The 72,089-nt window shown below is 43.3% G+C and overlaps 1 protein-coding gene and 1 long non-coding RNA gene across 3 annotated transcripts; one reads left to right on the top strand and one right to left on the bottom strand.

Annotated features, from left to right (window-relative positions):
* Positions 1-20,817: 20,817 nt before the first annotated feature.
* LOC144341011 (uncharacterized) lies at positions 20,818-46,806 on the bottom strand. Of its 2 annotated transcripts, XM_078002719.1 has the most exons (3): positions 43,772-46,806; positions 41,804-41,918; positions 20,818-22,076 (listed from the first exon to the last, which is right to left on the bottom strand). In XM_078002719.1, exons 1-3 carry the CDS (start codon positions 44,030-44,032, stop codon positions 21,880-21,882), a joined length of 573 nt encoding a protein of 190 aa, XP_077858845.1. In that variant the 5' UTR covers positions 44,033-46,806; the 3' UTR covers positions 20,818-21,879. The 2 variants fall into 2 exon arrangements, 1 of the variants encoding a protein (XP_077858845.1); XR_013417577.1 differs by lacking the exon at positions 41,804-41,918 and having other exon boundaries at positions 43,772-44,344.
* On the top strand, positions 42,486-51,501 carry LOC144341012 (uncharacterized). The gene is made up of 2 exons (XR_013417578.1): positions 42,486-42,625; positions 48,215-51,501. It is a non-coding gene; the product is annotated as an uncharacterized LOC144341012 (long non-coding RNA).
* The last annotated feature ends 20,588 nt before the right edge of the window (positions 51,502-72,089 follow it).

Raw genomic sequence — 72,089 nt, 5'->3', positions numbered from 1 at the left:
TTTAATATACTAAAATTTATTTAATAAATATATTGAATTCTATGCCAGCTATTGATGATAAAAATAAATAATTTAAGGGTGATTCTCTTCAAAAGTAACTAGTGCAGAAGATGAGCTCAAAATCTGATCTGGTGCAAGGAATGATGACAATATTTGACATTTGCCCTTTACAGTTTACAAGTTACTTTCACAATTATTATCCTCTAAGTAACTCGTAGATAACTTTTAAGGTTGTATTAATTGTTTGTTTCGCTGTGGTGAAAGAAAACTGAACATAACATTGCCTTAAGCAAAACAAAATGTTTCTGTCTTATATAAGTTTAGATGAGAGGTATAGGGCTGGTGTTAGGCTCCATGGTGCCAGATATGTAGGCTCTTCATGTAACCTCAACCTCATGACCTAAAATAGTGACATCTACAGTCCAGACAGCAGGACAGGAGAGCAGCAATGAATAAGACAGCAAATGTACATGCTTACTATCACATAAAGACAGTTCCAGCTGCTACAAGACCTTTCCATTTATACCAAGTTGGCCAGAGCTCAGTCACATGGCTACATCTATTTGCAAGGAAGGTTAGAATTATTCCGGGTTGCCGGGTGCCAGCTAAAGATGGTTGACAGGGGAGCATTTATTACAAATGGAGAGGGGATACTGGGGTTCAATCAGAACTTTCTTCCAGAAAAGTACATAGAAAAGGCATCATTATACTCATAAAAGGGGAGGCAAGGACAAGTATTTTCCTGTTAAAGATGTTTAATTGAGCACACCTCCTCCTGACACCTCACAAAAAGAATAGTAAATGGGGAAAAGGCATGAACCCCTAACAGTAAAGAGATGAAGAAGGGGCTCTATCAGTGGATGAGTGGTTTTAGCAAATTTATGACAATCAAAAAGTGCAAGTGGGAAATTTTATGGGGTTGCAATAGAGGGTGAAGTCAATCTGCCTCACAGAATTTGGGAAAGGTTCTGGGTCTGTGTTGTCAGGCAAGGCAGAGGGGAGGACTGAGTACTGGAACTAAAAAGAGAGATTGATTAAAGGTCCGTATATAAAACAATTGCCCCCCCTCCCCCCTTACAGAATGCATGAGAGCCAGGAAATTACCACTATTTCTAAAAAGCTTCATTTTTCTCTGAAGAAATTATACAAATGGTCTGAAAAAAGCTGGGACAGCTGGTGTGACTATTGATACTGCAGAAACAGTCCTTTTTATCCTTTCTTTTAGAAATCTCCAGAGCAAGAGTCAGTTTCCTGCCTACCCATACTAAAGCAGAGTCTACCAGTCCACAAGTTCTATCCATGTATCCAGAACTACTAATTCTTAACTCCTTATTCTTATCAATAGACAATTCTGAGAATAGTCTATTGAATATCAATAGACAATCAAAGTTTAAAAACCTTGAAAACGTCACCCTAAAGAAATAGAAATAACTTAAGAATAGAAGAGAACTTAAAAATAAAATTCAAAAATATCTTCAGAGTAAAGTGACCATGTAATTAATTTATTATCTAACCTGGAACAATTCTGAGAATGATATGGGGATCTACTAATAATTATTCCAGGACAATAGACATAAACCATGACTGTCCCCTACAAATCAAGATATACAATCACCCTATGTCAGAAAGATTTAAAGGTATTTTATTCATAAATGAACACAGGATGCTAACAAAAAGAAACAGAAGAGGTGACATTGCAGCTGATATCACAGAAATACAAAGGATCATAAAAGATTACCATGAACAACTATACACCAACAAATTGGATTACCTAGGAGAAACGGATAAATTCCAGCAAACATATAACCTACCAAGACTGAGTCAAAAAGAAACAGAAAATTTGAACAGACCAATAAAACTAAGGAGATTAAATCAGAAATAAAAAGTCTCTCATCAAAGAAAAGTCCAGGTTGGGCATGGGGTACACACCTGTAATCCAACCTACTCAGGAGACTAAGGGAGGATAGTCACTTGAGTCCAGAAATTCAAAAGCAGCTCAGACATCATAGCAAGACCCATCTCAAATTTTAAAAAAAGAAAAGAAAAGAAGACAAAAGACCAAAACCTGACTGGCTTTATTGACTGGCTTTCCAAACATTTAAAGAACTAAAAACAACCCTTCTCAAACTCTTCCAGAAAACTCAAAGACGAGATAATACTTCCAACTTCATTTTATGAGGCCATCCTTACCCAAATACAAAAACCAGAGTTGGACATTACAAGAAAAGAAAATTACAGGCCAATATTCCTGACGAGCACAGGTGCAAAAATCCTCAACAAAATACTAGCAAACAAAATTCAACAGCACATCAAAAAGATCATTCATCATAAATTCAGCGGGATTTATTTCAAGGATGCAAGGATGGTTCAATATACACAAATCTATAAATGTGATCTACCACATTAGCAGAGTGAAGGAAAAAAACTGTATGATCATCTCAATAGATGTAGCAAAAACATTTGACAAAATTAAACTCCATTCATGATAAAAACTCTCAGTAAATTAGGTATATAATGAAAGTACCTCAACACAATAAAAAGCCATATATGACAAACCCATAGCTAAAATGATACTCAATAGTGAGAAGTTGAAAGCTTTTATTCTAAGATTAGGAACCAGACATGGAGGCCCACTCTTGTCACTTCTGTTCAACATAATGTTAAAAGTCCCAGCCAGAGCAATTTAGGCAAGAAAAAGAAATAAAAGGCATACAAATTGGAAAGGAAAAAATTAAATTGTCCCTATTTGCAGAAGGCATGATCTTATATATACAAAACCCTAAAGACTCTGCAAAAAACCCTGTTAAAATTAATAAATGAATTCAAATTTGCAGGATAAAAATCAACATAAAAATCAGTAGTATTTTATACACTAACAACAAATTATCCAGAAGAGAAATCAAGAAAAGAATCCCATTTACAATGGCTACAAAAAACATATTTAGAAATAAACCTGACCAAGGAAGTAAAAGGCCTGTACACTAAAGACTAGAAAATTGATGAAAGAGAAATTAGGGTTCCAAGATGGCCGAATAGGAACAGCTCCAGTCTACAGTTCCCAGTGTGAGCAATGCAGAAGACGGGTGATTTCTGCATTTACAACTGAGGTACCAGGTTCATCTCACGGGGGCTTGTCAGCCAGTGGGTGCAGGACAGTGGGTGCAGCGCACCAAGCATGAGCTGAAGCAGAGTGAGGCATCACCTTACCTGGGAAGCACAAGGGGTTAGGAAATTCCATTTCCTAGCCAAGAGAAGCTGTGACAGGTGGCGCCTGGAAAATTGGTTCACTCCCACCCTAATACTGCGCTTTTCCAATGGTCTTAACAAATGGCACACTAGGAGATTATATCCCGCACCTGTCTCGGAAGGTCCCAAGCCCATGGAGCCTCACTCATTGCTAGCACAGCAGTCTGAGATCGAACTGCAAGGTGGCAGTGAGGCTGGGGGAGGGGCACCCACCATTGCTGAGGCTTGAGTAGGTAAACAAAGCGGCCAGGAAGCTCCAACTGGGTGGAGCCCACCACAGCTCAAGGAGGCCTGCCTGCCTCTGTAGACTCCATCTCTGGGAGCAGGGCATAGCCGAATAAAAGGCAGCAGAAACCTTTGTAGACTTAAATGTCCCTGTCTGACAGCTTTGAAGAGAGCAGTGGTTCTCCCAGCATGGAGTTTGAGATCTGAGAATGATCAGACTGTCTCCTGAAGTGGGTCCCTGACCCTTGAGTAGCCTAACTAGGAGGCACCCTCCAGTAGGGGCAGACTGACACCTCACACGGCCAGGTACCCCTCTGAGACAAAACTTCCAGAGGAATGATCAGGCAGAAACATTTGCTGTTCAGCAATATTCACTGTTCTGCAGCCTCCACTGCTGATACCCAGGCAAACAGGGTCTGGAGTGGACCTCCAGCAAACTCCAACAGACCTGCAGCTGAGGGTCCTTACTGTTAGAAGGAAAACTAACAAACACAAAGGACATCCACACCAAAACCCCATCCGTACGTCGCCATCATCAGAGACCAAAGGTAGATAAAACCACAAAGATGGGGAAAAAACAGAGCAGAAAAGCTGAAAATTCTAAAATCTGAGCACCTCTCCCCCTGCAAAGGAACACAGCACCTCACCAGCAACGGGACAAAACTGGACAGAGAATGACTTTGATGAGTTGAGAGAAGAACGCTTCAGATGATCAAATGTCTCTGAGCTAAAGGAGGAAGTTCGAACCCATCGCAAAGAAGCTAAAAACCTTGAGAAAAGATTAGACAAATGACTAAGTAGAATAACCAGTGTAGAGAAGTCCTTAAATGACCTGATGGAGCTGAAAACTATGGCATGAGAACTACGTGATGCATGCACAAGCTTCAGTAGCCGATTTGATCAACTGGAAGAAAGGGTATCAGTGATTGAAGATCAAATGAATGAAATGAAGTGAGAAGAGAAGTTTGGAGAAAAAAGAGTAAAAAGAAATGAACAAAGCCTCCAAGAAATATGGGACTATGTGAAAAGACCAAATCTACATCTGATGGGTGTACCTGAAAGTGATGGGGAGAATGGAACCAAGTTGGAAAACACTCTGCAGGATATTATCCAGGAGAACTTCCCCAACCTAGCAAGGCAGGCCAACATTCAAACTCAGGAAATACAGAGAATGCCACAAGATACTCCTCGAGAAGAGCAACTCCAAGACACATAATTGTCAGATTCCCCAAAGTTGAAATGAAGGAAAAATGTTAAGGGCAGCCAGAGAGAAAGGTCGGGTTGCCCACAAAGGGAAGCCCATCAGACTAACAGTGGATCTCTTGGCAGAAACTCTACAAGCCAGAAGAGAGTGGGGGCCAATATTCAACGTTCTTAAAGAAAAGAATTTTCAACACAGAAATTTCATATCCAGCCAAACTAAGTTTCATAAATGAAGGAGAAATAAAGTCCCTTACAGACAAGCAAATGCTGATAGATTTTTGTCATCACCAGGCCTGCCCTACAAGAGCTCCTGAAGGAAGCACTAAACATGGAAAGGAATGACTGGTACCAGCCACTGCAAAAACATGCCAAAGTGCAAAGACCATCGATGCTAGGAAGAGACTGCATCAACTAATGAGCAAAATAACCAGCTAACATCATAATGACAGGATCAAATTCACACATAACAATATTAACGTTAAATGTAAATGGGCTAAATGGTCCAATTAAAAGACACAGACTGGCAAATTGGATAGAGTCAAGATCCATCAGTGTACTGTATTCAGGAAACCCATCTCACATGCAAAGACACACATAGGCTCAAAATAAAGGGAAGGAGGAAGATCTACCAAGCAAATGGAAAACAAAAAAAGGCAGGGGTTGCAATCCTAGTCTCTGATAAATAGACTTTAAACCAACAGAGATCAAAAGAGACAAAGAAGGCCATTACATAATGGTAAAGGGATCAATTCAACAAGAAGAGCTAACTATCCTAAATATATATGCAATATATATTTGCATATATATATAAATATATATATGCATATATATATAAATATATATGCTCCAATACAGGAGCACCCAGATTCATAAAGCAAGTCCTTAGAGATCTACAAAGAGACTTAGACTCCCATACAATAATAATGGGAGACTTTAACACCCCACTGTCAACATTAGACAGATCAACGAGACAGAAAGTTAACAAGGATATCCAGGAATTGAACTCAGCTCTGCACCAAGCAGACCTAATAGACATCTACAGAAATCTCCACCCAAAATCAACAAAATATACACTCTTCTTAGCACCACATCACACTTATTCCAAAATTGACCACATAATTGGAAGTAAAGACTCCTCAGCAAATGTAAAAGAACAGAAATTATAACAAACTGTCTCTCAGACCACAGTGCAATCAAACTAGAACTCAGGACAAAGAAACTCACTCAAAACTGCTCAACTACATGGAAACTGAACAACCTGCTCCTGAGTGACTACTGGGTACATAACAAAATGAAGGCAGAAATAAAGATGTTATTTGAAATCAATGAGAACAAAGACACAACATACCAGAATCTCTAGAACACATTTAAAGCAGTGTGTAGAGGGAAATTTATAGCACTAAATGCCCACAAGAGAAAGCAGGAAAGATCTAAAATTGACACCCTAACATCACAATTAAAAGAACTAGAGAAGCAAGAGCAAACACATTCAAAAGCTAGCAGAAGGCAAGACATAACTAAGATCAGAGCAGAACTGAAGAAGATAGAGACACAAAAAAACCCTTCAAAAAATCAATGAATCCAGGAGCTGGTTTTTTGAAAAGATCAACAAAATTGATAGACTGCTAGCAAGAGTAATGAAGAAGAAAAGAGAGAAGAATCAAATAGACGCAATAAAAAATGATAAAGGGGATATCACCACCAATTCCACAGAAATACGAACTACCATCAGAGAATACTATAAACACCTCTACATAAAACAAAAAATACTAGAAAATCTAGAAGAAATGGATAAATTTCTGAACACATACACCCTCCCAAGACTAAACCAGGAAGAAGTTGGTCTCAGTAACAGGCTCTGAAATTGAGGCAAATAATTAATAGCTTACCAACGAAAAAAAGTCCAGGACAAGATGGATTCACAGCCGAATTCTACCAGAGGTACAAGGAGGAGCTGGTACCATTCCTTCTGAAACTATTCCAATCAATAGAAAAAGAGGGAATCCTCCCTAACTCGTTTTATGAGGCCAACATCATCCTGATACGAAAGTCTGGCAGAGACATAACAAAAAAGAGAATTTTAGACCAATATCCCTGATGAACATCGATGCAAAAATCCTCAATAAAATACTGGCAAACCGAATCCAGCAACACATCAAAAAGCTTATCCACCATGATCAAGTGGGCTTCATCCCTGGGATGCAAGGCTGGTTCAACATATGCAAATCAATAAACGTAATCCGGCATATAAACAGAATCAAAGACAAAAACCACATGATTATCTCAATAGATGCAGAAAAGGCCTTTGACAAAATTCAACAGCCCTTCATGCTAAAAACTCTCAATAAATTAGGTATTGATGGGACGTATCTCAAAATAGTAAGAGCTATTTATGACAAACCCACAGCCAATATCATACTGAATGGGCAAAAACTGGAAGCATTCCCTTTGAAAACTGGCACAAGACAGGTATGCCCTCTCTCACCACTCCTATTCAACATAGTGTTGGAAGTTCTGGCCAGGGCAATCAGGCAGGAGAAAGAAATAAAGGGTATTCAATTAGGAAAAGAGGAAGTCAAATTGTCCCTGTTTGCAGATGACATGATTGTATATCTAGAAAACCCCATCATCTCAGCCCAAAATCTCCTTAAGCTGTAAGCAACTTCAGCAAAGTCTCAGGATACAAAATCAATGTGTAAAAATCACAAGCATTCTTATACACCAATAACAGACAAACAGAGAGCCAAATCACGAATGAACTCCCGTTCACAATTGCTTCAAAGAGAATAAAATACCTAGGAATCCAACTTACAAGGGATGTGAAGGACCTCTTCAAGGAAAACTACAAACCACTGCTCAATGAAATAAAAGAGGACACAAACAAATGGAAGAACATTCCATGCTCATGGATAGGAAGAATCAATATTGTGAAAATGGCCATACTGCCCAAGGTAATTTATAGATTCAATGCCATCCCCATCAAGCTACCAATTACTTTCTTCACAGAACTGGAAAAAACTACTTTAAAGTTCATATCAAACCAAAAAAGAGCTGCATTGCCAAGTCAAACCTAAGCCAAAAAACAAAGCTGGAGGCATCATGCTACCTGACTTCAAACTATACTACAAGGCTATAGTAACCAAAACAGCATGGTACTAGTACCAAAACAGAGATATAGACCAATGGAACAAAACAGAACCCTCAGAAACAATACCACACATCTACAACCATCTGATCTTTGACAAACCTGACAAAAACAAGAAATGGGGAAAGGATTCCCTATTTAACAAATGGTACTGGGAAAACTGGCTAGCCATATGTAGAAAGCTGAAACTGGATCCCTTTCTTACACCTTATAAAAATTAATTCAAGATGGATTAAAGACTGAAATGTTAGACCTAAAACCATAAAAACCCTAGAAGAAAACCTAGGCAATACCATTCAGGACATAGGCATGGGCAAGGACTTTGTGTCTAAAACACCAAAAGCAATGGTAACAAAAGCCAAAATTGACAAATGTGATCTAATTAAACTAAAGAGCTTCTGCACAGCAAAAGAAACTACCATCAGAGTGAACAGGCAACCTACAGAATGGGAAAAAAATTTTGCAATCTACTCATCTGACAAAGGGCTAATATCCAAAATCTACAAAGAGCTCAAATAAATTTAGAAGAAAAAAACAAACAACCCCATCAAAAAGTGGGTGAAGGATATGAACAGACACTTCACAAAAGAAGACATTTATGCAGCCAACAGACACATGAAAAAATGCTCATCATCACTGGCCATCAGAGAAATGCAAATCAAAACCAAAATAAGATACCATTTCACACCAGTTAGAATGGTGATCATTAAAAAGTCAGGAAACAACGGATGCTGGAGAGGATGTGGAGAAATAGGAACACTTTTACACTGTTGGTGGAACTGTAAACTAGTTCAACCATTGTGGAAGACAGTGTGGCGATTCCTCAAGGATCTAGAAGTGGAAATACCATATGGCCCAGAAATCCCATTACTGGGTATATACCCAAAGGATTATAAATCATGCTGCTATAAAGACACATGCACACGTATGTTTATTGCGGCACTATTCACAATAGCAAAGACTTGGAACTAACCCAAATGTCCATCAATGATAGACTGGATTAAGAAAATTTGGCACATATACACCAAGGAATACTATACAGCCATAAAAAAGGATGAGTTCATGTCCTTTCCAGGGGCATGGATGAAGCTGGAAATCATCATTCTCAGCAAACTATCACAAGGACAAAAAAACCAAACACCACATGTTCTCACTCATAGGTGGGAACTGAACAATGAAAACACTTGGACACAGGGAGGGGAATATCACACACCAGGACATGTTGTGGGGTGGGGGGATGGGAGAGGGATAGCATTAGGAGATACACCTAATGTAAATTACGAGTTAATGGGTGCAGCATACCAACATGGCACATGTATACATATGTAACAAACCTGCACGTTGTGCGCATGTACCCTAGAAGTTAAAGTATAATTAAAAAAATTTTTAAATTAAAGAAATTTTAAAAAAGAAAATTGATGAAAGAAATTAAAGAAGACACAAATAAATGGCAAGATATCCTGTGTTCATGAATTGGAATAATTAATATTGTTAAAATGTCCATACTACCCAAAGTGATCTACAAATTCAATGCAATCCCTATCAAACTTCCAATGACTTTTTTTTTTTTACAGAAATGTGTAAAAATTCTAAAGTCCTTTGACTCCCAAATACCCAAAGCAATCTCGAGCAAAAAGAATAAAGCTGGAAATAACACACTACCTGACTTCAAAATATATTACAAAGCTATAGTAACCAACACTGTTTGGTACTGGCAAGAAACAGACACATAGAGCAATCAAACAGAATAGAGAGCCTAGAAATAAATCCACATATTTGCAGTCAATTGATTTTCAACAAAAGTACCAAGAATACACAATAGGGTAAGGATAGTCTCTTCAAAAAATAGTGTTGGGACAATTGGACATTCTCATGCAGAGGAATAAAATTAGACCTTTATTCACACCATATACAAAAGCCAACTCAAAATGTATTAAACGCTTAAATGTATGACCTGAAACTATAAACTCTTAGGAAAAAAATATAAGATAAAAGCTTCATGATATAAATATTATCCCAAAAGCAAAGGCAACAAAACTGAAAACAGACAAATAAGATTACATCAAACTAAAAAGCTTCTGCACAGCCAAGGAAACAATCAACAGAATAAAGAGACAATCTATCGACTGGGAGAAAATATTTACAAATCATACGTCTGATAATGAGTTAATATCCAAAATATACAAAGAACTCAAATAATAACAAGAAAACAAATAACTTGATTTTTAAAAAATGGACTGGCACAGACATTTCTCAAAAGAATACATCCAAATGGCCAATAGGTATATGAAAAATTGCTCATCACTCATCATCAGATAAATGCAAATTAGAACCACAATGAGATATCACTTCATACCTGTTAAAATGGCCATTATCAAAAACACAAAAGATGGCCAGGTGCAGTGGCTCATGCCTGTAAGCCCAGCACTTTGGGAGGCCAAGGCAGATGGATCACCGGAGGTTAGGAGTTCAAGACCAGCCTGGCCAACATGGTGAAACCCTGTCTCTATGAAAAATACAAAAATAGCCGGGTGTGGTGGCGGGTGCCTGTAATCCCAGCTGCTCAGGAGGCTGAGGCAGACAATCACCTGAATCTGGGAGATGGAGTTTGCAGTGAGCCAAGGTAGCACCACTGCACTCCAGCCTGGGTGATAGGGTGAGACTCTGTCACAAAAAAAAAAAACAAAAAAAAAAAAAAAAAAAAGAAAAAAATGGTAAGTGCTGGCAAGGGTGGGGAGAAAAAAGGAACCCTTGCACACTGTTGGTGGGAATGTAAATTAGTACTACCACTACAGAAAACAGTATGGAGGTTCTTCAAAACATTAAAAATAGAACTATCATATGATCCAACAATCTCACTACTGGGTATACGTCCAAAGGAAATTAAATCAGTACGTCAAAGAGATATATACACTCCCATATACATTGCAGCATTATTCACAATAGCCAAAGGAGTTCAAGACCAGCCTGGCCAAGCCAAAACATGGAATCAACCTGAAATACTATTCAGCCTTAAAGAAGGAGGAAATCCTGTCATTTGCAACAACATGGGTAAACCTGGAAGACATTATGTTAAGTGAAATAAGTCAGACACAGGAAAACAAATAGTGCATGATCTCACATGTAGCACCTAAAAGTGACATCAAAAACATGTATATAATATTGTCTTATCCCAAGGCAAGTGAAGACTTTCAACAGAGGAAAAATGACTAGCTAGAGTTTTCATATCTGAAAATGGTGATAATAATCATTTAGGTTTGTTGTGAGAAATAAACTAGTTTATGTAAGTAAAATACATAAAATCATCCCTGGCACACAGAAATCAATGTTAGCAATTATGTTTATTATGACTAACAGCAAGACATATCAGACAAAAAGATATTTCTATAATGTGTGCCCTGTTTTCCCCAAATTTCATTCAGATTTCAAAAAGCCTCACACACTACATTTTCATCTGTTTTGTTTCTTGGAGACTTGATGTGTGATTATTTGATTTTGTCTTTTCTACATTTTCTGACTATAGTGTTTATATTCCTGTTTCATTTCAGTTTTATGTTGCTGATGTTTTAGTTTACGTCTGCCTGTTAGTGCAGGCAGATTTTTAGGTATCATGTTCTGCTCTTAGAGGTAAAAATAAAAAGTATGCTATCCACCAGAAAAAAAAAATCAAAATAATTAGTACTTTTTCTTATTGCCATTAACAGGTTTATAATTTTCCTTAGCATTTATGCCTAAGGAAGGACCATTTGTGATATTTAAACACTTATCGGGTACAGCATCACCAACCAACCAGAGCAGACAGAACTGCACAGAATGGGCACTGTCCTTAAATCCCAGTAAGCCTCTCTCTGTCTTGTTTCCCAGCTGAAGATCAGTCCTGACAAAAAGAATCTGAGAGGAGAAAAACAGACTTTTATTTCTTCTTAGGAGTTTTAGATAGGCTTTCTTTTCCCCTATCCCTGAGTAACTCCATTGTCAATTATTTCTTCCAAAATAGTCATAGGAGTTGGAAATCATTAGTAATGAAGTAGTGATTGCCATTTCTAAATTTTCAGATATTCTACCTTCTGGTATTATTTGGTTCCCTGCCACATTTCCATGGAAGTGAGAGATAATCAAGCCAGTGGCATGCATATTGGCTCAGAGAGGGACAGAAAGAATAAAATAAAATCAAATAAAATAATCAGAAACCAGAACAGAATTCTCAGAAATTAAAAAAAAAAAAAAAAGATTGCAAAGTTTATGTAAATAATGGAATAAAAAGTTGAGGAAAATCTTCCAGAACATAGAGGAAAAAGAGAAAAAGATCAAAATTATGAAGAAAACAGGCACAAAAGACCAATCTTGGCATTGACTTTGAAGAATTGGCATCTGATGATTTTTGGGAGTACAAAACAGAGAACAATGAAAACCAAAGGGAATGTAATCAAGGAAATAATAGAAGAAAAGTCTCAGAACTTTCAAAATACAAGGGCTGCCAAATTCCCAGCAAGAAAAGAAAAAGAAATAGTTATTCTGCTAAGACACCTTCACTGTGGAATTTCAGAACACCAGGAATCAGAAGATTCTAAGAGGTTCTAAAGGGAAAAAAGTAAGTTCCTTGCAAAGGAAAGATAATCAGAGTGGTATCACATTTCTAATTCACAATGCACAGATGCCAAAATGCAGTACAATAAAGTCTTTAAAAGTTTTGAAAGCAAATTATTAATAGAATTCTGTATCAAACTAAACAAACATTTAAGTGTGAGTGCACAATACAGTTTCAGATAGTCAAGAATGAAGTTAACTCCTACATACCCTCAAGAATGAAGTTAACTCCTATATACCCTTTCTGAGGAAGTTACTTGAGTGGATCAACCCTAGAAAACTAAGGCAAAATCCCAGAAAATGGAAGGTTTAAAAAAAAAATAAAAGAAATAATATAATATAATTCATCCAGGAAATTCCTGATTCCCTATTGTCAGTTGACCTAGCAAGCAATTAGTCTGAATTAAAACACAATGTCAATGGAATCCAAGAAGAATGAAATGAATTTCCAGGACTACAAAGAATGAATCAAAGCTGAATGTGATAATGAAGTATATGTCTCTTCTATCAATAAAAACAACAACAAAACAATCAGAAATTTCAGGGGAAAAAAAAGTGTGCAAATAAGTCAGTCCAAATAGAAACTAAACTAAAATGTGGCATTTTTCTGAGCAATGGATGAGTAGGAGAAAGAAGACTATTTGTTCCTGATGCTAGAAACATTTTGCACTGAGGTCATAACATTGGAACTATGGAGAAGAAATGTAATCACGGCACATTGCTTAGCTCTGTAATTAACAATATTTACAAAGTCATAATGTGACCACTGTTTTCTGGTTTTCAATTTTTAGAATCAACCTATAAACAAAGCGGGGGAAACTTAATTGTGGTTACAGAGTATCTAGAATTTGGGAGGTAGAAGAGTAGAGAGGTAGAGGAAAGAGGCATAATGCTTCTGTCTTCATCTTACAAAATTAGGAACCAAAGGTATCATTGACTGTTGATGAAACAACAGTTAGAGGTTTGTCTACAGAAACTAAAATAGCCAGAACTTTCAAAACTTGCAAGAGAGCGGGGGACATGAATTAAAACTTTATCTACCCTAAAAGGAAGTGGGTAGATAATGTCTACCAAGGTTGTTGATCAAGACATAGCCAATGTAAACATACCATTTGGAGATGGAGTAAGAAACCACAAGTGCTAAAAACAGAAACTGTTTAAAGGCTGTCTTCTGTGGGAAGCAAAATAAGGATGGGGAGACAAGGAGCAAGGAGACTGTTTCTTTACATTATGAAACCTCTGGATGATTTGACATTTTAATCGGGTGCATGAATCATTCTGATAAAACTTAAATTTAAGTCTTGGAAACCCATTTCATAGCCATGTAAATACAAAAGTTGGTCACAAAATAAATGACATATTCATAATAAAGTGAGAGAAAGTAGGGGCTCAGATAGGTGAGGTGAATCATCCCAGCTCACACTGGCCTGTGGCTGGTAAGGGGCAGAGTTGGGATTTGAACCCGGTTCTTCCAAGACTGAGTGCAGTGCCTGATTCACAGAGCCCCGGTGAAGGTCAAGGAAATCCAAATGAGAAAGTGCGTTGTGAGCTGTGAAGCACAGCGCAAAGGTTGAGCACTATTTGAACTATTCCATCTGCCTGTACTCACCAGTTACCTACAAGTACTTATTCACTTCACTCCTGTTTGAGATTTTGATGGAATCCAACTGTTGTCAGATGACCTAGCAAGCAGTTAGTCTGAATTAAAACAGAATATCAATGGAATCCAAGAAGAATGGAATGAATTCCCAGGAGTATGAAAAATGAGTAAAAGCTGAACGTAATAATGAAGGTATATGTCTGTTCCATCAACAAAAACAACAATGAAGCAATCAGAAACTCCAGGAAAAACAAAAAAATTATACAAATAAGTCATACTCTAAATAGAAACTAAACTAAAATGTGGCATTTTTCTGAGCAAACATAAATAGCCCATGTGACAGGTAGATGTGCCCTTTACATGTTTGAAATGTCCTAGGGGGTAGTCTCTAAAAAATGCATTGTAAATGCAACAGCATTTAAAATGAGTATGAGGCATCTTTGAAGAAAAGGAAAGAAGTCAGACCTTCTGCATAGTGAACAGTCTTTTTGTAATAGGAGCACTCAGCTCCAGTGTATCCAGATGCACACGTGCTTGCACTGTGTTTTCTGAAGCATCTTGTTCACCCTACCACGGGCTAGTGAAATGGAGCAGTGCTGTCTCAAGCCCTCCCTCCTGTCTTCTCCTTGACTTGTCTGACTTACCTTCCTTTGCTTCTCCACCTTAAGACTTCAGCTGCTTGTATTTTGGGGGCTGATTTCTGTCCACTTGCCTGGGTTAGTGATCTAGTCCCATTACCTTTCCAGAACTATTCACTCCTGAACAGTGATTGTGTGCCCACTGAGCTAACCACTGCAGCTCTGTGACAAAGACACCGTCTCTCTGCCCTCCAGGGGTTTAGGGTGGAAGGGAGGTATTACCAACAATGCAAGGACCTTCCTTTTCTACACATCTTTTCCAGGTAAGGGACTGAACTGCCCCAGCTTCAGTCCTGGGCCTCACACAGACTGAACCTCCTCTTTCCCTCCTCCTCCTGAAAGGAACTAGCAGAGGCAAGCGGACTTTGAGTTTCTCATTTGCCCTTAGGTGGTTTTGCCTATTAAAGGCGATAGTTCTCATGGTGGACCCAGCTTCTTATCTGAATTCATGGATCCCTGGTTATGCAAGGAAGATTAGAATATTGCAAACTTCTACTTCCAAGGAGGGGCTTGACAGAAAGCCTCAAATACTATAATCTGGAAACATAAATCAAATATGTACAGCCATTTACGTAACTAGGAGGCCATTAGGGAAGAAACACATATGTTCCTCTGGGATGTAACATGCAATGACCTAGGTGAGCACTGAGAGAGAAAATACAGACTGGCAACGTTTAAGTTCAGGGGTGCAGGGTACAGAGCCAAAGAGGCCCTTGCTGCCTCCTCTTCCCAACTATTGACAGAACTTGATATAGTTTTGAATGTTGGGCTTGATTTAGATCAAATCAGCCTGGAAGTAAGCAAACTTGGCACACTAGTGGGGAGATGGACCGAACTGGTCAGACCACTTATCTGTGGTAGAAAGTGGTTGGGTATGTTGGCGATTGTGGTGGAAAGGGCTGTCCCAGCCTTCACTCAGTGCTAATGTGAATCCTGAGCAGGGAATCATTTTTCTTTAAGATCTCCCTTGAGAAGCCCTGCAAGTTGCCATGAGAACCAGTGGAAAATGAGGAATATTCTGGTTAAGGGTCCCCAGTCATCCAGGAGGCTATCAAGTTTCCAGGATACTGGGTGTCCATGTGTGCACAGCATCTACAATTCTAGACTGAATAATGAACTCATGCATATACAAACTATAATTTTCCACATGTATAGATAGATGCTGTTATGATTACTAAAATACAAATAATGTTAAAGCATTACTCAATTGACAGTAACACTTTATCATTATGTGGTTTCTAAAAGAACATTAAAAAATACAGCCATATGTATGCCTGCAGTCCCAGCTACTTGGGAGGCTGAGGCGGGAGAATCACTTCAGCCCAGGATTTCAAGGCTGCAGTGAGTTACGTTCGTGCCACTGCACTCCAGCCTGGGTGACAGAGTGAGACTCTATCACTTAAAAAAGAAAAAGAAAGAAAGAAAGAAAAGTAAAACAAACAAACATAAAACAGCCCTAAGTCTTTTATCTGCTCCCCCAGCTCCTAATCAGGCTTCCATAGATCCCTGTTTCCCTTCAGAGTACTTAACACAGTTTATGATTGTATTTCTATGTGCATGACTGTGTGTTTCATGTCTGTCTCTCCCACTAGACTATTAGCTTCATGAGGGCAAGAACTGCTTCTGTTTTTCTCATAAATTATATATCCAACCTTTAGACACATGACTGATACATAGTAAGTGCTCAGTAAATATTTGTTAAGCAAATGAATGAGGTGGTGAGCTTGAGGGAGGGTGTCCAATAAGTTTTTTGATGGTTAAAAAGTTTGAGGCAATAATCTGGTTATTTTATAAATATAACTGAAATCCAGAAGAGCCAAGAGACTAACCAAAGAGACATGTTGGTTCATTACAAATATGGGAGCAATCCCAGCTCAGTGTTCTTTCCAACATTATTGTCAATGTCTAATAGCATTTTTTTTTTTAGCCTATACATATGTAACGTAGTGCTAGGGATGATAGAAAGCAGAACAGTGAAGGCTCAACCTCTTTGATGATTACAGTCTAAAAGAGTGGCTGGGTGCAGTGGTTCATGCTTGTAATCCCAACACTTTGGGAGGCCGAGGTGGGTGGGTCACGACGTCAGGAGATCAAGACCAGCGTGGCTAACATGGTGAAACGCTGTCTCTACTAAAAACACAAAAAAAGTAGCCGGGCTTGGTGGTGCGCACCTGTAGTCCCAGCTACTCTGGAGGCTGAGGCAGGAGAATCACTTGAACCCGGGAGGCGGAGGTTGCAGTGAGCCAAGATCACGCCACTGCACTCCAGCCTGGATGATAGCGTGAGATTCTATCTAAAAAAAAAAAAAAAAAAAAAAAAAAAAGAATGAGTGTCTGGTGGCTATGTTATGCAGCATCTTGTATATTGATTGACATTTTCTTTGAATGATTTACTATAAACTATATACTTAGTTCTCTGGGGTGTATAATGGTGTCAATTGCAAACAACAAGTTACTAAAAGGAGGAGAATCTATTTTCTGCAGCCCCTCCCCACTCCATATGCCTCTAGTCCCTTCCGGAACCTTAAGTTAGACAGTGCTATGTATGAAATGCCAGTCAATGGGGAGAACAGTTCTAGGTGCTGTGGGGGAAATACACAGGACTTAACAGGCACAGTATCCATTTTAGAGGCAAAACCAAGAAAGTCTACATTTATTTTCCTCTGTAGCTAGAATTCTTTCTCTCCAGTGATCTGTTTTGGGCATTTGGCAGCTGCAGAGTTGACCTGCAAATAAATTCAACTACATTCACAGTTCCTAAAAATGACTGTGACCAGTTTACTCATATAGGTGAGAAGAAAATATTTTCAGAGAGAACAAAGGCACATAACAAAAAGCTGCATAAAATAAGGAGAAAAGGGTTGAGACTGTATAAATCCAACCCCAATTCTTGGCTATTACAAAGCTACAGTCAGTGGGTTAGGAAGGAAAATCTCAACACGCATCCTCCATGGGACCCTGCCAGCAGCCTGTGGGGCACGCCCCTGCCCTTCTCCAATGATTGTCCATTGCCATTGCTTGACAAGGAATATTTAAAAGCTCTAATGCTACCCCTGATCAACTGGGACTTTCGCTGCTGGAAAATAGGGTGACCATATTTCAACCAGAAAAAAAAAATGTTTTAAATAAAATTTCCTCTCCCTTTGATTGTTAACAGCAACAGGATCCCTAAAAAGACTTCAGGTCACTTAGTTTAGCATACTTGGAGAAAGCCTTGGGAAAGGGAGTGGTATCAATAATTGGGCTGCTTGTGAGGGTGAAGGTCTTGCTTACCCGGCTATGGGCTTCAATAATTCTTCTTTCTGAAAGGCCATTCAGCCTTATCTCCCTCTGCTCTGTGCCAGAAGCTATACTGGTCATTTTACCTGTGATAACCCATTTATTCTACCCAGCCATCTAGTGAGAGGCTTACCATTCTTTTCATCTTGCAGATTTAAGAATAAACAGGTTCAAAAATGCTAAAGTTCCTCACCCAAGGTCACACAGCTAGTACAGAATGGAGGCAAGACTTGAAGCCATAATCTTATCCAGTATTACAAAGCTAAGGTCTACTCACAGGCAAGAATTGTGTATACATCTAGAGAGAAACCCTTCTATCCACCATGACAAGGTAGCACTATAACAGACATTGGGGGGCACATGAGCTTCTCACTGAGGAGCCTCAGGGGTACTCTTCCAGGTGGAGCCCTGCCTTGGCTCTTCTGCAGGAGAAAGCAGATCCGTGACAGACACACGAGGTCCACTCTTCAGACCTTTCTGTGGAGCTGCAATATGTTTTGTTGCATGTTTCCCGAATTATTTGTAACGGGCAGCTGCGCTAAGTCAGAATCTCAGAGGTGTTTCTGGGATTCCAGACAGGGTGGGGGCTGCCACCCTGCTCTCTGGCTGGGAATAATACAACTTACAAATGTGGAGCATCTGGGGAATTTAGGAGCTAAAAAGAGAAGCTTCTGGAGGGAAGTGGCTAAGATTCTTGGGCCTTCATGGTGTCAGGGAACAGTTTCAAGGATGTTTTGCTTTTGCCATTGAGCTAATAATAAAGTAGCCATCTATTGACAGTTACTGTAGGCTCCAGGTACTGTGCAAAGGACCTTTGACGGGTATTAAATTCATACATTCCATCAGTTTCAGTAGCATTTAATCATGAGCCATTTAATCATGGCTCAACCATGCTGAGAGCTAGGGATCGGCACCCACGTTTTACAGATGAGGAAATGGAGACTCCAGGATAATAACGCCCAAGTTTTCATAGCTTTAAGGCCAAGTAAGGATTCAGACCCACGCTATTTGAAGCAAACTTCATGTTTTTAACAACAGTATGCTGCCTCTAATGAATTTATTAGGACGCTAATGAATATAGTAGACAGGCTTTTCTCCATGCTATACCCTACCCTCCAAATGTTTGGCCAATTAAAATAGTTCAGTTCACTTATAAGGGGAATGGGAAAACAGCATTTGGGCTTGTCCCAGTTACATGAATTAATTCTGTCTTGGGGTTCTGATGGCGGCATACACCAAAGAGCCCAGAATCCCATGATGAAATTATATCGTTAAAGCCCTTGGCAGCTTAGCTATTATTTTATGTAAAATACATGCATAGCTTCTGAGAATCCATTTCCACCAGCAAACAGAATGAATATATATGTATGTGTGTGTGTGTGTGTATATATATATATATGTATACACATTACTAATGACAGGATTCTCGGCTATCATGCCGTTATTTATGTGACATTATTGATAGGAATGTTGCTTGTTTGGAATCTGGAAGGTAAATAGAGTTTCAAATTTCAATCCTCTATCGTGGAAAATAATAACCTTGGTGCATGGCCATGCAAATTAAGGAACTCTGAAACCTCAAGCCTCCAATCACACCACTCCAGACACCAACATTCCAAACACGTCTCTCTCCCCAAAGAGAGCCGGGTTCATGCCACAGAATCTTTCCAGAGCCAGCATCAAAGGCTGTGTGAGGCTCAGTATTTGGGACCTCTCCTTGCAGCCGCAGTCCCAACGTGGGGTGGGGTCAGCGAGGGCAAATAGCTAAATAGTTTTCTCCAAAACGCCATAGTTGGAATTCCCTCTCCTGGCCCGGGCTCCTTGCGTACCCTCCCCGGCTGCCACACACTTCCTAGCGGCGCGGAGTCCTCTGGGCCCAGCGCCTGGCGGGCCTCACAGACCCACCTGCTGCGCACGGCGTTGCCTAGCCCAGGCATTAAAGAACTTTCCTGCCGCAGAGGACCGAGCCCGAGACACGCCCTGGCTATCTATAGAAAATCCCTTCGGGGGTTCTGCTGACAAGTCACTCGAGATCCCTCCTTGGGCCTCATTATGTCACAGGAACCCTGGCTGGAATGCGGAGGATTAAATTCCTAACCCCTCCCTGTCGGCCGGGCCCGGAGGGAGGGAAGGCAGGAGCTCAGCGCCCACCTGGGCTTTCAGGCGCCCCCTATTGAACTTTTCTGTCCCTCTGGCCCAGACGGCTGCAGCGGCTGCGTGCGGGAGTTCAAGCCTGCTAAAACCCCGGGGCTGCAGGCAGCAGGGAGGACCGAGGTCCCAAGGCCCTGTGCATTCTTACAGCATCACGGGGACACGGAAGGGAGAGTGAGAACACTGACTTGATCCTCAAGCCAGCTCTAAATCCAGCTCCCTACGTGGATTTGGGCAAGTCGCTAATCCCTCTGGGCCGTGGTTTCCTCTCCCAAAGAGCACCTGACACATAAAATCATGAACTTTACTGCTAGAGGAGGAAGCCAGGGAGCGGAAGCTACGGAGGCTGTTGAGTTCTCACCAGGTGCTGATGGATGGTGGTGGGGGGGATCACAGTTCCATGCTCCCTGAACGAGACAGTAAAGAGCAGAGAAACACTTCAGATGTGGACTAATTCTTTGTAAAAGGCCAGGTTACTTAAACCTAACTACCATCTGTGTCCTTCATCCCTAATAGGGGAGTGCTAATGCTACCTACCACATAGGTTTGTTGTGGCAAAAATGCATAAAGGACTTAATGACACATGAAAGGGTTAATGCACATAGGGGACTTCAAATGATGCCTGTAAGCCACCTATTATTTTATTATTATCGTTATTATTATTATACTACAAAAGAGTCACCTACTACCATTCTTATTATAAGGCGCCAAAGCTTTTGGAAACACAATGCTTTGAAAAGACCATTAATGTTGGTAGCATTTATTGCACGTTTATTACATGCCAGTCATTTTGCTGAGCATTTTTAGACATCTATTTTATTTCTAAAACAGCCCTGTGCAGTAAGCACTATCACTTCCATCTTTTAGCAGGTGAAGAGCCTGAGCTTTTCTTGACCTGCCCCAGGTCAAAGAGCTGTAAGTGACTGGGCCAGCCACGATCATGCCCCTTCCATCATGGGGTGCTGGTCCCAGCCGGATTCCACTCTTGCTCTTTGAACTTGCACGTGTCCTTGACCTCTCTGTGTCTCATGTGGAGATAAAGGGCAGGTATTATTTTCTTTATGCTATTGTCATGAAGAAAGTGCTGTGTAAACTGTGACGTTCCCCCCAGATATGGGAGGACTTTGATCATGACACAGGAAGACAAGTCAAAGGAGTGAATAGAAAGTCACAGTCCCGGGGAGCCTGTGTCTTCCTGGAATTGTCTTGCTCCTCGGAGAAGTAGAAGGAACTAACTACAGGGACATAGAACACATTTGATCTGAGCCAAGAGCCCAGGGAGGCTCTTGTAGACCTGAGGAGGCCACTTGTGCTCTGAAAAGTTGCAGGTTCAGAACCTGTCAGATCTCCTTGAGTCTTTCAATCACACACACACACACACACACACACACACACACACTGATGCTCTCAGTAATAATGCATCACTGGACTTCCACCTTAGCAGAGTAAGTGAAACATGTAAACAAATAATAAATTATGTCTGAGCCAATGGGGCGTAGAAGCAGTAACTATAAAATACTGCCCTGGGGGAGAAAGTGTACTGGGACTGTGATAGAACACCCCAAAGTCATTGCCAACAGCATTATTTCATGACCTAAGTAAGCTGGCAGGGTTGTTACTTCTTGAAAGGAGACTTTGTCTTTTTCCTTTTTCTTAAACATCTGATTTTTCTTCTCCTTTAAACAATGCAAATCTTTCCTTCTGAAGGGATCTTGGAAAGCAGATTCCTTCCATTGCTTTAAAGGGAATTGGAGTTGGACAGAGTGAAGGCATTCTGGTGGCGGGGCTGTAAGCAGTGCTGATTTGTCAAGGTGGGCTGTCACACATCATTTCTCTGCAGGCTTGGAGATGCAGCGCAGACCTTGGTTCCTGGATGGAAGAGACGCTTCTCATGGTCAGGCCTCCCTGGGCCTCAGGTTGAGAGGTGATGCTGCATAGGGGACAAGAGCAAAGGTCCCCAAAGTGGGGTATCACACCTAAGGGCACCACCTCCAAACAACCCACTGGAAGAAAGAAGAGGAAGGAAGGGGAGGGGAGAGGAAGGAAAGGTGAGGAGGAAAGGAAGGAAGGAAAGGAAGAAGGAAGAAGGGAAGGAAGAAGAAAAGAAGGATTAAAACTCTTCATATTTATTCTAATATCATCATTACAAAACCACTTTTTTGTTAAAAGTTTAAATATATATAAAAGTAGAATCATATAATGAACCTCCCAGGTACCCATGTTCCCACCATTCAACTTCAAAAATTACCAACTCCAGGCCCAGTCTTATTTCCTGTATTAACCCACCTACTTGTCCTCCCTGCTCCTTTGTTATCTAAGACAGCAAACACTACCTCATTACACCTGTAAATATTTCAATATATGGATCTAAAAACATGTCCTCTCTTTTTAAAACTTGAACCACAATATCATTATACTCCCAACACATCAATGATTAGCCCACAATATAACTGAATATCCAATCAGTGCTCATATTTCCTTGGTTTTCCTAAAATTTTTTTTTTCAGTTTGAGTTGGGACCCAAACAAAGTCCACACATTGTGATACATAAATATGCCCCTCAGGTCTCCTTTAATCTATTACTCCCTCTCTCAATCTCTCATTCTTTATTTTTGCAATTTTTTGTTGTTGTTGTTGAAAAACTTGGGTTGCTTTTCTTGGTTAATCTACAAGCTAGATTCCGCTGATTATGTTCCCATGGTATCATTTATCATGTGCCTCCATCCCCTGTATTTTCTGTAAATAGGAAATCAAGAGGCTCCATCTGGTTTATATTAAATCTTTCTGACAAGAACATTTTGCAACTGGTGTTATGGACATCTGTTGGGGGAACGTAATGTCTGCTTGTCTCTCTTTTTGTGATAGCAATCATTATCAAATCTCTTGTTCACTAGCAGTTACAAAGTGTGGTGTCCTATGGTATCCTCATTCTATCTATGTGTCTTCACTTATTAGTTGGAATTCTTCTTTAAGAGAATCTTCTTATCGTCTATTTGCTAATCCAGGGACACAATTCTTATAGGAAAGGCAGAACAAATTCTTCTTTTTCTTTACCAGTTTTCAAAGTAATTAGTTGGTCATCTAGTATTCTCTAAAAGTGATCACCAAGGTATCTTTTTAGTATTATAATAAACATAAATTTGAAAAAAATACACACACACACACACACACACACACACAAAATGTGGTTTAATCAATTGCAGTTGCTCAAAATGTCCCATGTTTGGCCAATGGAAAGCTTTTCAGGTTGGTTCCCACATCCTTTTGACAGGACCCAATAATAATTGATAGCTTCCTGGCTTTCTGGTATGACAAAATGCTCCAGGCACACTTCCCAGACTAAAAATTAGACACTTCTCCCAAGACCTGATTTCTTTTAGTGAGAGACCACAATCTATACTTAGGGTATTATCCTTTAATTTCTATTTTTTGTAGTTTATGTTTTATAATGCACATAATATATCAATAATATGGTAAATATATTATAATTAAGTTATAAATGACAAACAAACACATATATTTTCTGAAAGGGATGCCAAATACGGAAAATTTAGAGGCTACTTATTTAGTGCGTAGGGATTGGAAACATGCTAGAATTATGATCCTGGGCCCTCTTTCTTTCTAGCTGTTTGGTCTTGGTCAAGTTCTTTTTTTTCTGTCTGACTTTCAGTTTCTTCACGTATACAATTAACATAGTAATAGCTACTTCATGGAATGTTGTGATGACAAGATAAGATAGATGGATGATTGATAGCTATATGTAACTAGATAAATAGATGACAGATAGATATATACATAGATACATAGATATATACACAGATAGACACAAAGATACATACACATCCCAGCTTCACTCAGCAAATGGGAGTGACTCGTAGTGTATCAACAATGTTGACAGAGCCCTTCTCATACAGAAAGCTCTGGGTCTGCCCTCGAGGAGCTTGCAAACCAGAGGAATATAGAAGCATCATGCACAGAAAACACAGGTAGCCTCTGTCTTTCCAAGGTCCTAATGAGCAATATGCCAGGCCAGTCTTTTGAAATTCAGAGGAGAGTGCTCTCTGGAACCTCGAGAGCTCTGGAAGTCTTTGGGAGGATGATGGGGCTTTAGCTTGCCCTGAAATCTGACCTGGGGAGGTAGGAGTGGGATAGGGCTTGCAGGGAGGGGATTCTAGGGTGGGGAGATGACCAGATCCTGAAAAAAGAGGAGGCAACAAAGTAGCAGTAAAAGGAGAAGCTACTGCAGAAAACAGTCCCAGGAAAGGAAAGAAGGATTGTTCCGCAGTGCCCAGCCCTCCACAGAGGCAAACAGAGGAGGACAGAGAACAAGGTCCCTGTTGATTTTAAGGGGACCAATTTTGTCACCGTAGTAAAGATAAGATGGACTGCAGCTGGTGGGTGGGGGCGGTAGGGAAGTGAAAGGGCTCTTGGTGGTTGGTTTGTTGAAGAGCAAAGCAGCCAAGGCACTGGAAACCTGCAGTGTGACCCAAAAACACACAGGCTACCCGAGGAGGTGGCAGGCATCTCTCCACCAGGAGGGAGACGCTGGAGGAAAATAGAGACTTTTAAAATGGTTTTGATGACCCAAACCCCAGGAACTGTGAAGACTAGGTTGGCAGCAACGAAGCAAACACTGGGAATAAATGAAACAGTGCTTGCCTCTAAAAACCCTGAGGAGACCCTGGCTCCTGTTTTGAGCTGGGCTGTGTCAGGAGCTCACATGTTCAAAAGCTGATTACGTGCTAGGCACTGTGTTGAGCATTTAAAATACATTCTCCTGTTTAGTCCTCACAGTCAGCCTTGAAGGTAGAGGAAGTGCTCCCATGTAACAGATGAGGACACTGAGGCTATGAGAAGTCTAGCAATTTCTTTTTTTTTTTTTTTTTTTTTTTGAGACGGAGTCTCGCTGTGTCTCCCAGGCTGGAGTGCAGTGGCGTGATCTCGGCTCACTGCAAGCTCCGCCTCCCGGGTTCACGCCATTCTCCCACCTCAGCCTCCCAAGTAGCTGGGACTACAGGCGCCCGCCACCACACCCGGCTAGTTTTTTGTATTTTTAGTAGAGACGGGGTTTCACCATGTTAGCCAGGATAGTCTCGATCTCCTGACCTCGTGATCCACCCGCCTCGGCCTCCCAAAGTGCTGGGATTACAGGCTTGAGCCACCGTGCCCGGCCGTTGCAATTTCTTTAAAGTTAAACACAAACTGGAGGTAAGATTCAAACTCAGGTCTTCCCCTAAAACCCATGCTCTTTCTACTACTACTGACTGCCCTTTACAGAGAGAATGGGATTCACTCATTTAGCACATACTCTTCAGTCACTCATGGTGCGAGCTGCTGTTTACCACACCTTTGGGATATGCCAGGCATGTTTTATGATTTTTCACATGTGCTAACTCATGTAATCCTCACATGCCTTATGAAAAGCTCTTCTATTAATATTATTCTCATTTTGGAAATGGAAGCACAGAGAGGTTAAATAACCTACCTAAGGTCACACAGAATAAACAGTGCAAGGATTCAAATCTAGGCAGCCCGGATCCAGAGCCCACATACCTAACCTTAATACTCATGCTGGGCCGGGTGCGGTGGCTCAATGCCTGTAATCCCATCAATTTGGGAGGCCGAGGCGGGCAGATCACTTGAGGCCAGGGATTTGAAACCAGCCTGGCCAACATGGAGAAACCTTATCTCTACTAAAAATTCAAAAATTAGCCAGTTGTGGTGGTGGACACCTGTAATCCCAGCTACTCGGGAGGCTAAGGCAAAAGAATCGCTTGAGCCCTGGAGGAGGCAGAGGCTGCAGCTGCAGTGAGCCGAGATCACACCACTGCACTCCAGCCTGGGCAACAGAACGAGACTCTGTCTGAAAAAAAAAAAAAAAGCCGAAAACACGAAAGAAACAAAAACTCACGCTGTATTCTGCATCCCAGTGGATGCCCTTGTGTGCCGGGCTTCTTCTCCATCCTAATGTGTCCTTTCTAATGTGCCCACTGGAGAGGCTCTCTGGATGGGAAGGCTGGCTCCACTGAAATTTTCTGGGAACAGAAGGCCAGAGGTGGTGGGTGGGAAGCTTTTGTGGCTGTCAGTTCTATGCTAATGACATCTGCTTCTTGGCAGGGGCACCTCTGATCCTAAGGTGAGATTAGTTCAGTCCCTTTCAGCATCTGGTTTTGGGATCTGAGAAGTCTGAATGTTAGAGGTAACAGTGCATGGACCAGGGAGGCGACTCAGCCAACTACTCTGATGTCCAAATAATTTTTTTAAATTAAAAACTGCTCTTGGGAGGTTATAGGGCGAGCACAAGCAGGTGGTACTAAGAGTGAGAAAAATCTTCTCTGTCCCTTGGGGAATGACTAAGAGCAATGCCTGTCCTACTGGGATTTGCAGTTCAATTCATCTTCCTTAAATGATCACATAGGAAAATGATCAGAGCAGCAAAGCGACATTAGAAATATGAAATGGATAAATAAAACTTTGGGTGAGCACACCGGCTGCTGAACCCATTTGAAAAATGGAGATCTGAGAAGCACACAGACTGAACTGTGAGAGGCCTTTGGAAGGAAGGTGTCGGAACAAATGTCAAATGTTTATCCGGACTAAAAGATAAACTGACGTGCACAAACCCTCAGGCCTTTGCAGGTTTCCTTCTTCATGGGCAGGGCTGTAGTTTCCATAGGTCATTTCCCTGCAGTGGTTATAGCTGCTTTTAGCATAAGCCAAGAATCGCTGCATGTTGGAGATGGAAGGGGCCTTTGGGGTCACACTGTATAATCTGACCACCTCACTTTGCAAATGAGGATCTCAAGAGATAAAGTGACGTGAGAGATGAAATGACGGGGCCTGGTATTCCACGTGCATTTTCTTGGAGGATGTTTATAAAAATCAAACCAGTCATCAGATTGGAATGTAGGCTACGTAGCAGCAGCCACTAACATCAGCAAACTCGACGACGTTCCAGATACTCGTGAGCTTTCTACGTACATGATCTCATGTAGTGTTCACAATGACCTGACGAGATTGGAACTCATATAGCCCGCATTTTCCTAGATGAGGACATCTAGGCCTGGAGAGATTTAGTGGCCTAACCAAGGTCACACTGCTAGGAAACGAGAGAGCCATGTCTCAACCCAGCCCTGGCACCACATCCCATGGAAACCCTGCTCTACTGCCTTCTAACAAGACAAGAGTAGGAAAATGGTCAAAGGAACCCTTTGACCCAAAGTGTCCCTTGTGGAAATATTATTCTACAATTAAAAATCATTATAAAATCCATGTAGGAACATGGTAAATGTTTATTACTTAGTGTTTAGTGAAAATACAATACTCGATGTAAAAATATTCAGAAGAAAAATGAAAGTAGAACACTTAAACACTAACAGTTGCTGAGTAGTGTGGAAAGCTTTTTTTTCTTCTGCTTTTTCCCTTTTTGAGTTTCCTATAATGTGGCATAGGTCTTTTGTAATGAACAAATAAATGTAATCATTTTTCTTTAAAAAAGTATCACTGTGCTCACAAAATCGATAAGAAAAAGACTAAAATGAATAGTAATATATTTTCCTTTCCTTGGCAATAAAAACTAATAAGTAATTGATTTGCAGCAAGAGATAGAAGATCATTTTACAAAGTCCATACATAACACAAGTCCCTTTTCACATTCCATCAGATGCAATAGAAACTAAAATTCCAAGAATTTAAGTTTTGAAGCTACCCTATTTTTATGGCTTGCGTAGCCTAGTCTATTAATAAAAGGAGATAACCTTGCTATGTTTACCAGCATAGTGACTAATCATTCTTTCCTTCTGTCTGTAGCTGAGTTCCAGCCAACACTGAGACTCATGGACACATTGGGTTGGAAGGTTGCTTACTGTTCACCTTCCACACACTCAGGCACAGAGAGGTGAAGTCACTTGCTCAACGTCTTGTGAGTCTAAATATTTAAACGCTGAAAATAAACTCTCAGCTCCTCAAGGGCAAGACCCTTTCTTTATGGTGCCAATCCCAGCATCCAGGGCAGAATGCTTCCTTTACTAGATGAGTTAAAACCTTAGTGAGGGGCCGGGATGAAAAGTCCAGTTCAATACACAGAGGGGATGGAAGAAGTGGCTCACAGCCACTAAGCACTTCCTAAGTGTCAAGCACTATGCTGAATGCCTTACAGGAGTCACCTACAGGGGCTATTCACTAATTTGCTGTTGTTCATTAATAGTGAGCATTGCATGCTCATTGCATTCACTAAATAATCCCATGGTAGTGGTAATCTTATGGTAATATCATTTCTGTGCTGAGAAAAATGTGCCGACCCAAGCCCCTTGCCCAAAGCCATAGAGCTAACTGGTGACGGGGCCAAGATTTTAACCTAAACTTCAGAGCCAGTCCTTTTAGCCCGACTGGGACTCACAGCACCAGCTCAAGCCCTTAGGCAGGTTTTCATTCCCAAAGAGTTCAGAAACTTGCCTGAAGGAAGAAGGGGAACTAGACTGAGTGCCAAATGTCTGTAGGCCGAAACATGACCAACATGTTTGTTGCTATTCAGTAAACCTTAAAATGGCCACCTCATAAAAGTAACCAATCCGTGCCTCTTCCCCTCTTCTCCATACCCAAGCTTGCCTCTGAGTAAAATAAGTTGTATCAGCCTGTGGTCAACTTGCCCTTAGTTACTTAGGGTGGGCACTCATTTTTAATAGAAATTGTGTTCAAAGGTAAACATGCTAACTCAGCATTCATTCAACGTACATATCTCAAGTTTCAGGCCTGTGCCAAGCATGAGGTGAGGATGTGGTTACAAAGTTCTTTTTTAATATAGCATCTGACCTCAAGGTTTTTTTGTTTTTTGTTTTTTTTTAAACGGAGTCTCACTCTGTTGTCTAGGCTGGAGTGCAGTGGCACAATCTCAGTCTACTGCAAACTCCACCTCCCAAGTTCAAGCAATTCTCCTGCCTCAGCCTCCCAAGTAGCTGGGATTACAGGCATCCACCACCACACCCGGCTAATTTTTGTGTTTTTAGTAGAGACAGGGTTTTACCATGTTGGTCAGGCTGGTCTCGAACTCCTGACCTCAGGTGATGCACCTGCCTTGGCCTCCCAAAGTGCTGAGATTACAGGCGTGAGCCACCGTGCCTGGCTGACCTCAAGAATTTTTAAATCCACCAGCTTTCACAGTGAGCCAGATGGATTCAAAGGAGGCCAATAAGTGATGCCTTTGCTGCTGTTCATTAATAGTGAGCATTGCATGCTCATATGTTTGCCAGAGGAATTATGTAAATATTTGTATATTCTAGTACCCATTAAGGCGGGCCTGAACTCCCTGCACTGAAAAGGTTGAGTTCTGTTTCCTCTGTTAAAATTAAGTGGCCCTGGCTGAATTCAGGGTATACTGTCTTAACCACTCAATGTGCAGAGCCAGTAAAAGTGGCATCAAAGGAAAGAAAGAGAAAGGAACAAGCAGACATAAGGTAACCGAGAAAGACACATTTGGGAAACAAATGGATCAAGAACAGGCTTTGGAGCCAGTCAGGTCTGAGTCAGAATCTTGGCTCCACCAGTCCCTGGCTATGTGACCTTGGTACATCCTGTAGTTATTTTCAGATTCCGTTTCAAATCACTAAAATGATATATTAATGCCTCGCTTGCAGGATTATTCGATTTGTGATAAAATAGATCAAAGGTCTAGCACAGTGCCTGGCATCTTGCAACACCAGTGTGTGGTAATTGTCACTTTTATTTAAAATCACTGAGGATTTCCACTAACACTTGGCATGTCTCAGTTGTAAATTAAGTAGAGGACCTCCCGAAGCGAGGAAACATGATTTCTTAAAGTGAAATCAGCAATCAGCTCAGCTGTATTTATGAAGTATCTTTTGGTAGATATCACTGGTGTGGGGGGTGCGTGGTGGGAAAGCAGGAAGTACTATGCAGCTTATTGTTTTTCAACAATGGTGAGAAAATAAAAATGCAAATTAAAATGAAAACAGAACTAAAAAAGCTTATTTTCAAAACACTAGGCTAGGCCTCTGTGGAAAAATAAAATGAAATCGCCGATTTGGTTTGGCTCCAAAGGCAAACTATAAATGAACACACGTATCCAGTCGTCACCCAGGGTTGATCATCTAAGGATGCACTAGAGTAAGGTGTAGTTAACGTAACGCAAGCTGCTGTAACAGGCAAACCCCAAAGTCCAAAAGGCTTAACACAGTAAATGTTCCCTTCCTGTTGCATAAAGTCTAACAAACTGAGCATGGGAGGGACGGGAAGGACCTCTCTGCTCCATGTAGTCACACAGGCCCCAAAATGACCAAGTCTCTGCCATCTACAACAAGCGGCTTCCGATGCTGCCCGGCATTCACATCCAGTCTACAGCTGGGGAAGCAAGACAGAATTGAATGTGGTGAGTTTTCATGGGTCAGGACTGGAGAGCACACATATTACTTCTGCCTCCACATTTCTTGGCTGAAATTGAATCACACCTAACTGCAAAGAGGGCTGGGAAAACAATCTCTTTGCATGCTCAGGAGGAAATGGAAATGGGTGTTTGGAACAACAATTGATCTGCTGTGCAGGGCACTTGCAAACTCCAGGAGCACTCCCCGCAGTGTCTGGGGAACCTAAGACCTGCTCTTCCTTGCCTTCGTTCTTAAAACTAATCTCAAGTATCTAGTCCCCCAGGCTCATGGTGCTCAGGCATATTTCACACAGCACAGTAATGAAATAGAGGACAATAAAGTGTTGGGGAAAAAAGATAACAAGGACTCTAAAAGGGAAACAATATCAAATAAAATTTACCCTAAGAGGCAAAAATAGACATTCACCTTTTCTGCTCATGGAAGACTCTGAAAATGAAGGCCCTGTAGAAGAAATTGAGTCGGCACTCACAGCACTGCATTGGCAGATTTTGTCGTGTTTTGACAGAGCTAAATTTAAGCCAGACCTTGCTTCTTTTGCAAAACAAGAGTGTTTGATTGATTGTTTTGGTGTTATGATTCCTGAGTGTTGTGACTCGAGCCTACATTGCCAAACAATACCATTTATAATGATCTTATCTTGTTCTAGGAGATCTTAGTTCTTAGAGTTTATGGACCTCAGAGGTATGGCCTCCTTCATCACCATCTCTGGACCAAGCATGCACTATTTTCATTGGTCTATCATTGGGCCACTGCTTCTACTGGGCCCCATGTGACTCAGTCCAAAAGAGGCTGAGGCCTCGGTGTCCTGTCTCACCTTCCACACCCTTCTACTTTCCTGCAAAAAGTGCTTTGAGACTTATGTCATCTAAGCTTCCAATTTTTTTCATAACCACCCACAATAAGAAATGCATTTTACATTTTGACCCAGTATGCACACACACATACACACACACACACAATTAAAACAAAGGTTTCTCAAAACATTCTTTTTGTTAAGAATGATGCATTGGGCCGGGCGTTGTGGCTCATGCCTGTAATCCAAGCACTTTGGGAGGCTGAGGTGGGCAGATCACAAGGTCAGGAGTTCGAGACCAGCTTGGCCAAAATGGTGACACCCCATCCCTACTAAAAATACAAAAATTAGCCAATTAGTCAGGCGTGGTGGTGCACTCCTATAGTCCCAGCTACTTGGGAGGCTGAGGCAGAAGAATTGCTTGAACCCAGGAGGCAGAGGTTGCAGTGAGCTGAGTTCATGCCACTGCATCCCAGCCTGGGCGACAGAGCGGGACTCCATCACACACACAAAAAAGATACATTGATAATTTCTATTTTGTTCTATTTCCTTCCACTAAAAAATAAAAGAATGCTGCTTGGGACCCGTTAATTTGTTTGATTGTTGGGCCAACCCCCTTCAGTTGGTTGCCATGGCTGTGGTTTATCCTGTGGTCTAGCCTACTCTTTTTTTTTTTTTTTTTTTTTGAGACAGAGTCTCACTCTGTCACCCAGGTTGGAGTGCAGTGGCACAATATCAGCTCACTGCAACCTCTGCCTCCTGGGTTCAAGCAATTCTCGTGTCTCAGCCTCCTGAGTAGCTGAGATTACAGGTGCATTCCACCACACCCTGCTAATTTTTGTATTTTTAGTAGAAACAGGGTTTTACCATATTGGTCAGTCTGGTTTTGAACTCCTGACCTCAGCTGATTCACCCACCTCAGCCTCCCAAAGTGCTGACATTACAGGTGTGAGCCACCATGCCCAGCCATGTCACAAGGCTACCTTAAGGGAATTATTTCTTCTCTTCTTGAAGCCAGTGAACATCACCTCTGCTCCACTTTACCCATCTACTCCTAAAATCACACCCTTGGCTTTTCTCTGCTTCATCTTTCAAATTCATAAGTCCCATATTTCACTTGGACCTCAGCCTCCTTTTCTCCTAGCTGTCCATCCACCCTCTTTCACCACCTTGCCTGTACTTCAGGCTTATCAGGAACTTCAGACCTCTACTCTTCCATTGCTCCCCTTATCAAAATCTTCCTGGTTTTGCTTTCCCATTAGTCTACACAGGCCCCATGATCACAGCCTCCTGATCTGCCCACCAGTTTACCACTTGGCATGAGATATTTTGGTTCTGTCCTCCGGTTAACTGAGCCTGCAGCTTGGCCATCAGCCCAATGGGTCGGCTCAGAAAGTGTACACATTCGTGTCTGGACCAGGCTTATCGTTTGGGGATGACATCTACCCTGATTCACCACTAGTCACTTATTCCTTAGCCCACATCCAATCCACTACCTTATAGACTGTGACAAGTACGCATACTTTTTTAGTCCTTGTTTTACCCTCTCTGCAGCCTTTGAAACCACTGACCTCCTTCAAAACCTCTCTCCCTTTACTTTGATGCCTACCTCTCCTTCTTTCTCTCTCACCACTCCTTTTCAAGCTTCTTCATAAATTCCTCCTCTTTTCTCTACCCCTTAACTGCTGGTGTCCTGGAATTTCTCCTCTTCTCATCACACTCTGCAACATTCCTGGTCAACCCCATCCACACCCATGATTTCCACTACCACCTCTATGATGATGATTCTCATAAATGTACCCTAAGTCCTCATCGCTTTGTGGGGTTCTTATCTATTGCCTGCTGTACAACCCCCCACATCCTGGATGTCTCATATACCCTTTCAAACTCAAATGCCCCAAACTGAAGTGAATCTTTCTCCCTACTTAGTGCTTTCCCATGCTTCCTCATTGCATTTAAAAGAAAATCAATAATTATTGCTATGGTCTTCAAGGCTCTGGGGTTAAAGTGATCTAGCCTCTAGCTCCCATCTCTGCCTCATCATTTAGATTCCTCATGACTCACTCTGCACAAGCCAAGCTGGCGTCCTTTCTATTCTTCCAGTAAGTCAAGGATGCTCTTTTCACAGGGCTTTGGCCCGGTTATTCTCTCTGCCTGAAATGCTATTGCCCCAGATCTGACAGCCACAAACCTCTCTCCTTCACTTCACTTAGGTTTCTGCAGACATATCAGCTGCTCACAGAAGCTTCTCTGATCAGCCTATCTAAAATACTACCCCCATCACTGTCACTCTCCATCCCCTTACCCTGCTTTATTTCTCTTCAAAGCAATTATCACCACCCTCCATGAACGTGTTCTTTGTCTGCTTACCATTCCTGGAATATGTTTCTTTATTTAGCTGAATCCTTGGCACCTAGAACAGTTCTTGAAACAGAGTGAGGGCTCAATAAATAATTGAATGAATAAATAATTTATCTCCTCCCCCTCTCCTACCCCACCCTCAAACTCTGCTTTCTCCAGGGTTCTAGGTAAAAGATACATGGTTTTCCCAGTCATAGCCCAAGCCAGAAGCCTGGCCTTTGGTCTCGTCTCCTCCCTCTCTCCTCACACATCATCTGTCACACTCCCAGTGTGACATGGCCTTAGTTCAGTGTCATGGATCCCCCTGAATTTTGATGAAAGCTATGTATTCACTTTTCAGGAAAACACACACAAATACATTTTCACACAAGAATTTCTAGATTTTCCAAAGCCCAGTGAGGACCCTGTGATGGTTAATATTGAGTGTCAACTTGATTGGATTGAAGGATGCAAAGTATTGTTTCTGGGTGTGTCTGTGAAAGTGTTGCCAAAGGAAATTAATATTGGAGTCAGTGGACTACGAGAGGCAGACTGACCCTCAATCTGGGTGGGCACCATCTAATCAGTTGCCAGCACAGCTAGGGTAAAAGCAGACAGAGGAATGTGGAAGGACTACACTGGCCTAATGTGGGAGGACCAAATTGATCTGAGTGTTTCAGCCTTCCTCTTTCTCCCATGCTGGGTGCTTCCTGCCCTGGAACATCAGACTCCAAGTTCTTGAGCTTTTGGACTCTTGGACTTAACCCCAGTGGTTTGCCAGGGGCCCTTGGATCTCCCACCACAGACTGAAGGCTGCACTGTCGACTTCACTACTTTTGGGGTTTGGGGACTGGCTTCCTTGCTTCTCAACTTGCAGACAGCCTATTGTGGGACTTCACCCGTGATCATGTGAGTCAATACTCCTTAATAAACTCCCTTCATAGATACATCGGTCCTGTTGGTTCTGTCCTTCTAGAGAACCCTGACTAACACAGACCCCCTTGTCTGAGTGCTTCTGTGTCCAAGGATAAAAATCTCTGGCTCAAGCTTCATTATGTCTCATGTGGATACCTTTAACAGGTATCCCTGCCACTCACCCCACCCCTCTTTTGATCTGTTCTCCACAGGAGCTGTCCAAGTAATATTTTAACAGAGCAGGTTTGTTCATGATCTTTCGCGTGTCCTCTGTAACACCTGTCAGTGGTTCTCCATCACCTTAAGAATAAATGCCTGAATCCTCTGTGTGGTAGGACGGTGCTGCTATTCCCCCAGCCTCAGCGCCTTTGCACTCGTATCCACACTTGGCTGAAGTCATTCTGAAAGATCTCTGTGCCTTTGAACATGGTGGTCCTTTGCCCTTTCTGAGTCCTCACCTACCATCTGCTTGGCTACCTGCCACTCATCTATCCCCAGACAGCTCAAGGGTTATCATGTAAGTACTCCCTGATCTCCTGGGGCTTAAGGGCCTCTCCTCAGATCCCATCGTATTGTGATCATCATCTTGTCTAGTTCCTTTGCCAGGAGGTGTATCACTGAGGCTGTCTTGTTAATATCTGTGGCACATAGTAGGTGCTCAGTAAAGGTATGTTGAGTGACTGAATGGAATAATCAGATGAAAGGATGGAAAGGTGATGCAGCACATCTCGGATTCATATAAATGGGGCAGGTGTAGCCAACAAGGCTTCCAAAACAGGAAAATCCATATTTACAGGGGAGATAAACCGGACAGTTCTTCCATTTACAAAAAGGATTCACCACAAGGGACCTGTAAATAGCGGGTGCTTTAACTGTTCTGTGTAAGTGTTTGTTTACTGATCATTAATCATTTCATAAAGAGGCCAACGGCTAAAGTGTGGCCAATCAGAGCCTTTAGAACAGAATTACCAGGCTTTTAAAGCTACTTTGCAAGTTAACAGGAAGAAGAATTTGATGTTAAACTATTCAATTAACACATAATTTTTCAGGAACAAGCCAGAGAGAAAAAGAGGGAGGGAAGACAGAAAAGAAAGAAAAGGAGAACAGAAGCAACAGTTTTGAGAAGTCCAACTACATGATCCAGGACCTGCCTGTAAGCACGGACATCTCCACTCTGGTGAGAGAGCAGGGGTCCACGTGAGTAGAGACTTGTAATTAGGCCCTTACAGTGCTCAGTGAAGACAAAGCTCTTGATTGATAAAGAAGACAGGGATACAAAAAGATCTCGTTTTGGCCATCATTGTGCACGTAACAACTTGGACGGATTTACTCTGGCACAAATGAAACTTTAGTTCATTCATCTCTTCACCAAGTATCAATTTATCACCTGGGACACTTCAGGCCCTACGCTAGGCACCAAAGATGAAATGCTGACCAAGGCCAGGGCAATCTCTTGCTTGCAAGAATCTTGTCTTTTAGAAGCAGGAAGCAATCAATCAATCATCACAAAAACAATTGCTGTGGAGAAAGTGGTGGTAATGGAGCAAGAAGGTGCTGTGACAGTGTGGGCAGGGACACCAGGAGCTGCTGTAGAAAGGGAAGGCAGGCGGGGCCTCTCTGAAAGAGTATCGTCTGAGCTAAGCCTCATGGGTGAGAATAAGCCAGGCGCAGAAAGACCTGGAAAAGGGACCATTAACATCTAAAGCTCTGTGGTGGAAAAGATCTAAGCATATTCTAGAAACAAAAAGGAAGCCCCAGTGGCTGGAGTTCAATGGAGAGGCAAGAGTTGAATGAGGTTCGGGGCCAGACTTTGAAGGGCTTTATAAAACCTGTAAGGAGAGGGGAACTATTCTAAATGCAAGGGGAGGCCGCTGAAGGAATTTTGTCAGGAGATGATAAGATAGATTTACTCATGAATAATTATTCTGGTGGCCGTATGGAGAACAGGGTACAGGGGAAGAGAAAAGGAACTAGAGCATCAGTTGGGTGGCTATTACAGAAGTCCAAGCAGCAGAGCATGGTAACTTGGACCAGGACGGTGGTAGTGAGGGCAGAGAGATGGACAGATTCCAGACCTAGAACTGACGTGGGGTGCAGAACTGTTGTGAATGGTGACAGGAGAGCTCTCTCTAAGGTCCTGGCCTGCTCAGACATTCTGAGACTGTTACCTACGCACCATGGCTATCAGAGTGGAGCTCTCTGTTGAGAAGATCTGCTTGGCCTCAAAGCTGGGCAGAACTATGCTTGGGCTGTTTTGTGGTCATCACAGCCCATAATTTTGGGGTGATAATTCTTGTAAACCAATCACTTGGGAAACCCAGAAGAAATCCATTCTGTATGTTCTAAAAGTTCCTGATGTCAGGGCTGGCTCCACTGCATCCTCCCTCCTACCCTTGGCCGTAGGCACTCCCGTGGGATCCCCTGTTTCAGGAATGGCATCACTGGTCCAGCCAGAAAATGACAAATCACCTTTGACAACTCAGCTACAAACTGACCAAAGTCAGGCTGGTGGTTCACAATTACGATCTATTTGGTAACTAATGGGGTCTTCCAATTGTTAGAGGAAGGGAAGGGCTACAGGTCTGCTCCTAACAACCTCATAATCAAAGCAAGCCTCAGATCAGATTCTGCCTCACAGACATTTACTAGCAAACAAGTACAAAAAGGGTCACACAAGCAGATCTGTGAGCTCAGTGGAATCCCAGCTCCCTATCATGTAGGCACGCAAATGCACCTCACACAAAAGGTTCACCTTGCAGGCAATGGGACCATATTCCACTGCAGGATTCAGTTAATCTAGGCCAATGTTCTCCACTAGAACAGATTCTGTCCCCCTGGATTTTGCCCTCCAGACAATCTCTGGGATATTTTTGTTTTCACAACCCAGGGAAGTGCTACTCCTATCTAGTGAGTAGAGGCAGGGGGTGCTGCTAAAGGTACTATGGTGCATTCAGTCTGTCCCCAGGGACTATATGCTCTTCTTCCTAAACAGGTATAGAATCAGTCTCTCTCCTCCTCTCCCTTCTACTGTCCTAGTCTGGAGCTTCAGCACTTGAGACAAAGCCGTCTTCCCACCAGCCTTCCAGCCACCTGGTGTCCTCCAATCCCCAACCCTGCCGTCAGACTCATCTTCCCAAATCAGGAGTGGTGCAGAGTTTTTCTAAATTCTCCAGTGGCTTCTCAATGCACACAAAATGTAAATCTCTGCTTCCTCTCCCACCTCCTGCCCTTGGGCATTTTGTTTCAGCCTCTTGCAGTTGCTTTAATACACCAAGTACTCCTAAAGGTCTGTAGCTTTGCACCTGCTGTTCCTCCTGCCCGTGTCTCATACTATCTCCCACCCTCCTCGGTCTCCAGCTCTTGAGCCTCAATTCAAATACTGCATCATCCTTTGGCTCCACTGAACTGACTTTGCAGCTCCTGATCAACCTTGCTCTGCTCTGGACACACCTCCATTGAAGCAGATGTCACAGTTGTCTTGTTGTATTGCAACCATTTGTTTGCATGTTTGCCTTCCTCCTGGACTCTAACGCTTTTACAATGGGATTTGTGTCTACCTCACTGAGCCCAGCCTACTCTGCTTCACAGCAAGCAGCAGTTAAACATTTGTTCAATGAATGGTCACTTTCTATGCCCTGGGTTGTCTATTTTTGACTTGTTTGTTTTGTTTAGCTTTTTTTCCCCCCCAAAAGATTTTAAATATTTAGAATTTTCAGAGGGTATGAAGTGATACAAAGGAGATAGTTATGGCTATGGTTTTCCAATCTCAGTGTGCCTAAAAATCATCTTGGGGACTTATTTCAAACACAGATCCCCAGGCCCCAAATGCCCAGGTAATTTTGAAGAAAATTAATTCATTTTAAAAAACTGAGATATATTTCATGTCATAAAATTCACGTTTTTAAGTGTATGATCCAGTGGTTTTTAGTATATTCACAAAGTTATGCAACCATCACCACTATCTGATTCCAGAACATTTTTATCACTCTAAGAAGAAACTCATGTTCATTAACAGTCACTTCCCATTGCTCCTTCCCCTAAGTCCTTGGAAACTACTAAACTGCTTTCTGGTCTCCATGCATGTGTCTATTCTGAATATTTCCTAATAATGGAATCATATAATATATGGTCTTTTGTGACTTGCTTCTTTCACCGAGCATAATGTTGTCAAGGTTTATCCATACTGTACCATGGATCAGTGCATCATTCTTTTTTATGACTGCATAATACTTCATTGTATGGATCTATACTGCATTTTATTTATCCATTCATCAGGTGACAGACATTTAGATTGTTTCCACTTTTTGGATATTATAAATAATGCTAATATGAACATTTTGAGTTAGTTTTTGTATGGACTTGTGTTTCCAGTTCAGTGGTATATAGCCAAGAGAGTGGAAATTGCCAGGTCATTTGGTAACTCTATGCTTAACTTTTTGAGGAGCTACTCAAACTGTCTTCTGCAGCAGTTGAAACATTTTGCATTCCCACCAGCAATGTATGAAGGTTTCAACTTCCTTGCATCCTCATTAGCACTTGTTATTGCCCATCTCTTTCATTATAGCTACCCTAGAAGGTGGGAAGGGAATATCCCTCCTTAATTTTGATATACATTTTCTTAACGACTAGTTATGTTGAACATCTTTTCATCTGCTTATTGTCCATTTGTGTATCTGCTTTGGAGAAAAGTTTATTCAAGCTTTGCCCATTTTTTTTTTTAAATTGGGTTGTGTGTTTTTTTGTTGTTACTGAGTTTTAGGTGCTCTTTATATATTCTGGATATTAGTCTCATATCAGATACATTATTTGCAAATATTTTATCTCATTCTGTGAGTTATCTTTTAACTCTCTTGATGGTATCTTTTGATGGACAAGAGCTTTTAATTTTGGTGAAGTCCAATTTATCTATTTCTCTTTTGATTCTTGAGCACTTTGTATTATATCTAAGAAACCACTGCCTAATTCACAAGACACGAAGATTTATGTCTGTGATTTTTCCTAAGAGTTGTATAGTTTTAGCTCTTACGTTTAGGTTACTGATCCATTTTGAGTTAATTTTTCTATATGATGTGAGGTGGAGGGGTCCAATTTCATTCTATTGCATATAAACAACCTATTATTCCAGCACCACTTGTTGAAAAGAATGTTCCCTTTAGATAGTCCTGACTCCCTTGTAGAAAATCAATTCACTGTAAATATCAAGGCTGATTTCTGCACTCTTTCTACTGATCTGTATGTCTATCCTTATGCCAGTATGCCACACTCAGGTGCCGAGGAACCACTCTTAGAAAAAAAAACAAAAACAAAACCCTGTCCTAAATTATAGTTGCCGTAAAAAGGAGCTAACCCAGACCAATGGTTCCCAACCAGACTGAATATCAGAATCATCACAGGGTCTTGAAAAAAAAACCCTGACCCCCTAGATCTCCTTCTCCCCAGCCCCCTCCTCCCTTTGGGTTTTGATTCGATAGAATGGCAACAAGGCTCAGGATTTACTGTTTTTAAAGAACCCTCTGGTAACCATCCAGAATTAGCAATTACTGGTCCAAGTGATCATGTAAAGTCTTTTCCAACATAAGAGACCTATCATGTTGGGAAAAGAGAAAATATAAGGTGGAAGTTTGACCCCAAAACATCTTAAATGAGCGTTCTATGAGCATTTGGCTGACAGAAGGCATCTCTCTGATGAAAAAATGTGAAGATGATTCTGTGAAAAACAATAAAAGTAGAAGGACCGGTGTAGCTCCAAGGTGTCTAGATTGGGAAGGAGATAAACCACATTTCAGGGTTTATCTGTGGGACCCACCCCAAGGCTGGCAAAGCACCCTCCACACTGCTCCCATAGACCCTGTGCTCTGTTGGTGGTGTGTCTGTCATCCTACTGGATTCTGAGTCTTTTTTAGCAGGCATGAGATCTTTTCCTCTTTAGATCCTCAATCCCCATCACTGTGCCTGGCCCATCACAGGTGTTCAGCAAAATGTCAAATTAAATGAAACATTTTCTATGTTTAGTCAAATGCATAGCAAATGCATAGGTCAAATAGCAGGCTTTATGTAAAAATGCTAGGTATGTGGTGCTTTAAAAACAGAAGTGGAAGGGAATTAAGCAATGGGATTTAGAAGATCATTTTTTAAAATGTGATTATTTTTGAACCATGGTTATCATCTCTGTCCCCACCCACCTGCCTACCAACTGTAGGGTCCCAGCAGGAAACAGATGGCTCACCAGCATTGAATGAAGAAACTGTTTGCATAGGAGTGGGCAGAATTAAGAGGACACCAAGGAATGAAGCCCCTGGGACTAGCAACAGTGAGGAGTCCTAGCCATCCTTAGGCTTGAAGGGACAAAGGGACAGAGCAGGGTGGCCAGAACCTACCAAGATTTGGAACCTTACAAAATGGCTTCCCGGAAGACGATAGCCATAGCCAGAAAATAAGCAGAAAATTCCTCTGGAAGGACAAGTGGAGAATAACCAACACACCCACCCATAAAGGACAGGAAGATATGGACAGATTCAACAAAGAAATGTAGGGTGCTGAGGTACGGCAAATCAGTTACACTTGTTAGTCTGTGATTTGTCTGACTTTCTGGGGATGTTGTGCTTTCATTAATTCATTCATCAAACATTTACTGAGTTTTTCATGTTTTGCACACTATTTTGGGCACTAGAGCTACAAGGATAAATAAGACACCTTTTCTGCCCTTAAGAAGTTCACAATGGTGAACATGGACAGGTAGGTCATTACAATACAACACAGAAGCACAATGATGGGTGTGTCCGTTTCCTAGGGCTGCTGTCACAGAGTACCACATGCTGGTGGCTTCACAATAGGAGTATATTGTCTCCCATTTCTGCAGGCTAGAGGTTCCTTCTAAGGGCTGCCAGGGAAGGCTCTGTTCCAGGCCCCCCACAACTTTTGGAGGTTTGTGGGCCATCTCTGGTGTTCCTTGGCTTGTGGAAGCATTACCCCTTCTCTGGCTTTATCTTCCCATGGTGCTTTTGCAGGTCTGTGTGGGTCTGTGTCCTAATTTCTCCTTTTTATAAGAACACCAGTCATATTGGATTAGGGCCCACTCTCCTCCAGTAAGACCTCATCTTAACTGATTGCATGTGCAATGATTCTATTTCCAAATAAGGTCAGTCTGAGGTTCTGGGGTTAGGACTTCAATGTACTAATTTTGGGAACAGAATTCAACCCATAACATAGGGGATAAGCTCAGGGCAGTATAGGAGCATTTACAAGATGGTCAGGGAGGAATGATGAAGAGGGTACAACTTACCTGGTGTTAAGGATGAATAAGGGTCCGCCAAGTGAAGAGATGAGCGGGCAGGGAGGAGGAGGACAGGCCACTTTGGGCTGAGGAGAAAACCAGAGCCAGCACCGGTGACTTGGCACTGCAGGAGCAGAAAGCACAAAGCTTCGGAGAAGGAGCAGCAGCTCTGGCCCCAGGAGACCTCCCACGATCTGCATAGAGTCCAGACTTAAGGTGGTGGTAGAGGGACGATGAAAAGGTTTGAAGCAGAGACTTGGCAAGACCAGTTTCACCATTCAGAGGGGACACTCCACAGCTAGGAAGAAGATGGTAAGGCCTGCAAATAGGGCAAGCCTCCAGGCAGCTGTGGATGGAGGCAGGATAGCAGAGAGAGAGGGAGACCTTTAGGAGATACTTAGGAGAGAGATTTGGGAGGACATGGCAATTAAGTGGTTGAATGTAGTGAGGGGGGAGTGCAGTAGCAGCACCCCCACCCCTGCAGCGGGGCCCAGCAAGGTGGGGAGAGTGGGCAGTTTAACAGGAAAATGACTGTGTTCCCACTGCCATTTGGGAGTGCTGGCTTTGTGTTGCCTATGGGAGAAACTAGGGCAAAGAGTTCCATTGGAGACAGGGATTTGAGAGTAATTTGCATGTCCCACGAGAGAGGATGAGTTTCTCCAGGGAGTGTGTGTGGCAGCGCAAGAGGAACAGTGAGTTAGAAGAGAATCCTGGGGAACACCAACAGGCGCACAGCAGGCACGGGCCGGGCAGACGGGCCCCTGCAGACGGGCAGTGCAGAATCGAGAACGTAACATATGGAAGTTCAGGGCTCAGGAAGCTTCAAAGAAGGTAAACCATGTTTTCAAATGCCACAGAAAGTCCTAGTCAGGAAAGGATTGAAACGAGTCTATTCAATTTGTTATCAGGGAAGTTGGTGGTCACCTTAGTGACAGCAGTTTTAGGAGTGTGGTGGGTGGGAACAGAAGCCAGATTCCAGAGAGCTGAAAGGGCGAACGGACGTGTAGGCAGCAGGAAGTTTGGAAGAGAATGGGAGGAGGGAAGCTGAGCAACAGTGAGAGGGAGATACAGGGCACCAAACTCAAGTATAGTCAAGGGAGATGAAAACAATTTTTAAAAATTACTATCAAAGTCTGTAGTAGACATCAAAGGATAGAGCAAAGGACACAGAAAGAGGAACATACCTCAGAGACTGAAGGTGAGGATGGGGTGGGTGCAGACGTGTTGGTAGGAAGCGGGTAGAAAGTTGAGGGACATTGGGCCTGATGGTCTTGATGTTGGAGACAGGTTTATCTGCTGAGTATGAGACAGAAGGTTGAGTAGGAGCTTTGGGGAGAGTGCTAGAAGGTTTGGAATGGTCACCTAAGGCAGATGAGAGGAAGCTCTTCCAGGACAGGTGAAGGTGAGATGGGCAGCCCTGAGGCCCAGCAGAGGCCAGGGACCATGAACTTGTAGTGCCCTGGCCTATGTAGGAGAGTCCATTTCCCTGGGAGTGCTCAGTCTCAGAGACAGAGCAAGACAAAGGTTGACAGGTTGGAATTTTGCTTTGTGAGTGTCTGGTGAGACTGAATGAGCCACTGAGTCCAGAATGAAGGGAGAGAGGGCAGGCAGAGCCCGATGAATGGGGAGAAGAGGGAGAGGTCAGTGGACGTGAGGACCGAGAGAGCATGAAGGATGCACGGATATTGTAGAAAAGCAACACACTTGTGCTGCTTTCGATTTTGCTGTGTGTGAGATACAAGTAAACAGCCAATCTTCACACTAAAGAGTCTATGTAACTTTGCAAATAGCTTGTACAAAAGCATTAAAGCTGGGTTAAAAGGGCAAGTATACATTTCAGCCACACCGGTCCCACAGTGACATCACTAGTTATGATTGTAGGGGTGGTAACTGTTCAGAACATAAAGGGAGGGGGCATTCAATATTTCTTATATTTATCAGAATCTGAGGTATTTCAGCCCTATTGCAAGACAGTACCTTGTAAGAGATAGCTGCGTCTCTCCAAGAATAATAAAGCCCCACTTTGCAGGGAGAAGCTGTGAATGAAGAGCAGCAGGCGGAGGGCTCCAAGGAGTTTCCAGCTGTATTTTCTGAGCTTGCTGAGCATTTGATCAATGGCAAGGAACATCTCAGTTGTCCAGATGCAGTCATCCCACGCGAGGTGCACAGAGACCAGCGTTCTGATATGCAAAGAGAGCCTGGGACTCTCATCAAATCACCAAACAGGATGCTGGCCATGCAGCAAACAGGCCTGCAAGCTGTTGGCAGCTCAGTGTCGGGTTGTCAGAGCCAGACCCAGACACATGATGGGCATGGCCCCAGAGGCTTGGTGGCAATCTGTATTCCAATGCATGCCCTCCACCACACTGCTGACCCTCCGCCAAGCGGGGCCCATGCTCAGGATCTAGAGACGCTGTTGTTGCAGTGCATACAGGCCTCTTTGTTCAAAAATACTGCACGCATGAGAGAAAGCAGCTTCCTTTGGTTCTTTCCCCATGGCCTGGAAAGAAAGGCTTCACAGTCAAGCAGCCCAGCTGACCAGCATTGGGCAAAGGGGCGGGAGGGGAACTCGCTGAAAGCTAGCTGGTTGTAGCACATCTAAAAATGGAGCTTGAAGGGGCTTGGCTGGGACTGTGGCAACCTCACTCAGGTGTCATCCAGGCCTGTGTTGGGCTGGCAGGGGGCCCTTGGCAGCCCTTGCTAATTAAATGTATTGAGAAAGTGGCTCTGACAGGGAAGGCTCTGTCAACACTGCCACTTTGGTGCAATCTTTTCAAATGACAAGGAGCCTCTTCCTTTATGTGCAGAAAGAGCTGAAGAGCAGGACAGATACAAAATGAGGCACAGGAGCAGTTGGGTAATTACCATTTTCTTCTGTGGCTGCTCCACCTGCCCTGAAGTGATCTTCTATCAGTTGAAGGACACTCTGCTGTCCAATTCAGGGGCATGCTCTCTCTGCCTCCAACTTTACCACCTGAAAACTTGGAAGTCACATGAGTAAGAGGGACCCAGTGGGGAAGATGTCCTCAGATCATTCTTTATTTGAGAAAAATACCCACATCGTCACTTCGCAGGCCTCAAGCAGTGCTGACAAATGGGCTCCGCTCAAACCAAGGGGAGAACAGTTTCCATTCGCAATGGAGTGCCATTACCCTTTACTAAAACAAAATAACTCTTTTTTTTTTTGATCCTAAAGAAATGATTTCCTTATTTGTTGACTCCAGAAAGCTATTGGGTAGCTCCAACTCCAAATGTTGGCTGCACAGCTAAGCTCCTGTTTGGTGATTTGTAGTTTCCCAGCAAGGTCAAAAGGAGTTCCCTGGGTTCCTGGAAGTAGGTACCCATGGTACCCACAAGCTAGGGTGAAGCTAGAACGGTGGAGAGAGATGGCAGGGACAGGCTTGATGGGTCTCAGGGGCATATGCTTTCCCCAGGCCTGGACCTGCATCAGTGCTGGCTCCCCTGTGAGCTTCCTCCAAGTGGAAGAGAAGTCTTGCGATCGGCCTCAAGTGTGTTTCCTTTTACAGCACTCCAGCACCTAGTACAGCACACAGCAGGGACCTAGCAGATTTTTGATAGATGGATAGATGTTTTGCTTTTTTCCAGGGACTAGGAAGAACTGTTTCATTGAATTTTGGCTCTATCAGCTTTGTTTGGGCACGAGACAAGGACATGCATCTTTTGAAAGGTTCCCAAATCTAGGTATTTCTAATATATCACTGCTCCCTGTGGCTCAGCAGGGCACTCTTTCCCCGCCACTAAGGAAAGACCTCCAAAGCTGAATTCAGCCTTGCTGAATTAAGCATCCCTGAAACTCACTCTACTCCAAGTGAATTCTGGGAGTTGACATTTGAGCCAACAGACTTAAGGAGGTGCACTCCAGTTAATCCAGTGCCTCTAATTGTTCCTCCTGATTTCCAAGAACATGTAAATTTTTCTAGAAATCTAGCCCACTCTTCCCTTTTCACCTTTTCCTTCAGACTTACCTCCTCCATGCTTCCCACCTTACATTTATTCACTCAATGTTTATTCAAGGCATATTGAGCATCTGACACTACAGGTTACTAGGGACATCAAATGGCTAAGACCCATCCTATGAGTTTACAGACCACCGGAATTGGGAGAAATGCAGATACTCAGTGTTGGTCTTGACACACAATCATGTCCGTGGAGTTACAATGGTGGGGGCAGCACACGGTGAAGGAAAGTCAGACTTAATTTTTGTATTTGGGAAGATTGGTTTAGTGGCATAATCATACCACCTTTAATTTATATTTGCAGTTTATGAAGGGTTTCCTTTCCTTTCCCATCCTTTCTTTTCATTTCTTCCCTCTCTCTCTCTGTCTCTCTTTTTTTTTAGACAGAGTCCTACTCTGTTGCCCAGGCTGGAATGCAGTGCCACAATCTCATTGCAGCCTCCAACTCCCAGGCTCAGGTGATACTCGCACCTCAGCCTCCTGAGTAGCTGGGACTACAGATGCATGCCACCATGCCTGGCTAATTTTTGTATTTTTTGTAGAGACAGGGTTTCTCCATGTTGCCCAGGCTGGTCACGAACTCCTGGGATCAAGCTATCTGCCTACCTCGGCCTCTCAAAGTGCTGGGATTACGGGGATGAGTCACTGCATCTGGCCAGGAGTTTTCTGATACATTATCTCTTTAATCGTCACACTAATCCTGTGAGATTAGGGATTAGAGCTTTGTTTTACAAATAAGGAAACTGAGGCAGAAATTAGCGACTACTGGAAATCCCAGGGTTAACAGCAGGTTTGAACTCAGGATGTCTGCCAGTAGCCCTGGCCCCTCCTACTCTACCAAATAGCCTTCCCAGCAGGCTGGCAGCCCCTCCTCCCCTGTGGGTGGGTGTGGAGGTGAGGAGAGCGCTCCTAAGGGAGCTAGGCAACTTATCCAAAGCCCGTTCCTACCACCCAACCTACTTCCTTTGCCCACAGCTGCTTGTCTCTTTGTTTTTCAGTTTCCAAACTGTTAAAAAAGAAATAAAAATAGTGATGAAAGTGTTCTGTTCCTTCCTTAATGAACCCACCTGCTGGCTATTGCCTGAAATTCCTTTAAAGTGGCACAAATCCCTTCATTCTGCAGGTATAAATAAAAAGCTTAAGATGCAAATACCTGGAAGCCTCAACACACAGATACAAATAAGTTCCACTCAAGTTTAAATGATAATAGAATATTCTATCCTGCCTTTTCTGAGCTAGAAGGCAGAAATAAAAATTATCAGTATTATATAGCCTTTATAATTCCAAAGCAGATTTACCATAATCTCATTAATTCTATATATGTTCTATGTATAATCTCTATATAATCTATATGTATGTATCTATATCTATAGCTATAGAGAGAGCATCTAATAGATGCTAGGCATTGTGTTGCGTGCTAAGGATGCAGTGGAAACCGAAACAGACATAGTGTCTTCCCCCATAGAGCTGAGTCAAGCGAGAAACACAAAAACATAGGTAAATAAATGACACCAGTCTTGGTGCAATGGAAGGGAACAGAGCAAGGAAGGGCTGTCCCAGGGTAGGGTGGAAAAAGTCATACCTTTTCTTCATCCATCAGTCATACGGTCTTCATCCATCAGTCATACGGTCATGACTGACAACCCTGATAATGAAAGACAGACTGTAACACAAGGAAAACACAACAAACTTACTTAACAAAGTTTTATGTGACAAGAAGGCTTCAGAAATAAAGACCCCAAAACCCAGAGAAAGTTATATTTTTATGCAGGATCTGAAGAAAGAAGTGCATGGTTATGAAGAAACACGACTGGACAAAAAAGGGTCTGATCTAATGGGAATGAACTGGGAGGCGGCGGGTGGGTCTGCAAGGCCCGTTTGTCCAGAGTCTTTTCTGTGTCTCTGTAAGACAGGCCTCTCTGCCAGGTACAGGGCAGGACACCTGTCACAGGAGGACTTTCGGCAGGGAAGGGAGAAGGTCTGAGACCTTCCCAGGTTTATGGCTTGCTTTGGGACGAGGAATTCTAGTTTCTGTGCCGTGTTTGAGGGAGAAAGCAGGATAGGAGAAGGTCAGAGTGACCTTGTTTCTGAGGTCCTTCTAATCTCTGTCAGTTCAAAGTACCCGGCATACCACGGAGCCCTACTCTGGGGTATCATGTGCTGAACCCTGACATCAGGCAGAGGGAACCACATAGTCAGAAGCTCTGAGATGAGTGTGGGCACGTGAAAGGCCTGAAGGCACCCAGGAGCAGGGAGGCAGTGGAGGAGAGCGGGAATGGGTGTGTAAGGGCAGGACTGCACTGAGGAAGGCCTAGGAAATCATGGTTAAGGACTCTGAGACTTGAGCCCACACTTAAAGGGCAATGGGAAACATGCAAGGGCTTTAGAGCAAGAGGGATAACAATATGATCTTTAGCCTTAAAAAATATGAACTTTCTTGCAGGCTGAGGAATGGATTGGCAGACAACAAGAATGAGGCATTGCAGTCATCCAAGTAAGAGGGGACAGGTGCTTGGACTAAGATGGAAAAGTGGAGGTGGGAGGATAGATGATTCCAGAAATACTATAATCTTATAAAACTCATAAGATTTATTAATGAGATTTATAGATAAAGAAGAGGGAGAGTCACGAATGACTTTGGTTCCTTACACTCATTGGAGCATTTGGACAACAGAAGGGCCAGCGGAAGAGAACAGGCTTTGGAGGGAAGAGGATGAATTCAGTTTGGGACATGTGCGGTTTCCGTCTGCATAAATGTGGAAGTAGATAGAGATCCTGTGACATTTTTGCTCTTTAGTGGCTGAAATTGCCTTCTCTGACCCATGGGACTCGACCAAGTCAACCTCCAGCCCATTCTTTCTAGTCCGGCCCCCTCTGCTGTCTCTCCTGAACTCACCAAACACAACACCTAAATACAGTAACATGAAAATGAATGTTCCCTGGGCACTCAGTGTTCCTTCTCTGTGCGTTCCCCATTTCCTGGCAAAAGAGTAGTGGGAGAAGCCAATTTCTGCAATTTACACATTGGAGACGTTCTTATTTACCAGATACTGCCAGAAAGCTGATCACTGGTTCCCAGCAGCCTGTTGCAAACACATATACCACATGTGCAACTCCAGCTCCTTGAGCAGGAGAGGCGAAAGGACAGCCCACCTCCGTGCTTATCAGCCTGGCTGATGGGATGAACACTGCTATTGACACAGCCCCATCTTTCGAAAGGCAAATAAAAGTAAACCTCCGCAATGGAAGTGATGCAGATGAAAACCCACTTCAAGACCCCTCATGCTCTCTATAGTTCATTTTTTCCAAATCCTTTCATTGATTATATTGTCTTAAAAGAGAGAGAGAACAGAAGTCCTTCGAAGTAGCTGAACTATGCCGGCTATGATTTTTCCTTTCTGGGCAAGTCTTTAGTCAATAGACAGAAAAGATCCTTTTTCAAGCTGCGCTCAGCCTGGAAAAGGTTTGCCAAATAATTCTCCCGAAATCCCACCTCACCGAAATTTCTGCATTCTAGCCTGTCTGCTTCAAAAATGCCTGGAACTCTATAGATAGAAGCATGACAGATTTTCCCTTCAGGGTAAAAGAAGGCCAATGGAGTGAGCTTTTAGGAGCAAGAGACGAACCTCCTGTCTCTCCTCCTCCCCTAACTCATGCCTCCTCTTCCTCCTTTGCTTCCTTTAATGATTAACAAATATAAAGGCCACGATTAGAGATGTGTTAAATAGCTTGGAGGAGAAGTAAGAGAGTGGGTGGAGCTTGATCTCTCAATAAAATTAAAGAGGTGTCTTGGCCATTGTCTTCTCGAAAAGCAGGGACTGGGCAAGGAGACAGGTGGTAAAGATCAAAGGGAGGTGAGGAAGGTCAAGGTGAGAAGTGATTCCACAGGAGGCGCTTTCACTCTGGGCAGTACTAGCCAGGAGGACAGCTAGGGGCTTAGCAGATATGTTTACTTGGTACAAGGGACTTCTCTGGAATGACTGCAAGAAGCACACCTCATCTCCCAGAATAGTGCACAGGAGGGAGAAAGGAGAGGAATCTGTCAGGCTCCCTCCTGTCTCTCCGCTCCCGTTTGTCAAGTTTCCTCCCAAAGGGAGCTACTCCCCCATACTTCCAGATTATGTAATTTAGTCCCTCGTCTCAGGCAGCCAGATCCCACACCTTACATGGTGGTGTTTTATTCAGCTCCGAAAGTGGCGGGGCAGGAAGCCCAATCTCTCTCCCCGACTGCAAAACCTCATCGAAGTAGTCTTCGTACCTACCAGGTTCATCCTGAATAAAGTCTGCCTTACCATCTGTCTGAGTCCATTTTCTGCTGCTATAACAGAATACCACAGACGGGGTAACTTATAAAGAATAGAAGTTTATTTGGCTCACGGCTCTGGAGGCTGAGAAGACCAAGAGCACAGCATTGGCATCTGATGAGGGTGGAAGGCATCGCGTGGTGAGCAAGTGCGCGAGACAGAGAGAAAATAGGGGCTGAAATTACCCTGTAACCAGGAGCCCACGCCCGCAATGACTAATCCACCCCCATGATAAAGGCATCCATCTAAGCCGTTCAGGAGGGCAGAGCCCTCGGGGCCTAGTCACCTCTTAAAAGTCCTATCTCTTAATTCTGTTATAATGGCAATTAAATTTCCACCTGATTTTTAGAGGAGATATGCAAACCATAGCACTATCTTTAAAAAAAAAAAAAAGTGGAGGGGGAAAGTAGAACAGGTGGAGACACTAACAAAAAGAGAAAGAGACGGAGGAGGAGGAAGAGGAGTAGGAGGCTGCAGCCAAGGAAATCTGAAAAGGAACATAAGATCTATGTCTCAGTATAATCAATGACATCATTTTCTTTCCATATACTAGGTTTTAGTAGAAGAGGAAGGAAAAACACAAAGGAGCACCTGGGTGGGGCATGGCCAACAAGGAGGTGTAGGGAGCACAGTGAGTGTGCCCAGGAGGCAAGGACCAAGGGCACAGGGTTGGCTGTGCATGGACATTTTGCATCTCAGGAACCCAGGGCCGCTGATGAAGGCTGAGGACGGGAGCACAAGGCGTCAGGATCCCACTGCTGAGAGTTAAGCTCTCGGAGAAGCACACAGGCGCTTTCACCCAGAGGAGAGTGCTTGTGAAGCCAGTTGCCACCACTGATGATGAGGAACGCTGGTCTGTGCCCTAAACTACCTGCCAAGTCCAGCAGAGATGTCAAGATGGTGCCGGATGATGTCCTGTCTCTCCAGTTGGTCCTGAGGTTTGACTGTGTGTGCATCCTCGGGTGAGGAAAGTGGTAGGTATAAAACCGAACAGCCCCATTTCCTAAAATAAGGACAGGGCCAGGCTCTTTCCTTGGCAGAGAACTCAGGGCCTCCTTGAATGATGTTGTATGTTCCACTCTGCCTTGCCTGGCTGCAGGAACACCACCGCACCCCTCCTGGGTCTCATGCCTGAGAGGGCCTTGTTAGCAGAGCACCCATACAGGGGACAGCATTTTCAAGGTCCCTCTGTTAGCCACCTGTTGGCCTCTTGGGAGTAAGTTCATTGGCTTTTCCCTAGCAGAGCCCCATGAAAGCTGCAGAGGACATCCAAGACCTCCTGGACTTTGCACTGGACCCCAAGAGTTAATTACAAGGAAGCCAGAGGGCTTGGGCAAGATCTTGCTATGCAGTTAAACTGGGCTGTGGTGTTTTGGACCTCCCAAGGCTACACTTTGGTTATAACAAATAAACACTATTCATGTGACATTCTACAGCGTGCAAAATGCTTTCAGCTTCACTGGTGCTTGTTTTTCAGTAACGGCCCTGTGAAGTTGCTGATGAGCAATCTAGACTAAAGAGGTTGTTAAGAGGAGTTTCTGAGGTCACATAGCTGACTTGAGCTCACATCTTTTATTCCTGAATTCTCTTCCGGTGCTGTGTTAGAAGCCTAAAGAGGAGCCTGAGGGAGGAGACTGCATTAATGCGATTATTCTAATTTAGAGACACAGTTCTAAATTCTTGCATCTAAGGTAGCAACCAAGAGCATTTTAGGCCTTGGTCTTCAGGTGGCACCCACCCTGCACTATCTTGGGCAACAGCCATGAAATCCTCCAAATCATGCATTTGCATTTCTCAGTTATCACCCCTCCCACCTTTACTATTTTGAGAAGGAAAGCAGCAAGCATTCCCCAGGCTGCTTCTCTCTGTTTCTCTTTCTCTTTCTTTCTCTCTCCAATCCCCAGGCCCACCCCTGCCACCACAAATGCCACTCACAGAGGCTCACTTTAATAGCTTCCATCAGCCTCCCAGCTGGGGGCAGAGATAAGGGTGCAGTAGTTACTCCCCTGTGCTCTTCTTCAGGGTTTGAGGGTGTCACTATCACTTCTTCAATTTGGGAGCACTTCACACAAAGACATGTGTGCACAATTATCAGTTCGTAGTGTGGAGAGAGGAGGGGAAATCAGCTTTGGCTCCCAGCCCAACCATGCATCTCTTTTACCCATAAGGATCTCTTCTCCCTCCGCCTAGATGCCTCCTCTCTGTCCTTCCGGGCACTCCAGCCTGCCTTCTTCCCCGCTTTGCCTGATGAGCTGAAAGTGAGGAAACTGGCCAGTGGGCAACTCTTCCTGGGACACAGGAAACCTCTGTTTGAGGATCTGGGTCATTTCCAGACTTATGGTTGTGGCAGGATTCTGGAGCAGTGCACTGGGTCTGCAGCTGCTTCCCCATAGATCCTTTAGACCAGCTGGAGGTGTTGCCACCTTCCTAAAAACACTTGTTTTGTCCTTTCTTTCTCCTTCTTAATTCAATAGCCATTCCTGGATTTTCTATCTCCATCTCTCAGATTTTACTTGACTTGAGAGAGACGATGTAATTGCTGATGGGTTCTTCTTTCCCTCTGCACAGAAAAAAGCAGGTCACTGAGACCAAGAAATCACAGGACAGAAAGAGTTTAATTGACGGGAGGCCAGCCACACAGGAGATGGAGTTATTGCTCAAATCAGTCTCCCCAAAGGCTTGGAGATTAGGGTTTTTCAAGGATAGTGTGGTGTGCAGGAGGCTAGGAAGTGGGTGCTGTGGATTGGTTGGGGATGCAATCATAGGAACAGGGAACGTGGTCCCCATGAGCTGAATCCACCCTTGGGTTGGGGGCAACAGGATGGGTTGAATCATGATAAGTCACCCGTCTGGGTGGGTCAGCCAGAAAAACATCTCAAAAGACCAATCTTAGGTTCTACAATAGAGATGTCATCTGTAGGAGCAATTGGAGAAGTCACAGATCTTGTGTCCTCTAGCTGTGTGACTCCTGAACAGTAAGAGGTCATAGAAATATACCTACCTTTTAGCAGAATTTGAGCTCCTCCCATAATCTTAATCTTGTGGACTTTCATTAGGCTTACAGAAGCAGTTCCAGCCTCTGAATAGGAAGAAATCCGTTTTAGGTGGGACTATAATCACCCTTGCTTCAAAGTTAAACAGTAAACTAAATTCCACCTATGGTTAGCTTGGTCTATGCCTAGGAATAAGCAAAGACAGCCAGCCTGTGAGATTAGAAGCAAGATGGAGTCAGCCATGCTAGACTTCTCTCTCTGTCATAATCTTTGCAAAGGCAATTTCAAAGACATTGGATTATTCATACTTTTATGGCCCAAAGTTTTTAATGGGCTAAGTGGCCCCAACATGTCATATAAGAAGGTGATAGGAAAACTGTATTGAAATACTAACTTTTGCACCTTGCTGGTGTGTGTCCTTGGGCCCATTACTTAACCCAGAAGTCCCCAACCTTTTTGCCACCAGGGACCAGTTTCATGGAAGACAATTTTTCCATAGATAGTAGCCAGGAGTTGAGAGATAGTTTGGGGAAGAAACTGTTCCACCTCAGATCATCAGGCATTAGATTCTCATGAGGAACATGCAACCTAGATCCCTCACATGCGCAGTTCACAATAGACCTTGTGCTGTCATGAGAATCTAATGCCAGCCCTGATCTGACAGGAGGTGGGGCTCAGGGGGTAATGCTGGCTTGCCACTGCTCACCCTCTCCTGTGCAGCCTAACAGGGCATAGACTGCTACCAGTCTCTGGCCCTGGGGTTGGAGACCCCTGACTTAAACCCATTTCTGCCTCAGTTTCTTCACCTATAAAATCTGAATAATCCCTGTGGAAGGGTCATTGCAAGGACTCAACGAGATAATGCATATGAAAGCCAGCCACCAGCCCAATGGAGGACTCAGTAAAGGTTTGGCCCTTCCCTGACAGGGTCTTCCTGACTAGATACTCGGTGCCTCAATATTAAATTGAAAACTAAAGAGAAACATTACCCATCACTTCAGAAATCACATTGTCCCTGTAGTTATTTGCTTCTCCTCATACAAGTCTGCTTTCAGACATGCTGAAGGCCTCACGCTTCTTTTCGCTGTTACCCCATTCCACTTAAATGTCAAGTCAAAGCTTCACCCCCCCCATTTCTACCCCAAGTCACCAAGGCAGATCTGTTTTTGCCATCTTCCGTTACTTCCCTACTCCTAGACACACCTGTACCTACAACTAGGGGAGAAAGGTCAGGGAATTATCTGTTCATTTATGCATGTTTTGTGTCCAATTTGCCCCAAATAGGATCCCAGGCAACTCCAAATGTGTCATGACAGTAAGATTTCAATTTAGATTAAATTTAAGTTCAGTAGGTGAGGACGTGGTGACATGGGGGAGGTGAGCTACTGGAAGGATAAGAGGGAGCCAGGCGGGAAGTTAGTTCACAAAATGCATGTCAGTTATGTGAACAGATCCAAGAAGAGCTGGACATTGATAAAGAACCATGTATTTACACTCCCTGCCCCAACTGGCACTTTTGGGGAACGGTTAGAAGAGAAAACGACTAAAATTAACAACCGTGGCCACACCCTCTGTTTCTTCCATGGGCAGAAAAGCACTGGGGCCACTGCACTCTCGGTGTGAGAGTCAGGAGGCGCCGGGCCACGGCTGCTTTCTTCGTGGTCTCTGGAAGAAGGTGGCCACATGTTCATCATCCAGGAAGCCAGGAACAGATACTCCTAAACTGGTCACTTAAATTCCTAGTTGAAATGACCAAATTGAGATAACTCAGGGCTTTGCTTGGAAAATACAAGTCCACAACGAATTCCAACAAGCTCTGACTCTATGACACGGAAACACTGTAGGCATCATAGTGACTCAACAAATTAAACAATTATCAAATGACATTGAGAGCTTAAACACTAAGATGATTAAAGATGTGTACCCCTACACACATGCACAACCACTGTGTAGGTTTGCTCGGAGTTCATGGAATCACTAGAACTGGGGGAAAACTGAGAGGGCCTGCATTCGCTAGTGGATGAGGATGTCCAGGTTACTGACCTGACCCATCCTAAAGTCATCGAATGGCAGCATGGCCATTGCCAGAGCTTCTGATGCTCATTCCAGTGAGTGTCTCTCTTCTACTTTTTTGAACCTTATTTCTCGACTCACCTACTTTTTCTTTGCCTTTGATTCTGACCATCCCACCTGCAAAGTCCCATCCTTGTCTTGCTGTCTTCCCTATTCTTCTCTCCTGGACCTGACTCTGCGGCAAACTGCTACTGGTATTTTGACTGCTCACTTGCAGGGCCCATCAGAAGCCTCAGCACCAGGAGTTTTATTCTCGTGTTTCTAAGGTGATATTTGGGTTATCTGCAGTAGAGGTGTTTACACCACACACCCTGCATTCACGTTGCTTCCTTTCTGTTACACTATTGATTCTTTCTCTTGGCAGCTGAAGGGAGGCTTTGATGTGGGGATATGTTGTACTTTCTAAAGGAGGAAGATGTTGGTGGGAGGATTTACAGCTGTTTGAAGAATTCCTCCTCCGCCCTGGCAATTGTTCTAGAGGGAGGAGCCGTGGTGCATTTTCCAGGCTGGGGGCAGCTTTCCTGAACTCTGTCTCTCTCTGAGAGGGAGAGAGAGGAAACTGAAGTGCTTCCAAATAAAGATCTGAGTAATGAGATTTGATCTACAGAGATTTGTTATTAAACTCCAAGAATTTCCAGATGCAATCCATAGCACCAGCAGATTTTGGTCCTTTCAGACAGGCAAAGGGGCTGCTCTCTTTGGCCATGGGAGACACAGGGAGGTCCCCTTTACTATCCCATTTCCCCTTTAAATTTTTCCGCCATAAGAGACTTCTCCTGCTCTGTTGCAGCAACTCTCGGCAAGTGAATAGTGCTTTCTGGGGACCTCGCCTTTGTTAAGTAGATCTGCAGTGATACAGTAGAGATTTTAATGTGCAGCGCTGTGTTTTAATAGACTATTAAACTACAGCATTACACATTAGCTGGCTATGGCACAATTGCAGAAATATCGAAGATGTGCTCCCGGGAAAGCACTATTTACTTTAATGGGGAGATGCTGCAATAGACTGAAAATCTCTGCAAAGTAAGACAAGAGGAAGACAGGGAGAGGAGAGAACCAGGGAGCCTGTGATCCAGGCTGAAGCAAAACCCTCTTCTCATTCCCAGTTCCTGCATCTGTGAGGGCAGGTCCTTGCTGGGTCGTCACCAACTTTAGTCTGGATGACTTGTTACCATGCTACAGGAAGACTTTTCCAAGCTGTGAGTTTCAAGGTTGGAGTGACTTTGAGGCATGTGGTCATTTGTCTTAGCTTATGGGGGACTGGAGCTTTGATTTTTATGGTTTGTTCTGCTCTCTGTGGCCAAAATGACAGTAGCACAAGGTAGATGATGTTCTTCTTTGGAAAAGTCCTTTTGCTCCGAGATTTTCTCCTCCCAAGTGCCCCCACCTCAGCACACACCGTAAGTAAGCACACACACACACACACACACACACACGAGTTGCAACCACACACAGACCTTTTGGTCTCAGCAATAAATAAGGAACTCGGGAATTCCAGAATCTGTTCCCCTCTCATCATTTCAGAGATGGCTGGGCTGAGACTCTTCCCCAGAGAAAACCACCAGATTTCTGATCAGCTGTGATATAAGAGAGCAATTCAGCAGCTAAAGGACCCCATCCAGCCATTATGCAATGTAAAACTGCGGGCAGGTCGTTCTCCACCTGTATCATTCTGCACCAGAAATAAACTCTGAGAACAGAGCTACCCAAGCCTTACTCAGATGAGAGCTGCAAACAGCATTTTCCAAAAAAAAATCCATCTTAACTCACATGCTTTTTCTTAATGTGCCTTCCTGCTATACAGCAACATTTAAAAACCAAATTGCAAATGCTAAAAAGAGGCCAGTGCCTTCCCAGGATATGCGCCCCCAAACACACTTTTTATGCAAACCCGGGTCCACAGGAAGCCTGGAGGAGGCAGGAAGAAATGGAAAGACAAGGGAAATAACCCCAAAATCAAGAGTACAACAAGACTTCCCCATCTGCCTAAAGAGTTTGCTCATTCAGCCTTGGAAGTAATCGCTTTCTTACTCACCCAGTGACATTTTATTCTGGGTGAGCAGACAAGAATGTTAATTTCATTCATGCTCTCTTCTGTGTGTTATTATGAGGAAGGGGGGATTGCTTTCCTTTTCTTTTTTTAGATGGAGGCCTTGTGAGTAGAGCAGGCAAGCTGCCGTCCACAGGGTAGGATTTGAGATGGTTCTGGGCAAGGCCTCTGGCCTCCCTCCTATAGCCAACGCCTGTCATCCCGCCTACAAAGCTTCATTCCTCTAGGGTTTGAAAGCACATACAAGAAGGGAGTTTCACAGCCTGCATCTTTAAACCTTTTCAAAAACGTATTATAAAAATAACATGCACATAGTTAAACAGTTTTTTCCCAATAGCCCAGGAAGTTATAAAATATAAAGAAAATACCTTCTTCATCTACCTTATCCCTAATCTAATTCGTCAAATGGAGCCACCATTAATAATTTCAGTGTTTGGCTCTTTGGGTTATTGTTATAATTTTAAGTGACTTATTGTCTTAATTTCAACTCAAGAAGCAATCAAACGATTCCCTGTGATTACAGAAGACAAACATATTTTCCCACCTTGGTTGTCCCTCCAGTTCTTAAATGGACTCAACATCTTGAGGTAACGCCTTAGAGATCAACTGTAATCTCAGCAACAGTTAGTTAAGAGTGAGCTGAAGATTCTAGGTGCTGGGCAGGGCTCACAGGGCAAGACTGGAGACTCATTTATTTTTACTACATGGCTCTGTCCGATTGTAGTAACTTTTTTCCCCAATCCCTCTTCCGTTGGTTAAAGGATTGCAGGCATCGGAAGACAGAGAGCCTTGATGCCCAAGGTGAGAACTTGCTTTACAAGCCTCAGCTGTCTTCAATTTGTCTTCATTCATTTGGAAAACATTCATTCATTCAATACCCATGTGTATGCTGCTTGCAGTTTGTGGTAGACAGCATTAATGGCCCAATTCTTCACACCCTTTGCCATGTAACTTTTCAGTGTCTTCCCGTTGTGTGGGCAGAATGAAATTCCCATCCCTAGCCCCAGCCACATGTCTTCCATCTTTGACTGATGGGATATTAGTAAACATAGCACAGACATGCTGGCCTTGCTGCTTCTTGCCTTTCTGCCATCACCATGACAAGGATGAGCCCCAGCTAGCCCTTAGTCTTGAGAGAAGCATGGTTTTCTGGCTAAGTTGCTCCAGCTGAACCAGCCCGGTGGTGATCAGCTAGGCCCAGCCTAGATCACCCAGACCCCACAGAACTGTGAGAAAAAATGTGGGTGGTGGTAGGCCCCTGCCACTCTGTAGTTTTCATTATGTGGCAGTTTTGATTGATACAAAATAATGGATACAATCTTACAGGCACCATCCAGAACACAGGAAAGGCGGCAGGCAGCTGAGACACTACTTTCACGGAGTTCACATTCCATTAGCATACTTTATAGTTTTCACAAGTGTACATTACCCCTTAATCCTCCCACCCTGTGTGGCAGTCCCACTTTTCAGATGAGAAAACTGAGGCTCAGGAAGGCTAAGTGACTTGCTATTATAATATTATAATAGAAGCAATCTAGAAACTGCCAGAGCTGGGACTATGAACCCAGGTCTTCTAAGCCAAATGCTATGCTCTTTCCACTACCCCATAGCAGCCTCAACCTCTACCTTCTCCTGAAGTCTGTTCCTCTCACCAGATTTGCAGAGGGACCTGACTTTGGGTGAGGAGATAGATGGACTAAGTACATCTCTAAGTCTGACCTAAAGCGGATTGCTCTATTATCCATAAAACAAGGAGAAACAACTCCTTTTTATCCCCTGAAATTGTTTCTCCTTGCAATTAAACCAATCTCTGTTTACAAGTATTTAGCATGATTCTAGAAATTGCATTTTAAAATTATGCGAACAGAGAGAAAAGGCAGCCCACACAGTGAGTGATTTCTCGTGGGTAATTGGCTGCTGGTTCTGGCTCCAATGACGCCTTCTTTTTTAGAACATAATTAGTGATTTCAAAGGAAACTGTTAGAAATGGCCTAGGTCTCCAAAGAGAGGCTTCTCTAGCTCTTCACGTCAGGAGGTCTACTCAAACCCAGGCTGACAAATTTCCCTTTTTGTTTTTCTCCCTTTCCTAATGACCTCCCAAACTCTTTTTCAAAGGTTGGAGAGGCTGTAGATGCACAGAACTCTTCCAGATATGGGAGGAATTCCAGATTTGCATCAGAAAACTCAAAGTCTCTTTCCCCTGCCTTCCTTCATTCCCTCCGTTTCCTTCCTTCCCTCCTTCCTTTCTTCCCTCCTTCCTCTTCCTTTATCTTTTTATCTTTCTTTTTTTCTGTCTCTCTTTCTCTCGTTTTTGTTTCTCCCTGTCTTCTTTCAGAGAAAGACAGAGTGTTTGGATTTTAAACAAAGTGTTCATTATTTTCATCATTCATTAAAATTAGATTCAAAAGCTTAAACAATTTGAAAGTTTATTTCTCCTGTAAGAAAATCTGGCAATAGGCAATCCTAGGCTGCTATGATATGGTCCCATGGTCGGTAAAGACCAGGTTCCTTTATCCTTCATCCTCAAGGTCACCTCACGATTCAAGATGGCTGCTGGAGGCTCAGCCATTACATCCACATTCAAGCACCAGGAAGGAGGCAGGGCTATCTACCCCTTAGCTGAGTCAGTTACTATTAGGGAGATTTGCCTGAAGTTCCACAAAAGAATTCTATTTACAACTTATTGACCAGAATGAGGCACACGACCATCTCTAGTTTCAAGAGAAGCTGGGATCACAGCAGCTAAAAATTAGAGTTCTGTTACTAAGGAGGAAGAGAAGAATGGATGTTGGGATAGGAAACTAGTTTCTGCTGCAGAAAGTGGCAGTGGAGAATTAAGAATTGTGAACTGAATGATAATACAGTTTCGTTAGTTTGAAACTAATATTAAAACTACAGAGGTTTGCTTAATTTGTCAGCCTCATGTTGGAAGCTCAGGGTGCAGAAGGGTTTTGTCTCTTGCCCTTTTCTGTCGAAAATGTTACTTATGATTTGAGTGAAGACATCGAGAGCCCTCTGTCTATCTCTGCTGATGGCACAGACCTGGGAAGGGTAGCTACCATGTCAGACAATAAAATCAGGATCCAGAAGCTCAGGAAATGCTGTAAGGCTGGGGAAAAAAAAGTAGCAAGAGAGAATTTAACAGGAAAAAATATAAAATTCAATCTTTAGATCTAAAAAATTAACTGCACCATGATTTCACTTATATGAGGTACCTGGAGTAGTCAAAATCATAGAGACAGAAAGTGGAATATTGGTTGCCAGGGGCTGAGGGGAGGAGGGAATGCAGGGGTATTATTTAATTGAGTTTCAGTTTTGCAGAATGAAGAGTTCTGGAACTGGATAATACAATGTGGAAGTGATGGTTGTATAATGATCTGAATGTGCTTAATATTACGAACCATACACTTAAAAATGGTTAAGCTAGTGAAGTTCATGTCATGTGTTAATTCACCACAAGAAAAAATAACTGAAGCAGGGCATGGTGGTTCATGCCTGTAATCCCAGCATTTTGGGAGGCTGAGGTGGGCACATCACCTAAGATCAGGAATACGAGACTAGCCTGGCCAACATGGTGAAACCTCATCTCTACCAAAAATACAAAAATTAGCCAGGCATGGTGGTGGGCATCTGTAATCCCAATTACTTGGGAGGCTAAGGCAGGAGAACAGGTTGAACCAGGGAGGTGGAGGTTGCAGTGAGCCAAGATTGTGCCATTGCACTCCAGCCTGGGCAATAAAGAGCGAAACTCTGTCTCAAAAAAAAAAAAAACAATTGAAAAAAAAAAAATTGCCCAAGTGCAGGATGAGAGAGACATGGCTTAACTACAGAGTTAAACTCTGGGTGTTAAAAGTGAGATGTAGCTATCGAAAGCTGTATTTGAATCTGGGCTTTGGAAGGAAAATGGAGACTAATATTTATAGAACACCTACGACATGCCACATCCTTTTATGGGCCCTTAATAATAATTCTGGAAGGTAAGTGTTGCCACCCCCTAAACAACAGAGAAACCAAGTAATGGCCCAGTTTCAAATAGCCAGTAAGGTCGGGGCTCTGCTGTTTTCTCTGTCTACACTTTCTCTGTCCAAAGATATGGCCCCTCTGTGGTAGGCCTGGAGGAACTGCAAGGCCCTGGTATTCACTATCAGCCCTGCCTGAAAATCACATTGTAGAGACTGCTCTTCACTCCTTGGGGAGCACAATCTTAGTGGCTCAAGGTAGCGTTTTACTTGCAAGGGAATGATTCAGTCAGGTAGTGTTAACAGCAATTAGTTTATCTGATTAAGCAATTAGCAGTCTTTGTCACTTAGCAGAGATCTGGGCTCACAGGAACCAAAGCATAGCAGATAAGATACGAAGGGGAAAAAAGATGGCAGCGAAACACCACAGGGAGCAGTAGAGAGGCTGGGAGAGAGAACCAGATGCCTGCGAAGAGAAGAGGACAGAAGGGAGGTCCTGGAGACCCTCAACATCACCTCGGCAACATTCCCCAGAACAGATGAGGAAATTGAGGCTCAAAGTCAACAACAATTTCCCAGCTAGTTGGTTCCAACTGGCCAGGTCAGTAGTTCTCAACTGTGGCAGCACATTAGAATCACCTGGGGACTTCAAAAAATACCTATGCTGGGACCGGGTGCCGTGGCTCACGCCTGTAATCCCAGCACTTTGGGAGGCCGAGGCGGGTGGATCATGAGGTCAGGAGATCTAGACCATCCTGGCTAACATGGTAAAACCCCGTCTCTACTAAAAATACAAAAAGTTAGCCGGACGTGGTGGTGGGTGCCTGTAGTCCCCGCTACTAGGGAGGCTGAGGGAGAAGAATGGCGTGAACCCGGGAGGCAGAGCTTGCAGTGAGCCAAGATCGCGCCACTGCACTCCAACCTGGGTGACAGAGCGAGACTCCATCTCAAAAACAAAACAAAACAAAAAATCTGTGCTGGAGCCCCACCCCAGACCTAGCAAATCAGAATATTGGGGAAGGGACCTGGGCATTGGTACTTTTAAAAAGGGTCCAGGTGATTCTAATGTGCAACAAGGGTTGAGTGGCCTTGGAGACCCTGGTGGTGGGTTGCTCAGGCACAAGGTATAGCTCCATGTAGGGATTTCCAGCCAGGGAGACCCTGTCTGGTCTGCTTGGGAAATTTATTGCTATCAATGCACACTTTCCCTCTGTCCAATTACATGGCTCTGAGGATGAAAGCACTTTCTCATCAAAGGTGGGGAATCCCGGAAGCGTGAAGGATCACAAAGCCTGAAGCAAGCCAGCCTGGCCTCTTCATTTCTCCCAGGATATCCGTATAATTCCCCTTTTTTCCATGCCTGCTTCTGACTCTCACCCTGGCTCCATTGCTGCCGACAACACCTGCTCCTTCATGAGCTCTCTTCACTCAGGCTGGTCTGAAATACTCATTCTTCCATAAATTGTTCCCCAATTTCAAGGAAAAGAGGCTTTCTCTGCTTCTTTTACTTTGCATGATTATATAATATACTCTTACTCTTTGTCATTGTAAACTATCCCAGTTTTCATACCTGTGCCGGGCTGGCTACATACAGCAAACCACCGAAGAAGTTAGGCTGGGCGTAAGGACTCTCAGGGCTTACCCTCAAAGCATCTAATCCAAAGTCCAGGCTGGGCTTCGGAATCTGTACCACTAAAACTACTACCTACTTTAGCCAGATTTGCCCCTTGGCTTACACAATATAGTATAAAATGTTAAGGAGGCTCTCTTCTTAGGTTACTGTAGTCTTATGTAAAATGTGTGTGTTTATTTTGAGGAGGTACAGGGGAGAATGTTTCATTGTGTTGCGCAGGAATCACCAGGCACTTATATATGGTGAAGAAATTAACTCATTTATCTTTGAAGTTGAAAGTAACTTTTCCACCAAAAGAAATTTAAAATTCCCCTTCCATCTTCAGAGCGTGGAGAATGCTGACTGTGGCAGACAATGAAGAGAGAATACAGACACGGACCAACGGATGAAGGAGGAGCAACTAGGTTGTAGGCAACCAGCATTTTGTGGTTTTAGAAAGACTAACCTTTGAAGAAATGTGTTGATAGAGAATGTAAGCTGAAATTAAAGATTTCCTGAAAATGAAACAAGAAAAAGATACTCCAACTTAGATCTCCAAGAGATAATAGCATCGTAGGACATATGCAAAGGGCAAAATCTCAACAGACAGGACTCAACAGACAGACTCAAGAACAGAGCCTTTGTAAGACTGCTGCTAAATTTAATGTCCTTCTTCATGGGCTCTTCAAAGGCGGGCAGATTCTAATCTTCTTGATGGTGTCTTGCCGCCCTTAGCATCCCTCCCCACAATCCCATACCCACCTCCATCTCCGAGCCTCAGCTGTTATCTCCCCAGATCTGAAATCCAGTGAAGTCAGAGCGACTGTAGGGAATGCATGGGTGCATTGAAAAAGGCTGCTCTACTGCGAAGGGCTGAGAATGCTGGTCCCAAGCTAGGATGACACTCGTCCTTATATTCAGGGCCAGGAGGAGTCATGAATTTCCAGGATGGCAAATGGGTTACAGAAAGAGGCTGCCTTAGAATACTCAGCTTCCCAGGTGAAATTTACTGGAGGAGTCAATTGAGGGTCCATATTCGACAGCAGAAATCATTTGGAATGTTTTCCTAGAGTGGATATTTCCCAATGCAATAGGGAGGGTTCTTAACCAGATGAAGATAAGCAGGGATCTGTGATAAACTTCAAGTGGTCTGTAAAACCTCTGAAATCGTAGTCGAAATTGTGTCTGGGGTCCATAGCTTTTATCAGAATCTCAGAGAAATATATGGCACACAAAAAGTTAAGAGCCACTTAACAGGGACTTGCAGTGGCAACACCTCTGCCCAGCCCCCCAGCAGCCTCAGCCTCATCAGTATCACATCATTGCTGGGAATATCGTCTCTCCCAGCCCACTCCCCTGAAAAATTTACCCTATCGGGAAGACCTTCCTAAACAAGACAGGAAACCTGGAGACCATGAAAGAAAATACTGACAGATTTTATTATCTAAAACAGAAAAGTTTTTTTTTTTTTTTTTTTTTTTTTTGAGACGGAGTCTCGCTCTGTCGCCCAGGTTGGAGTGCAGTGGCCTGATCTCAGCTCATCAGCTCACTGCAAGCTCCGCCTCCCGGGTTCACGCCATTCTCCTGCCTCAGCCTCCCGAGTAGCTGGGACTACAGGCGCCCGCCACCTCGCCCGGCTAGTTTTTTGTAGTTTTAGTAGAGACGGGGTTTCACTGTGTTCACCAGGATGGTCTCGATCTCCTGACCTCGTGATCCACCCGTCTTGGCCTCCCAAAGTGCTGGGATTACAGGCTTGAGCCACCGCGCCCGGCCCTAAAACAGAAAAGTTTTTATACAGAACAAAACACTATAGACAAAACAAAAAGCAAATGATAGGCTAATAAAAATATTTATAATTGACATGGACAAGAGTTAATATTCTTAATATACAAAGAATAAAGTTTTAAAATGGAAAAAGACCAGAAGAGTTAATTTATAGGTGAGGCTATTCAAACAGATAACATTTTAGAAGACCTACCTACCTCCCTAGTGATCAGATATATACAAATTAAAACAGAGTCACATTTTCCAGCAATTAGATTGGAAAAATAAAGATCAATAATGTCTAATGTCTAGTCATAAACTGCTGTGGGAACATAAATTGGTATAATCTTTTTAGAGAGAAATTGAACAGTTACTAATACAATTTCAAATGCATACAAATTTTGATCCAGAAATTTCACTTAGAGGAACTTATTCCCCAGAAAAGTCATGCAAGTGTGTACAGTGTTTACTTAGTTAATGTAATAGTAAAAATCTGAAGGCAACATAAATATTAATTAATAGTAAAATGAGACAAACCATGGAATATTATGCAGCCCTTAAAAGAGAATGATGTCAGTCTGTAGGTATTAATGTGGCAGAAGGCCCATAATTTATTATTGAGTTAAAAAAAGGAATTATGCCATATATGATATGATTTTTTATCTGTATTATAAACTGTAAAACAATATGTATATGCATAAATGTTCATGAATACACATTTCCTATCAGCATAGCCAATGTTCTGAAAAAATGTATATTTATCTATGAATAGCAGTTTCCCCTGTGATGTTGAGTCACAGAGTCATTTGTAAAATCAGTTTTCACTGTATTATTGAATTTTCAACTTCTATATACTACTTTTGTAATTAAAAATATAACTAGGTTGGACACGTTGGCTCATGCCTGTACTCCCAGCACTTTGAGAGGCTGAAGCGGGCAGATCACCTGAGGTCAGGAGTTCGAGACCAGCCTGGCCAACATGGTGAAATCCCATCTCTAGTAAAATTACAAAAATTAGCCAAGCGTGGTGGCGGGTGCCTGTAATCCAAGCTACTCAGGAGACTAAGGCAGGAGAATTGCTTATACCCAGGAGGCGGAAGTTGCAGTGAGCCGAGATCGTGCCTTTGCACTCCAATCTGGGTGACAGAGTGAGACACTGTCTAAAAATATATATATATATGTGTATATATATATACACACACACACATATATGCATAAAATAAAAAATACAAAAACATATATATTTTAAAAAGCTAAAACACTCTCTTTAGGAGTCTATCACAACCCATTTGTAATATAGCTTTTATTGATGCTACCTTGACCCAGTTTTGAAGCACACTGGCCAGAGGCTGATTAGTTCCCCTTTTTGAGTAGCCAGTTAAATCCACACCCCTACATGGCCTCACTTATTGGGCTCTCACACTCCCAGGTCAATAAATACCAGTCCTAATTGCCCCAAGGCCAAGGAGCAGTCAACCAGGGACAATCCCACATAGTGCGCTCTGTTCTTCCCATGGAACTGTGACTATAACCATCTGTACCACTCTATCCTGCTTCTCTCTCTTGATCTGCATCTGGGCTCCCAATTCCTCACCCAGGGTGACATGGTTGAAATACTAGTAAAAGATGCTCAGCCATGTTTTCACAGAATACTCCATAGTAGATGTCCAGAGCTCATGGAATGACCTCCAGAACCCCCCATTTCATCTGCCTTTGCCTGGCATGTTTCCTTGGCTGACACCCTGCAGACCTATGCATGGGTTCCTGCCCCTGATGCACCTTTGGCTCCACTCCCTAGCTTCTGACTTTGCTTCTCCTGTCTGGCCCGGCATCTTGGAGTGGTCATTGCCTGATGACCTGCTGTCTGGCACAGCTCCCACCAAACACGGCCCAGCTTCATGGGCAGTCCTCTAGCAAACATGACCTTAAAGCACAGAAACAGCCAAAACCCAACACGGTCAGACCTGGAGTGGGCCGAAGTTGAGGTCAGAAACCAGGCAGATAGATTGTCAGGAGTTTGGAAACAGGGGACACTAGCAACCGCCTTTCCCAAGTAGTACTGCAAGCAGAGGCAGGGGTGTGGGTGGACACTGGAGGCTAAGACAAGCAGGCTATTGGGAGCCAGATGGATACGTCGAAGGGCAAAGCAAGGTAGGGGCCAAAAGGGCAAGCTGAAGGTCAGAGCCGAGCTCATCTGTAGAGGAGGTGGCAGGTTATGAAGGACACCGAGCATGGCTTTGAGAGGCTGGGTCTGCATTCTGCCTCTGCCGTTTGGTAGATCACAGCCTCAGGCATTTGCATTTTTTTAAGCCCCAATGTCCTCATCTATAAGACTAGACATAATGCTATATACTAAGCCCACCTCATGGATGGTCATGAGGGTCCATGCCCCACGTCCCCACCACTCCCCCAACAACCTGAGATCTAGAAGGTGAGAGAGCAGCAAGTGGAAGGACAATTGAGAGGCTCCCTGTGGAAGGTGCCTCGATTCAGAGGTAGAAGCTTCTTACTAATGTGTCTCTGCTCTGGCCTTCCAAAGTCTTTTGGGCAGAACTCAGGATGCGGTAGTAATTGGCCAGAGATGGAAAGAACCTAACAGGAGGTTCTTATACTGGGCTGGCCAAATTCTGTGTCTTTTATCTGCCCTCATGTTCCAATTCTAATCTCCACAGATCCTCAAAAAAAAAATTTTTTTTTTTTTTTGATGGAGTCTTGTTCTGTCACCAAGGCTGGAGTGCAGTGGCACAATCTCAGCTCACTGCAACCTCTGCCTCCCAGGTTTAACGGATTCTCCTGCCTCAGCCTCCCGAGTAGCTGGGATTACAGGTGCCCACCACCATGCCTGGCTAATTTTTGTATTTTTAGTAGGGACGGGGTTTCACCACATTGGTCAGTCTGATCTTGAACTCCTGACCTCAGGTGATTGACCTGCCTCAGCCTCCCAAAGTGCTGGGATTAAAGGCATGAGCAACCACGCCCGGCCAGAGCCTCAAATTCTATATGCTCCCCACTTCCCCTGTCCCATCTAAGTACAAAATTTCCTCTCATCCCTGTTTGAGGCTGCTAAGTTAAGAACAACACGTCTGTATCCAAATCTTCAGGCAAGACATGAACTCTCAAAGCTACCTCAGTGCAACCCCCTCTTGTTCACCCAATTCTTCAGAAATCTCAAACAATTTCCATTATTGGCAGACATGGGGTTTCCTTGTTGCGTTCCACTTTCATACAACTGGAATTCGTAGACAAGAAAAATACAGCTGTTAATGCAGCACTAACTGGGCTTTTATGTCACTTCACAGGCAGGAGACTGGCGTGGAATGCCACACACCTCCTTATCACGGCTTGCTTGCTGGGACCTCTATTCATCTTATGCATTGTGTATCTCGGAATTTTCCCAGATGTGGTGGAGAGTCATGTTGCTTGCTCTGAGAATTATGCAAAAGACTATTATTTTTCTTGAGCAAGAAATCATAAGCACTCCAGAACACTTGTGACTCGGGCAGAGCCATGGGGTGGGTTTTCCATGAAAGCAAAAGGAATGAATTGACATCAACTATGTTAACTATCCCTCCCCAAAGGGTGGCAGCTCCCTGGTCCAACCCAAACGTGAGAGTCATTCTGAAATAACAAGGCTTTAAAAACTCACAGTGGACCTCAGTTCTTTTAGCTTCATGGCTCCATTATGTATTGGCTGAGAGAGCTGTAATCATTAGTCGCCTATTTTTTTTCAATTAAAATAATTAAGCCAATGTAGTGTTCATGAGAGTACTAGATTTGGCAGCCTGGGGAGCTGAGCCCTCTGTTTTTCAGCACTGGGGTTCAGGAGGAACTGGAGCTGCGTACCCACATTGAGACTAGCCTCTTGTAAGCAGAGAGCCAGCGAAGATATTTCACAGGTGGGAGGAGGAGCAAAGGCCTTTGTGTTGGAGATAGCCCACCTTTCTGCTGAGGGAGGGCGTTTTCATTCTCTAACTCTTTTGGCACCAGGGACTGGTTACATGGAAAAGATTTTTTTCTTGGACCAGGGTTGGGGGTGGGGATGGTTTCAGGATGATTCAAGTGCATTACATTTATTGTGAACTTTATTGCTATTATTATTACATTGAAATATATAGTGAAATAATTATACAACTCACCATAATGTAGAAGCAGTGGGAGCCCTGAGCTTGTTTTCCTGCAACTAGATGGTCCCATCTGGGAGTGATGGGAGATAGCGATAGATTCTCAGGCATTAGATTCTCATAGGGAGCATGCAACCTAGATCCCTCCCACACGCAGTTCACAATAGGGTTCACGCTCCTAAGAGAATTGAATGCCCTGCTGATCTGACAGGAGATGGAGCTCAGGTGGTAAGGCTTGCTTGCCTGCCACTCACCTCCTTCTGTGTGACCTGGTTCCTAACCAGCCACTGACCCAGTTTGTGGCCCAGGGTTTGGGGACCCCTGGTCCAGACACTTGGAGAGCACCTGAAAGGCCTGCATTGCACTGTGCTACTCTGAAGCCTCAGGTACTATGAGTGGGTGCTCAGACTGATCTGCCTTCTAATTTATCAGGCAACCATGGTAGCTGCAAGTTCATCCTGTGGGTGTTAAGTCATTTTGCTCATTTCCTCTCTGTAAGTATGCAGGCCATACTAGGAGGAAGATGATGATGATGAGGGTGGGGGTAATGAACAGACTGGAGCACTCCAGGGGAGGGCTTCCTGGGACAAAGGCAATGTTTGGCAGCTTCTGAAGGGAGGGGTCACCTCTGTTGAGTAACCTCCTATTTCCACCGCTCAGGGGATTAATGTTTCTGTCCCGAAAGTGGGTTCAGGGAAGCTGGCCTCTGCCGTGTGGGTCTCCAGCAGTCCCGCCCTCCCCACTACATCTTCCAAAACTCTGCTGTGGAACTGCAGCAGGTGGGCGTTGGTCCTTCAGAGATATTAACAGCATGCAATACAAGCCCAGCCTCATTCTTCACCTAGTTTGCCCCTATTTACCTGTAGATCAGACTTTCATTGTCCTTCCTGGGCCCACTTCTAACTCTGCCTAGCCTCTGTTTTCATTGGCTTAGTCTAAGTCACAACCTTTTTGGATACTAAGGTTAAAAGGACCTGTCAAGGCCTCTGATTCTCCCCTCCAGGTATTCCATTCATGTTCCTTCCTCCTTCCATTCCCAATGCTATAGAGCAGACTGTCACGACACAGGGCAGAAAGCCAAAGTCTTTTCACCATCCTTACTGCAGGCAGTTTCTCACTGGCTGTTTCTAAGGCTTCATCTTGGATTTGCTGAGGCTGTAGACCAGCATGGTCCAAAACAGTAGTCACTAGCCATATGTGTGATTTTTGTGTTGTTGTTGTTTTAGACAGAGTCTCACTCTGTCCCCCAGGCTGGTGTGCAGTGGCACGATCTCGACTTACTAAAACCCCCATCCCCCGGGTTCAAGCAATTCTCCTGCCTCAGACTCCCAGGTGGCTGGGATTACAGGTATGCACCTCCGTGCCCGGCTAAATTTTTGTGTGTTTTTAGTAGAGACAGGGTTTCACCATGTTGGCTAGGTTGTTCTCGAACTCCTGACCTCAAGTGATCTGCCTGCCTCAGCCTCCCACAGTGCTGGGATTACAGGTGTGAGCCACTGTGCCTGGCTATGTGTGACTATTTAAATTGAAATGAATTAAAATTAAAGTAAAAGTGCTCAATAGCCACTTGTGGCTAATAGTCACCATATTGGATAGCAAAGATATGAAACAGTTCTGTCATCATGGAATGTTCTCCATTAGACTCTCCATCTTAACTTTTCTTCTGGCTCCAGACTTCCCTCACCACAAATACCCATTCCTTTTCAATAAACCAAGAACCCCGCCCCCCCAAAACAACCCATAATGTCTTTTTGTCGAAGCCTGTTCCCTAGATGAGATTCTACCCATCTCTGCATAAGCAAAGCTCATAAGATGGTTTTTCTTACACTAAAGGACTGACTCTCTACTTCTGGCCAGAATTGCACCTTTCTGCTAGAATGTTGAAGCATTGGAGTGAATTCTCTTTTTCTTTTGGGGGTGGGGAGCAAGCCGTTCCTCAGGTGGGTCAGCAGGCCAATGGCCAAGGAAAATCTAAAGATTGGAGATGGCTGAGCAGTCTAGAAGGTTTTGTGTGTAGACACTGATGATCAAAGCTGGCTTGATCAGAACCAGGTACTTGGGCAAAGCAGGAAAGACCATATCTAAAAGATTTGTAGGCTGAGAGTGGGAAGCGAACAGAGAGATGAGTAAGTCTCACTCTCATTTGAAAAGAACCCTGAACTGGTTAAACAACCTGCACAGTTAATAATGACATGTCTCAAACTTGTGTCATGCCAAAATGTGGGCACACAGATTGGTACAGGAATGGAATACAAGTAAATTGAAGAAAGAGGGAAAAAAGTAAAGCCATTATCAATGAAATAAGCACATTCCAGAAAAAGTTTACTCAAGAATGAAATTATTTGAAATAAAATCCCATTTTCCTTTCGATTTCCAGCTTGAAGTAGAAAAGTTACCACTAACACTGCAGCAAGAGTTAAAGTACATGAGTGTGTGTGTCTGTATTTCAACCAGGAAAAAAATCCAATATGTTTCATTAAACACTAACAACAATACTCAGGTTGAAAACAATACATTGTTCCACTCAAAATGAAAGCATGGATAGGCACATAGTGAGCAATCGATAAGTACTTGCTGATTGACTGAAAATAAATCACAAAATAAAAATACAAATTAGGAGTCCATGCTTCTGCTGATCATGCTCTCCCCAAACTAATGAGTTGTTTATTTCACTGGCAATGACTTCTCCTTAAGAGTCGTTAGGACAAAATGGTGCTTATTGAGGCTGGGCATGTGCTCATCAGTGTTAAAGATTAGTCTGCATCACAAGTGGTGGTAGCTACAGAGACAAGAGGGCAGGCACAAAATTTAAATTCCTTTCATTTTATAGTAAATTGTGACTTAATTCACCACCAGTCCCTTATATGAGGGATTCTGTGATTGGCATTTCAGTAAGTGGAGGAGAGCTGCACCACACTTGGTAGTTTGGGGCAAGTCATGTATGTGAGTAGCAAAGAACGAGGCACTTCTGGTTAGAAATTTCAAACCAGATAGTCTGTGAACAGGAGCAGGAAATACTTACACTGAATGTAGGCTGTGCACAATGATCATGTTGCCAATAACAACAACTATTGCAGTGGGCATTTATTGTATTTGCTTCCAAATATTCATTTCTCCTTCTTCTGATGAAAGAAACCTCACAGATTGCTTGGCTGGGGTGGGGAATGATGCTTCTCTTCCCACCTCTAGTATTAGAAAAAATGAAGGCTTAGTAGCCATAACACAGAGATCCCAAAATGTAACGTCTCAAACAAGATAAAGATTAGTTGTCTTAACAACCCAGAGGCAGTAGATAGGTTCTGCTCCACATGGTCATGCAGGGACCTAGGCTATGGGGGCAGCTCTGCCATCCTGAACACATGGTTCCATGGTTGCCCCAGGCTTTGCCATTTCTGTCCAGCAGGAAGGAAATAGAGCATGGAAGAGTTCCCACTCTCCATGT

The sequence above is a fragment of the Macaca mulatta genome, chromosome 5 (assembly GCF_049350105.2).
Source record: "Macaca mulatta isolate MMU2019108-1 chromosome 5, T2T-MMU8v2.0, whole genome shotgun sequence".
In the NCBI taxonomy this organism is placed as follows: Eukaryota; Metazoa; Chordata; class Mammalia; order Primates; family Cercopithecidae; genus Macaca; species Macaca mulatta.
This window is presented reverse-complemented; position numbering and strand designations above follow the sequence as displayed.

What these genes read in the sequence shown, in the direction of transcription:
- LOC144341011 (XM_078002719.1), bottom strand. Translation starts at nt 44,032, where the DNA reads ATGGCCAGCATCCTGTTTGGTGATTTGATGAGAGTCCCAGGCTCTCTT. An exon ending in ACGCAGCTATCTCTTACAAG is followed by an intron (nt 41,919 to 43,771) that starts GTACTGTCTTGC and finishes CTGCTCCTGCAG; the next exon opens with TGCCAAGTCACCGGTGCTGG. An exon ending in TTATTCATCCTTAACACCAG is followed by an intron (nt 22,077 to 41,803) that starts GTAAGTTGTACC and finishes TCTTTCTTCCAG; the next exon opens with TGGGTTGTTTGGAGGTGGTG.